Source organism: Quercus robur, chromosome 2 (assembly GCF_932294415.1).
Source record: "Quercus robur chromosome 2, dhQueRobu3.1, whole genome shotgun sequence".
NCBI classification, from domain to species: Eukaryota; Viridiplantae; Streptophyta; class Magnoliopsida; order Fagales; family Fagaceae; genus Quercus; species Quercus robur.
Window position 1 is genome coordinate 95,488,134 of NC_065535.1, and position 72,089 is coordinate 95,560,222.

The 72,089-nt window shown below is 33.7% G+C and overlaps 4 protein-coding genes across 6 annotated transcripts; 1 reads left to right on the forward strand and 3 right to left on the reverse strand.

Moving 5' to 3' along the window:
• Positions 1–4,514: 4,514 nt before the first annotated feature.
• LOC126716020 (KH domain-containing protein At1g09660/At1g09670) lies at positions 4,515–10,970 on the forward strand. 2 transcript variants are annotated; one of them, XM_050416931.1, is made up of 8 exons: positions 4,515–4,681; positions 5,111–5,226; positions 6,210–6,295; positions 6,660–6,799; positions 8,337–8,471; positions 8,553–8,669; positions 10,174–10,317; positions 10,397–10,970. In XM_050416931.1, the coding sequence occupies exons 2-8, from the start codon at positions 5,126–5,128 to the stop codon at positions 10,553–10,555; spliced, it is 882 nt and encodes a 293-aa protein (XP_050272888.1). In that variant the 5' UTR covers positions 4,515–4,681; positions 5,111–5,125; the 3' UTR covers positions 10,556–10,970. The 2 variants fall into 2 exon arrangements, with proteins under 2 accessions (XP_050272888.1, XP_050272889.1); XM_050416932.1 differs by having other exon boundaries at positions 4,525–4,681; positions 5,116–5,226.
• A 5,708-nt stretch (positions 10,971–16,678) lies between these two features.
• On the reverse strand, positions 16,679–19,702 carry LOC126716021 (uncharacterized). Its single transcript, XM_050416933.1, has 3 exons — positions 19,501–19,702; positions 17,624–17,880; positions 16,679–16,925 (listed from the first exon to the last, which is right to left on the reverse strand). The coding sequence occupies exons 1-2, from the start codon at positions 19,577–19,579 to the stop codon at positions 17,639–17,641; spliced, it is 321 nt and encodes a 106-aa protein (XP_050272890.1). The 5' UTR covers positions 19,580–19,702; the 3' UTR covers positions 16,679–16,925; positions 17,624–17,638.
• Positions 19,703–31,414: 11,712 nt separating this feature from the next.
• LOC126716022 (transcription factor WER-like) lies at positions 31,415–32,851 on the reverse strand. 2 transcript variants are annotated; one of them, XM_050416936.1, is made up of 4 exons: positions 32,601–32,851; positions 32,351–32,480; positions 31,767–31,875; positions 31,494–31,674 (listed from the first exon to the last, which is right to left on the reverse strand). In XM_050416936.1, exons 1-4 carry the CDS (start codon positions 32,716–32,718, stop codon positions 31,672–31,674), a joined length of 360 nt encoding a protein of 119 aa, XP_050272893.1. In that variant the 5' UTR covers positions 32,719–32,851; the 3' UTR covers positions 31,494–31,671. The 2 variants fall into 2 exon arrangements, with proteins under 2 accessions (XP_050272891.1, XP_050272893.1); XM_050416934.1 differs by having other exon boundaries at positions 31,415–31,875.
• Positions 32,852–46,587: 13,736 nt separating this feature from the next.
• On the reverse strand, positions 46,588–53,957 carry LOC126716024 (uncharacterized). Its single transcript, XM_050416937.1, has 10 exons — positions 53,740–53,957; positions 53,573–53,647; positions 53,184–53,270; positions 50,345–50,401; positions 49,565–49,657; positions 48,421–48,493; positions 48,192–48,267; positions 47,880–47,970; positions 47,141–47,264; positions 46,588–47,026 (listed from the first exon to the last, which is right to left on the reverse strand). The coding sequence occupies exons 1-10, from the start codon at positions 53,788–53,790 to the stop codon at positions 47,022–47,024; spliced, it is 732 nt and encodes a 243-aa protein (XP_050272894.1). The 5' UTR covers positions 53,791–53,957; the 3' UTR covers positions 46,588–47,021.
• Between the last annotated feature and the right edge of the window lie 18,132 nt (positions 53,958–72,089).

Sequence of the window (72,089 nt, forward strand, 5' to 3'; positions counted from 1 at the left end):
TAACCTTATGTGTTTATCAAAAAAAAAAGGAAGTAAAACTCATGTATATATCTATGGCTTAAAAAATGTGTAACTCTTACACTAAATATAATTTAAACTCATATGTCATATATGTGTGTAATTTTTAATTGCTTTTAATTGTATCGTGCATATGTATGAGTTATACACTAGTTATAGGTAAATTGAGATAGGGTGGTTTGATTGATTTGTTTGTTTAGTGGTGAGCAAGGTAAATTACTAAGGGGATATTTAGATGGAAAAAAAAATGATCACTCATCACTCAATAACTCATCACTTATCACTGAAAATACTTCAACTTACTAAGGTGTCATATTTGGCACTTGTTTCCAACTTCTAATAACTCAAAACATTTTACTTTTAGTGGGACCCATGAATTGACTTGGTGCCAGCTTTTACTTCTTTTTTTTTTTCTTTTTTCTTTTTCCTTCAACCCCCAATACCCATACTCATTGAACCCAAAGCTTCTTATTTCTTTTTCTTTTTTTTCCCTTCAACCCCCAACACCCAAACTCACCGAACCCAAATTGCTCTAAAACACCGTTCACCCAAAAAAGGAAAGGGTTGGAAAGAATGAGATGAATCGTTGCCCCAATCATTGACCCAAATCGTTCTTTGGGTCTCTCTCCATCTGGGTTTTGTTTCCCAACAACACCACCAAATCAAACCCATCTTCGATCTGAGACCACCCACTAGAACACCTAGTTGAAGAAATCACCCAGACCTAAGACAAGACAACCTAGATCGAAAAGAAAATCCTAGATGGGGAACGTGAAAACATTGTGTGTATGATGGGTATTATGTGTTTATGGGTTTGATTTTCTGGGTTTGAGAAATCGGTACCCACGTGTTTCTTTTTTTTTGATAAAGTTACCCATGTGTTTCTGTGAAGAAGAAAAGAAAGAAAAAGAATGAAGAATAAGAAGAAGAAGAAAAATGGCCGTTGGAGTGAGTCTGTAAAGAAGAAAGAAAGAAAGAAAAAGAAAAAAGAAGAAGAAAAAAGTCGTTGAATGAGTTTGTGAAGAAGAAAGGAGAGAAAAAGTAAGGAGGAGAAAAAAAATAAAAGTAAGGACATGACTTCTCTCTGACCATGTGTCCTAGAAATGTATGTGTATTTACCAAAATGCTTTCATAACTCAGTTTTCATAACTCAAAAACACCCAAAAGTTGTTTTAAGTTTTGTTAACTCATCACTCAAAAATCAGAGAATTAAAGTGATGGAAACAAAACTTGAAAACACAACCAAACAGACTTCCTTTTCGTGGGACCCACTAGTTTTGAGTTATGGATGATGAAAACAGAGTGATGGGTGATGAAAAACATGAAATCCAAACAGCCCCTAATTAATTAGCTTCAACTTATGCTTAGTAGAGCCCTTTTGAAGCTCAATTTATACGAAACTCACATGGATTTACTCGATCTTATTCAATTTCATACATGAGTTTGGAAGTTTAGGATGGATGGAGACTATGTATAAAACTTATGTAGATCGCTGTTCACATATATAAATTCAATGTACATTGTACCTTTTTTTTTTTTTTTTTCTTTTGTAGGAAAAAGGCATACGATAATTAAATTACAAATCCATGGTAATAAAACTTATTATATTATTGTTATCTAGCTAGCCTTCAAAATTTCTCAAATAAGCATTCAATCGATGCCAAAAGAAGTAGGCAAATCCACAAAGAGACGAAGAGAACAAAACTGAAAACTCTCTCGAGGTTCGCATAGCTAATCTTTATCTATTTTCTTTACAGACTTGTTTGGGGTTAACTAAGTTGTAGCTTTAGCATAGATATAAATATTAGAAGTCAAACGTAGGTTTGAGTTCTTACTTATAAAAATATAAGATAACTTGTAGCTGTAGATACAAATGACCAGTTCATTTCATCTAATAACCAGCTCATTCATTTCGTAGCCATTATTTATATTTGTTTTACATTCACATACGTGGATTGAAAAACAGTAAAACACCCAAATTCTTCCCATGTAAAAATATAAATATAGGCTTGAGAGAAGTCATTAAACTACAGGACTTTTGACTATATAAACTTAAGATAGTGACTTCTCTTAAACTTCCATCAATGCTCTTTTTATCGAAAAACAAGTTTAAGGTCGGTTTGTTTTATCATAAAATACCAATATATTTTGACATTTAAGCTTATATAAATTTTTTTAAAGTATAATTGTATTTTTAGTTTTTTACATGTCATACTTATTAAATAAAATAAGTTCATCCAAACATGTTATTGTCTTATGTGACAAGAAATTTTAAATCAATTATAGATCTTCATCACAAAGTACACGTTAATTTACAATAGCTTATCCAAACTTTAGATTTGATTAATCAGATTAGTTGTAATGTTTCCCCATAGTTAAAATTTCTTTAAGTTCCTTCATATATAAGTATATAACCTTAATTAATTTCACATGTTTGTCATGTGCTTATATGAAAAAATAGAAAGAAAGAAAGAAAAATACAAGATCATTTTTTTTTTTTTTTTTTGAGAAAAAAATACAAGATCATTTAGTATTGTAACATGAATGCAAATTTTAGTAGTAGACACAATGGAAATTGGAGAAGCTTTTATAATAGGAGAAACATTGCAACCAACCCCTTAGTTGTGTTCTGTAGTTATATATATATATTGTAGGGACACGATTTTAGTTAACCCGGTCCTGGACGGTCAGGCCCTGGCCCAAAAAGTCCCACACAATGAATCTTGTAGAGTATGGACTGAAGAACTTGGTTCCAGTTGGCTTAGACGGTTCGTTGCATGTCCTTAGTGGATGTAGAAACATGAATGAAGAAAATGGATGTGAAAGTGGAAGTTTTATTCATGGCTATGCATTCATACAGTGAATCCTTGCTCTCCTCCCCTCTCTTCTCTCTTTTTCCGTCCCCCTCTTTTGAGGGACTCTTACATATTATATAAACCCTCTTTTATCATCTGGACCTTACACTTGTTGATCATCCAAACCCCCACTTGAGCACCTGTCCCATCAGACGCCCTTACCAGTTCTTTGTGAGTTGCAGTGACCAAGGTAGCACTGTTCAGGGGTCTTCTCTCCATTAATGCGGTCAGGAGAGTAGTTGTGGTGCATTTAATGTGATGGTGACAGCCTTTGCTGAAATATTTTGAATCTTCTTTTATTTTTACGTGTTTGGAGTGAGGGCTACAATAACCGGGATGCATTATTGACCTGGAGTTTGGAATGTTCGAGGAGGAATTACTCCTCGGACGTGGTTTCTTCACCCCAGCGGACCTGAGCATAGATTCTGGGCCGCGACGTCTCCTCGGACAGAATGGTCCTCGGATGGGCCCAAGGCCCAGCCAACTTGTTGTTCTGAGTCGGTCCCCACGTATATATATATAACTAACCCCATAGTTTAAGAGGTTAATTAATTAATTAATATTTTGGAGAACATTACAACTGATTCCATAATTTGAAGTAAAAAATTTATAATTTATAATTTATCACTAATATTACCATCAATCAATAAAACCTACATTTCTCTCACACACACATATATAAATAATTTGATGCCACCACAACTCTCACAACACCATCACAATTCACACCCCACCCAATAACCTAATCACGCATAGACTTACACATGGTCATAGACTCATAGTAATTGACAAATACCAAATGGTAAGCAACGCGCATACACAAAATTGGTAATCCTGTTTTTGTCTTGCCTCCTATTTGCTTAAGTAATACAAGTAAACTTTATTTGACTCTTGAGTCTTGCCATTGTCTATTAGACTAGGATATTTCTTTCTTAAAAACAAAAAACAAAAACTAGGATATGTCTCATGGCAACATCATAAAACCCCAAAAGTCAAATTTATTTTTATTGTTTTTTTGTGGGTCCTAAATAATTTAGCTGTTAAGTTTTTTTTTGTTGTCAAATAAATTATCTAAATTTTCATGATTTTTGTAACTCATTGACATATTATGCTCTCCGTTATTAAGAGAATTAGAGTTCGAATCTCATTTCCCTATTATTATATGTAGAACTAAATTAAATAAAAGATTTAAGTTTGAAATTGATGTACACAAAAAATTAATTAGTGTCTTAATTTGATAATAAAAAAAATTTATCATAAATTATACCCTATAAGTTAAAATCAAATTGTATGTATCGGAAAAAAAAAAGTTAACTTATAAAATTTTGGATTCAAATTCCTCTAACATAAAAAAAAAAAATTAATATATCTTGTTACGATACTAAAATTTTTTTGTTACGAACTTACGATACTAAAAAATAATTACGATAGAGTGGACGCTATAAATCTAAATTATATATAAATATCATTTTGTGAATAACAAAATAACAACTCACCCAAACGGTATAATTCAAATTTTGGGAGAAAAGGAAAAAAAAAAAAAAAAAAATCTGGTGGGTAAAAGATTCAATGGAGAGTGAAATTTTTTTTTTTTTTTTGAGAAAAATGGAGAGTGAAATTGGTTGAGTATTTATACAGCAAAGCAAAGGATCCATAGGACTCCTCATTTAGTAGGGCTTTTGTCTCCCCACTTCTCTATTCACTCCCACTATCCCAAGAAGGGGCAGAAAGAACCAAGACTTTAATCTCTCTGCCCCTTTCTCACCCACCTCTCTCTTCCTCTCCATCTATCTCTGCTTCACCATCCAGTTAAGCCCTTTCTCATTTTTCATGTTTTTCTTATGTGTTTGATTAACTGTATTGGTTGTGTGTATGATGTATCTATTTTGTTTGTGTTGTGTGTTTTCCTTGCTGGGTTTTGTGCATCTTGAATTGGGTTTTTGTTTTTATGTTGGTTTATTGGGTGCTTTTTTTGATTTTCCTTACTGGGTTTTGTGTATATATTGGTTTTCTGTTTTCTCTACCTTTCATTGGGTTCTTTTTTGTGTGTATGTAATTGGGTTTTTGCTTGTATGTTAATTTATTGGGTGTTTTTTTTTTTTTGGTTACTGGGTTTTGTTGTATATATTGGGTTTCTTCCTTTGAGTGATTCTGGGATTTTGTTTGTGTAATTTGTGGTATTGGGTGGTTGACTAATTGGGTTTTGTTGATTGATAATTTGATATTGACTTATGCAGTATAGTCTTTCTGTGATGGGAGAGAGAATCCCACCTGGGAGTTACTTCCAGTACCCTCCTCCTGGAGTACCTGCTTCTCCTATTAGGTCTGCTTCTATCCCTACAGATCGAGAAAGGTTGGTTCAAGTGCTCAACACTTAAGAAAATTATGCCTTTTCTATTATTCATCTTGATTTTGTTATTTTTGTTGTCTTTTTTCGATGGGCTTTCATTGAAACATGTCAAAATTAGTGCTTTCAAAGAAGTAGTTTTAAGTTTTCTAATTCCATAATTTTGTCGATTTTTATTTATGTAATTTTCCCCCAATGAGGTGGTAGACATGTTTGGAAGCTTGTCTGTAAATATAATTTTTAATCTTCTCTTTGAAATTGTCCCTCTATGCTCAATTTATTGTTTTTGGTTTATGAATTAGCTCAATTGTATTTCTGTTTTTTAGTGTTCATTTAACGAACTTTTAGTTGAGAATAAAATAAATTTTGAATCTTTTCTTTATGACCGATTTTATACTGATATGTGGTGCCAATTTCCAATGATTCATTTATTCATAAACGATAAACTAGCTGTTGAAGATACACGTTCCAAAGAAAAATGGCGCATAACTTTGGTGGAAAAGCCTTGTTGCTTGGCACTGGAGGGCTGGATGTCAAACATGTTTCTCACGCTGACCCGTTGAACATCTAATCGGTAACCTAGCAAGAAAAGGAGGCAAAAGGAAAACAGAAAGAAAAGGATTATGAATTTAGCAGATTTTAAAATTTTAGAGTGAAACTGCTTCCTGTTATTTCATGACCATAGTTGGTGACTTGCTCTCTATACTGCTGCTTTCCTGGTTCTGTTTTCCCCCTTTTCATTTAGTGCCCGTTTGCTTCCCGAGAAATTCAGCAACTGAAAATTAAAACTTTTGGGGCCATGTTCTCTATTCTAAAGTTTTAACAAAAAGGAAACTCTTTTTTTTTTTTGGGTGTGTGTGTGTGTGTGGCTAAAGATCTAATAACTCTCTTTAGAAGATTGCTATCTACTGTTGGATCAATAGTTAGGCTTTTACTTTATGGGGTATGATAGGATGTAATACATGATTCCACTGCTATGATGATGGCAGATACATGGCTGAATTGCTGGCAGAGAAGCAAAAGTTGGGACCATTTATGCAAGTTCTTCCCATGTGCAGCAGGCTTTTAAATCAAGGTTAGTGAATCCACAACCTACCATTGCTGCAATGTGTGCTGCATTCTTCTGTTGTTTTTTGCATACCTGGCTGATATCAAGTTATGATTTCCTGTACCTTCTAAGTTCTAATGCCAAGAAAAATTTATCTTAGCAATGTGCTGAGCGAGATGGTCTTTGAAACAGATTATAAGACAAAGTATGATGCTTAGGCAATGCTGACAATGTACTGCATATCAAATCCTCTTGTACTTAAAACTATGATAGCTATGTTGGTTGGATTGGAAGTTGATTAGCTTTAAAATTATTTTGGCTCTATGTAGACCATAGTTTTGGGTATTTTGCTTTGCTACTTAACTTGATATGTTCTTTCATCCAACTGCAGAAATCAGACGGGTTTCAGGCTTCAATCAAAGTTTTGTGGATCATGAAAGACTTGAGCATGAGAGCCCACTTAGGTCATTCGGTCAACCCCCTAATGGTAGAGCAATGGATTTGGAGGGATGGCCTGCGATGCAAATGGAGGTAAATCTAGTTTAAACCTTTGATGGATGCTCATCTTCGTTGGAAAATTTTATGTTTAGTTGATGTGCCATTCATGGTTTAAGCATCACCTGAGCATTTAGGGCCGCCTATCAATATCATACAATAATAACACAAGCATATAATAATTTGAGATCAAATCCCTGTATGTCAGAGGCTTAAAGCTCCTTCTCAACTTAATTTTAGTTAGTGAAGCCTTAGCATTAAGTACTTGAGTTCACTAACAAATTAGTTTTTGTCCTTAAGCCTTAGGTCCATGTTTTCTAGGCATAGCCCATTATCTTTGAATGCTTACAACTTATAACTATGTTGTAATTCATTTATTTAGTTTTCATTTGTTAGTGGATCAAATTTAGGGGCTTCATAGGGCTGCAATACAAATGTGGTGGGTTAGGTTCATTGTCATCTGTCTTGAAAATAATAATTTAACAATGATTTTTGTAGGCATAGAAGCATGCTGTTAAAACTTAACAAAACCTTGTCCTGAGCACCTGAGTTTTGCCAAACAATTGGCCACCTAACTCTACTTCATGTTTTCTTGTCAATCATAGTCCATTTTGTTTGTACAGTTGCATTTTATATTCTTTCAAGACTCTCTGCTTTGCGCAACAATGACTAATCTTTACAAGATGTTAAAATAAACCTGCTCAATTTGTGGTTGGATGTTAGGCACTCCACTTTAGCTATTGTTTGTTCTATGTTTTTGTCACATTCCATGCACTCTAGTGAAAATGCAGGAAGCTAAATGTGGTGTGGAGTGCCAAGGTACCCTTCTGTGGTGGTAGTGGTATAATTTACATATGGTGGGTGCCTTCTTATGGCATCTGTGTTTTACTCTGGTCACCTCATACTTCTTTTGGGGTCCTTCTCACCTTCTCTTATCCTCTTCTTTATAATATTTTTAATTTATAGTGTCTATTGCAACATTTTCAAAGTCTGATGTTATATCATTTTATTTTATACCAATTGCGCTATAGAAAATGGAATACTGCATGTTTGTTTGTGTTAGATAGTAAGGTACATGATTCTACCACCCAGCCTCAGGTGGTCTCCACAACTTTCTAAAGTTCATAATCATGAAGTAAGGATAGGAGAAATCTTATACATATAGCAAGACATTCAGTAAGTTAGCTTCAGCAGATTGTTTGCTACAGTCAAATGATCTGCCCATAATGTTTTGTTGTCAAAAATGAATGTATTATTATTCTTTTTGTAAAACTTTAGCATTTACATGCCACAATAAAAATGGACTATAATTGACAACCGAATGTTTGGCTGTGGATTGAGAGTATCATTTCCATTATGTAATATATGAAGAGAGAAGAATGGGGGAAAATACTAATTATTTGAAAATTTTGATCCTCAGATGAACAAGACACTCTTTCTTGTTATTATTATTATTATGGAGATTCTACTGGCTGGGCTCTCTTGAAACATGGTAGAAAGAGAGTTTGGGATATAAGGTTGTGATTTGATGTTGAAATTATTTGAACTTTTGTTGATAATTTTGCTCCTGCAGGAAAATGGACATATTCAAAGAATGACTCCATTACAAACTCCTTCGATGGGTTGGCCTGGGGTGCAAGGAATTCCAACTACTACTATTGTAAAGAGAGTTATTAGACTTGATGTTCCTGTGGACAAATATCCAAGTGTAAGTTAATGTGTCCCTGTGGAGTTAATTTTGACCTTTTCCTTTTCAGTACATAGTAGTTCCTAAAATAAAGCTTGGCAGTATAATTTTGTTGGCCGAATTCTGGGACCACGTGGGAACTCACTGAAAAGGGTTGAAGCCATGACAGAATGTAGGGTGTACATAAGAGGCCGTGGCTCTGTTAAGGATGCTGTAAAGGTATCATGAAATGTTTTCCTTCTTTCCCCTTACATTCATTTTTACCCTCTCACTACATAGTTTGCTTAAGTAGTTTACTCATTTAGTGACAATGAAATTAAGTACAAGTGTTGAATAGTTGATGCAGTAATTTGGAATTTTGTTAGTCTAAACTTCCTCTTTGCATCCTTATAGATTTCACGTAGCTTTATGTTTGAGTGTTGTTCTCTGTTTAAATTGTTGGTAATGGCTTATTGTTGTGATTCATTAACATGTAGATTGTCATTTTAGACCAATTTTCCTCTTTTTCATATCTTCTAAATAAGGACTTGTTAAATTGTAGGTGATGCGTGAATAGCTTGTCTCCACATTTATCTAGTCCTACTCCCTTTGCATATCTATATCAAAGCTTCCAATGTTATCAAATTTCCCCAAATGTGGGAGCTATAATCACTAAATGGGCACCAATCTATGTATTTTGATTTGAGTTTTGCAATATTAGATCTTTTGGGTTCATTCTTTTTGTTCCTTTTTTTTTTTTTTTTTTTTTGGTGGGGGTGGGGTTGGATTTTTCAAGTGGTTAAACACCAATGATGCTTGTGGTGTAACTTAATCATAAGTTTAAGCATATAAAACTGAGTGTGCTGAAGCATGAAATGAATTCTAGATGAGTAACCTATATATGATGCCTGGGCTTGAACTTTATTTGACAGGGGCTGTCAATTGAGGTTAATAATAAACTTATGAACATCGATATAGACCAGCACCATCCATCCACCTTCCTTAATGTCTTGTCAGGGTAAGACCAGGATAGCAAGAATCCCACTGACATTGGATATTTTTTGAGAGGGGGGGGGGGGATGAGGAATGGGGGATGGTTGAAGAGATATTATTACCTGCAGGTGTGAATATTGAATGTTGAATGTACAGTTCTAAGCATCCTTTCTTTTCTAATAATTAAGTGCCAATCTTCAAGTTGAATGATAGGTCATATCTGGCCCACTTTTATGGGGGAAAAAGAACTAGAATGGGGGTAGTGGTCTGTAAAAGAGGAATGAACATTCTGTGTCTGTCTGAGTAATACAGAATGGAAAATGTTGCTTTCCATTGGAATGATAATTTAGTCAAATACATCATCACATTTTAAAATACTCTTATGGACATTGTATAGTTATTATTATTAAAGTGCCTTCTCATTTATGAGTATTTATTTCAATAATTTGTGAATGCCCTGATTTTTTGAGATGCATAATTTATATTGCATCTATATAAGTTATGACAGTTTGAGTTGGACTCGTATTTAAAAGTATTTTTATTATTGCTTGCCATATCACTTTTGAATGACAATGAAGTTGATTTTCTTAATGAGGAAGTTGATGTGTGTTTGAAAACTTTTGTTAAATGAAATAGGATAAGTTCTGATGGTCAAGGTTTATGGTAATGATTTGCATTTCCTGTGATGCCCACTGGGTTCAAGTCCTATACTTTCTTCTCATTCTCTTGAGGACCTATGTTATTTCTGTAGGAAGAGAAACTGAAAGATAAACCTGGATATGAGCACCTTAATGAGCCGCTGCATGTGTTGGTGGAGGCTGAATTTCCAGAGGATATTATAAATGCACGCTTGGATTATGCAATGACAATATTAGAAAACCTTTTGAAGCCTGTGGTATGAACTGGAACAAATGTATTGTTTTCACCCTTGCCCATTTTTCATGGCACGTGTTATAACCTATCTCTCTGTGTAGGATGAATCATTGGATCATTATAAGAAGCAACAACTAAGGGAACTGGCTATGCTGAATGGTACCCTAAGGGAAGAAAGCCCAAGTATGAGCCCTAGTATGAGCCCAAGCATGTCGCCCTTCAACAGTACAGGGATGAAAAGAGCGAAGACTGGAAGATAACCTCTAAAATGTTGACAATGTGGCATTGCTTAATCTGCTGAATTGCTAGCAAGCAATTGTTGATGACCTGATGGCATGTTTACAAGAACCTTGGGATGCTGTGTTTACAACCGGTTACTTCTACACCTGAGGTAATTTTGGGCTCGGATTGTTTTGGCGTCACCGATGGATTAACCGCTTCATTCATTTTTGAGATATGCGCTCACATCTATTGTGACTTACTATTCTTTCATGTATTATTAATTTTGAACATTGAAGACTTTATTTCATTAGTTTAATACCTTAATAACCACCCCCTATTCAATTTATCTGTATTCTGCCAGCTGCTGGGTCATAAAACTCAAATGTACTTTGACATTATTAAAACATCTATTATATAACATGCCTATGCTGATATATGCATGCTTTTCTTGAATTTGTAAAGTGTTCCACTATTGTATTGTGAAATCAATTTTTAGTGTCTTACGTGTATGGCCTCTTTGCAAGATTATGATAGATTGCCTCTACCAAGGAGGAGGTGAATTTATGATTTGTTGGGGTTGGTTGTTGAAGAAATTGAATACATGTACATTTTTCTCTCGTTAATCACTTATTTAATCCCCATCTCTATTATAAATTAGCAGTGACTAATATATATATTGATCTTTTGGGATCAATTTACTCGAAACATCATGATGCCAATAGGATCGGCTGTGGCTCTGACGCAGGACATGGCTGTCAGTATTTGCAATCTTGTTGTCAACAATTGACAAAAGACGTCAGTGGCCATCTTGATGCTGTGATGAAAAACTTTATGCTTACTTGAATTATGGGCCAATAGAGTAATTGAGGGTGGGATTGGATTGGAAATTCCGAAATATCAGTACCATTTTAACTTAATCAATCAATCATGCTGCTTTATGTTTTCTAGGCCATGTTAGAAAACATCCATATTCCACCAACTTCATGTGCAACCTAAAATATGTTGAAAACCAACGGCTGTACCACAATAATTGTATGGTTGAACAATTATTGGTTGTAAGTTGTAAAATATCACAGTACCAAATGCATTATAGGTTGAAAGGGAGAGCAGGCTGTGAATTCACAAATAATACACCTACCTGTATTCTTTCAACTGTTTTTGAAGTACAGGCAAGACTTACTGGTGTGCATCCAACCTATTGGTTGAGGGGACAAGAGATATTGACATAGTACTTGAATAATTTTAGAACCAATCCTCTTGCTTTGACGTGTCTGGCTCATATCATGGTTTGCACACAACATTTATTTTCCTGAATAAAAAAGAATTATAGTAAATAGATATTTTCCTGAATAAAAAAGAATTAGAGTAACTAGCTCTTGAAGATCTTGACCATAGCAGAGTAGAAGAAAGTAGTCTGATGTCGTTGATGTATTTTAGCTACGCACAATCAGTATGACCTTAAGCATTAGTATTGGTGGTGTTAAAAAATTGAATTGCTATTTTTAGCACCACAAACACCAAAAAACATGCAACATCAGTGGTGTTATAGTTAAAATTTTTAGCAACATAGCTACAGTAAACTAGTAGCACTACCAGTTTACTGTAGCTACAAGCTAAAATTAAGAACCATTATTTTATTCTCTCTCACTCTTTCATTCTCACTTCTCCACTTCTCTCTCTCATCTTCTCCTTCACTCTCAATTGGCCTCCACTGATAGTGCCTCCATGGTACTCAGGCACCCACCACACGGTTCCTTCCTCAGAATCAAGTCCGATCTTTGCTGGGTATTTTGGTGGTGGTGTGGGTTGTTTTGTTGCTATTGGTGGTGGTGGGTCGTTGGGGTTTTCGATTGTGGGTTTGGGTTGAGATCAAATCGTGGGTTTGGGTTGAGATCGGGCTGTGTTTGTGTTTGTGGTCGGGATTGGCGACTACGTTTGTGTTTATGGTTAGGATCGGCGACGATGTTTGTGTTTGTGGTAGGGATCGAGTTGTGTTTGTGTTAGAGGTTGGGATCAAGCTATCGTTGGCGGTGGGTTTGTGGGTTTGTGTTTGTGGTTTGTATATATGGTTGAGGTTTGTTGTGGGTTTGGGTTGAAGCTCTAACCACTATTGTGGGTTTGGGTCATTTGTTGTGATTTTCGATCTGGTGGTGGTGATGGTGGTGCCGTGAGTGGCTATGGGTTGAAGGGAGGGAGAAGATAGAGAGATAGAGATGAAAAGAGAGAAAAAATAATAAATAAATGAATAGTGTTTAACTTTGATGTGAAAATAAAAGCATTAATGTGGAGTGAGTTGTGAAATGGTAAAATTAAAATAAAGTGACTTTTTGTAGTGTCAAATTGCTAAATTTTTGGCACCACCAATATTGATGCAAAGCATTTATTATAGCTATTCATTATTACATATTTGTTAAGTTATATTTGCTCTACATTTAGATTTAATACAAAAAAAAAAAATATATATATATATATATATATATAGAAAAATATAAAAATGGTGCATTTGGCTTGGTTGTAACCAGATAGCCTTACAAGAAAAATTCCTTTTGACATCTGTACAATCTGTAGCCAGATATAACAAGGAAGAGTGTTCAGATTTTTTGGCCACTTTGGTCTATTCGGTCCAATTGATTTATTTTGGTCTATTTCGGTCTACATCAGTCTACTCGATCCATTTCGGTCTATTTGTTTCATATCGATCTATTTGGTCCAGTTCGGTCTAGTTGGTGCATTTTGGTCCATTTCAGTAATGCTTTGTGAAGAGAGGTTTGCATGAAAAGAGGAGATACTTCACTAACACTTATATCACATTTTCAGCTTAATGTTGGTAGGTTCTTGATTCCATTCATTCAATCTATTTCAATCTACATCAGTCCATTTTAATATACTTCTCTTCATTTTAGTTGCTTCAGTCCAACTTTGATGATGTATTGTGACTGGTGAGGATAGGTTTGTGTAAAAAGAGGAACTACTTCTTTGACAATATTGTCATACTCTTAGCATAATGTTGGTAAGTTTTTGATAAAATTACATTTTTCTTATGTTATTATAGTTTAGTATTTTTTTTTCTTCTAATATAAATGATGAATTTACTTATATCTACTTCCTCTTTAGGCTATTCAAGACATATAGAAGATAAACTGTTTGTAAGGAGTATTAAAAACAAATTCCAACCACACATTACATTATTTATAAAATATATTGCCTTATATAATAATTGAATGTAACCTATGTTATGTTTCCATGAATAAGAAAAGAAAAATTACAAAATTTAAAGGCAAAAATGTAAGTTGCAACCTCGAAGTTTGGCCAAAATTCATTTATATCATTAACTTTACTTTTATTTAATTGAGTCCTCTAAGTTTCAAGTTCATTAAATTAAGGTATTTCCTTCAAATTTCATTAAATGTTGTAGTTAAGTCTCCAAATTTTTGTTTTTCTCTTCAAAATTTTTTAATAAAAAATCCAATTAATTATTGAAAAATATTTTTTAGATTTTTTTAATAAAAAAATTTAACGGAAATTGATAGAGAGACCTTAATTAAATAAATGTAAAATTTAGAGGACTTAATTGGAAGAAAGTAAAATTAGAGGACTGAAATGAATTTTTGTCAAAACTTACAGAGTGCATTTTGTATTTTTGCCAAATTTAAAACACTTTCAAATGACAAATATGAAAAACATAGTTTATAAATTTTAATATATTGTATCAACTATGCTTTGTTAGAATATAATCACATCATTAAAAAGGGTTTAGGACTAACATTTATAAGTCTCATATACTATTTTCATTTTTCACTTAAAAAAAATAATCACGCATTGTGTAGATTTGCGATTAATTTAATAAAAATTGATGCCAATAATTTGTTTTAGTTGAAATAACAACCTTTTTTCTTTTTGATCATTTAAGGCCAAGTAACAATCTTGTATTATTAACGATAATTATTTCATGCATCAGATATAAAGTATCACTTAAAGTATGTAGATTCCACCGTGTGAGACCCACATGTTGTGAAAAGAAATGAGATCCACACATTCTGAGAAAGCATATGACCATTCAAAATCTTGTATTATTAATGATAATTATCTTATGCATCGGATATATGTATTCCTCCTATTATAGTTTGTAGATCCCACAGTGTGTGAGACTCACGTTATGAGAGGATAAGGGATCCACACATTGTGAGAATGCTTATATCCGCTCAAGGCCTTGTGTTATTAACGATAATTATCTCATGTCTCGGATATGTATCATCCCTCTCACAGTATATAGATCCTACTAAGTGTGAGGCTCACATGTTGTGTGAGGATTGGGATCCATATTGGGAGAAGGCTCATACATATCCAATGCATTAGATACCTTCTAGTATGTACCAACTAAAGTTGGAACCTGCGAAGTAACATCATTTTATTTAGGTTTGATTTAAGCTCACCTAGGATCCTTCCCTCAACATTACTTTACAGGCACTACCCTCGCTCTAAAGACAATTAATGAATTCATGAGTGCAACAAAAGAGTCCTGGGGTGGGCTTAGAGACAATTAACATACATAATGTGGTGAAGACCTCCGAGGCTTCCTAAATAATTAGGAAGAGTTCTAGGGTCTACAAAGAAACTATCTGGAGCTTTTATGTTAGACCTTGGAAGCTAAGCCAGCCCCAAATATTTGGTAAGAAATGCAGCTAACATACAAGGCCTTCATTACAATGCAACACACCAACTAGCACTCAAAACATAATGTAGGAAGTACCCAGGTCATTATCCAAGATACCTGGATTTGGTTTCAACTCAGACTACAATTGCATGCTTTAATGGTGGGAGAAATACTCAATTTCCATATGCATCCAAAATGCACGTTCCATGACTGTGCATCCAAAATGCACAGTCAACCTTTCAACATCATGAGACAAAACAATAATCTCATGGTGCTAAACACTACCCTCAAATGTAATTTCTTTTCCCAGGGAAAAACGAGGCACAATACTGATGATAGTAAAATATTAAGAGGAAGAACTAAAAAAGTTTATAGAAGAAACCGGTGGTTTTATCCTCCTTTTCTTATTTCTGGGCAAACAACAAACAAAGCACAATACTGATGATAGTAAAACATTAAGAGGAAGAACTAAAAAAGTTTATAGAAGAAACCAGTGGTTTAACCCTCCTTTTCTTTTTTCTGGGCAAACAACACTATAATTGAAGTTCGAATGGCCAATCCGCAAGATAAAAAAATCATTGTTGCAACCATTGTATTATTTGATGATTGTGTTAGGAAATACTCACTCTTGTTCTGTTTTAGAATTCATGGATAATCTATACTTCAAATTGTAGATCTTCGAATGCTTTTGAGCAATGCCTATTTGTGAAAAAGAAGATACAGTTTGAAAAGCCAATGAAAACTTCCAACTTACCAATCCACTAATACCATATATGGCCCTATTGAAATTATTCAACTCACCCAGTTTACCATTCTCTCCTCTCACACAATGGTGGGCTACATATGTGGTCCGGTAGAGTCCACCCTTATGCGAGAGAGAGGGGTACTATACTGAGTGTACGGGATAATTTCTCTATGGCCTTGAAAGCGCTTTTTTTTTTTTTTTTTTTTTTTTTTTGCACCCGGTGGGGGTGGGGGTGGGGGTGAATAAAAGTAAATAATCCCACACATGCAGCCATTGATCATTAATCAAATAAGACCAAACTATATTGCTTTGAATATAGATTAGGTTCTCTTTATTTTCAGCTGGAGGCATGGACACAGAGACACTCACCATGATATATCATGGAAAGTAGGAACTATAGATCGCAGAATGATGGAACAAGATTTGTCCAAAGTTTCATATCATCACTAATCAAATAAGACCAAACTATATTGCTCTGAATATATATATATATATATATATATATATATATTAGGTTTTCTCTTTATTTTCAGCTTGAGGCATATACACACAGACACTCACCATCTATCATGGAAAGTGGAAAGTAGGAAATATATTGTGCAGAATGATGGAACAAGATTGTGTCCCAAGTTTCATATCATCTTACTCACATCAGCCACCAGAAAGCATAAAACTACTTTAAAGCATATAAAAATGGCTCTTTTCCATACAAGCATTAGACCATGTTGATGATGCATAAAAAAATAAAGTCAATCAAATATGTAAATTGGAATTTGAGGTCATTTTCAGAACCTTTTGATTAAGACCTCAAAGAATTTCGTACAAAAAGTGTACCACCCCCTCTTATCTAACACAAAGACAGAAGCCTTGTCCAAGTAAAAATTTTCACTTTGAATATCATTACAAATATTACAATTACGACATAAGATTCTCTCACCTTATATGAGGACATCACATCCCAAACCTGGCTATTAAAGGAAACTTTTCCAGATGATAAAAGCCACAAAGCCTGCCAAAAAAAAAAAACCAAATGATTACTTCAAAAATTATTAAGATGATCAATGGAAGACCAGAGACTATAAAAAGCAATTACATATATTTGAAAATCAGAAATTATAGGACAAAGATCGTAAAGAACATATATAGCAAGTAAGCAACTTATAGTATAGCTGAAAATAAGGGCAGCACAAGCTTATGAAAGAAACAACCAACCCCAACAGAGGCCCACAGCAACAATGATAATTTTGACTCAATTACATCTTTCTCTGACTTAATATTTGATTCCACTATGTTGGAACATGGGAAGAACAAATAAATATATAAGCATATACCTAATATAATATATAAGATATAATATAATTTTATATCTAAACAAGTAGAAAAAATAGGAATTTTAATCAATTGTTCAGCTCAGAGTGCAAAATATTCGTCAGAATTGAAGATCAAAGAGTAATAAAGTACATATATAATACAGAGAGAGGACGAGTCTCATTAATCATGAAGCTTCAACATGTACAGTGGGGAGAGGAGGAAAATTCCACTACTGATAAATTAACATGAAAAATGTATAAGAAGTGTGCCACTCCAGTGGCCTCTAATTACAATATATGTATATATTAAGCATTTCTCTTGAATGAATAAGAAAATGGACCAGGAAAGTCTTGCCCATACAGAAACAGAACAAAAATATATACATGGAAGATGTACCTCAAGGTATAAGGGTCAATCCCGAAGACCAAGTTCAACTTCAAGCTCATCATCCTCTTCAAACAACTTCAAAAGACGAGCATACTGCTCTTCTCTCTTCTTCCTTTGCCACACCTTGAAAAGGAAGAAAGAGATTACCACAAGGACCAAGAGTACAAGGAATACGATGAGGACTGTAGATCCAGTGCTACTACTGGAGGTAGCATGAGCCTCAGCCTTTGTGCCATTTTTGGTATTCGACGAGTCATCAGAAAAGCCTGAAAAAATCCAATTAAAAAAAATCTAAGCAATTGCAAAAGATATAGATTTTCAGCTTTGTTAGCTCAGCACTTATTATAAACCTAGCAAAAACCATGTAAATCCAATATTATGTTTATTATTGTTATTATCTTTATCTTTTTCCTAGATGTAAATAAGGGGATGCATTCACTGATTTTGCTCGGGGTACATAATTTAGGAGGCAAAGATAATGCTTGAAATAGATCCAATAAGCACTAGCTCAAATGGCACATCTTCCCCCCTAAAAGAGCAAGGGAGAGAGTGATGGTGTGTGTATGTAATTACTAATAAAAAAATAAAGCTAATTCTTAAAATAGAGTTGGTAAATGTAGCCATAGGTCACCAATTAGCTCATATTCCTAAACAAGCAAATGTTGTTCTAAGACCATAGTTCTTTCCAACCTTTAAAACATTAACTGAAAACACAGTGCCATGTCTTGCTTCTACGACCACCAATAAGTGCATTGAGCTTTAACTCTCATGAAGAATTTAAACAAAAAGAAGCCTTTATACCTCTATCAATGGTAAAAGTTCCAAATTCGGCTATTTTGGATGACACAAAGGCAGTATAAACCCACATGGGCCATCCCATCCTTGTTTCTGCTTTAAAAACCTTTTTATTTAAAATGCATTTGAAATCGGTGAAAATTAATAAAATTTAAAAAGTACTCAAACTTTACTATGAATAATTCATAATAAAGTCACTAAATTTTTATACTGGCCCTCAACGTATTTTGCAACCCTCCTCCTTTCTTTGGGCTTGGACAAACTATGAACAAGATATATAACACCAACAACAGACACAGGCAGAGGGTTTCCATTATTTGATAAAAGCAACATAAAAGAAAAGAAGAAAAGACTTGCTACAATTTTCCACCCTAAAATGAAAAGGTTCGAGTACCTTTTTCGTCTCTCAAACTCAAAAAGTTACAATTTTGTCTTTAAAAAACTTATTAGGTATCAATTTCATCCCATCAAAAAAGCAGAGTGCTGACATGACACACTAAAAGGCTTACACAGCCTAGAAATAACTTAATGGAAAACAATGAAATCTAGATACACAACAAATTTCACAACTTCTTTCACAACTATTCAGGTAGCATGTTGTGACTAGTTTTCAATAAAAGTGATGTCAGTGGCGGTTCCAGTGAAAGTAATGTTGTACTAATCACAATCTAACGCGACAACAAGTGGAAAAATTTATTGTGTTTGTAGCATTAATTGTTAGAATGAAAAATAGACGGAACTACAAAATTGAATTCTTTTAAATATTTCTAGGCCAAAAATTGAATCTTTTTTAAATTCAAGCCACAAAAATCGAACTAACACCAAATTTCAGCCAAGAAAAAAAAAAAAGTTACATACAAATCTACTTTCTTTGTCCAAGACCCAGTTCTCTAGGCAGCCAAACAGAAATCTTTTTAACACCCAATTTTACTTTTAACGCATACAATAGTTTTCTCGGTAACCAAACGTAAATTAGCTAAGCAAAGATGAAATTCAAAACAGCATTCATCTACAAACCTAGCATAAATTATTGTAAAATTTCAAACTCAAATTATACAACGAATGAAAAAGTAGAGATCTGAGAGACGAACCTGAAAGGATTTGTAGAGAAAACGAAGCCAAGAATAGAAAGAAACGCAGGGATCTGCTGCGTTTCGAAACTTTATTCATCTCGGTGTGTGCGTGAAGAGATCGCTGTTATTTTCCCAGCAACTCTACGCTACCGTTTGTTGGTTTTAAATGAAATAATTGGAATTTGGACCCATGTTTTCAAAAGCATGTCTGTTTTCGCCCCCACTTGGCACTAGTCTTCTTAAAACTTACGTTTCATTCCGCTTAGAACCGCCCACAAGAATATTGGACTGATTCAACTATTAAAGTATTTTCTCTCCACAAATTTTTAATAACTTTTCTCAAACCTTTTTGTTTTTTTTTTGAAAAAACTTTTAAAGTATCGTATCGGGTTGGATAACGGACTAAGTTTTTTTAAATGGTCAAGACTTAACCCAACTCTTTTGTGTGTGTGTATATATATATATATATATATACATATATATATATATATAGACTAACAATTTGATACTTTTCCAATATATTTGTATTGTAAGCATGTATGGTGACACGAGTATGCTTAAGTTTTTTTTTTTGGAAGAAAAAGTTAGAAACTACTCATATCATAAAATGTGTGTACTTTAATCTATTAGAAAGTGGACACTTTCTAAGATTTTTTTTTAGTAGTTTATAATTTTGTTGTAAATTCTTCAATAATTTATAGGATTTAGAGGAAGTGTTTTTTTTTAAAAATTTATTTGTAAATGATAAAATAAAATTTGAAGTTTAGTATACAGTACATTACTAAAGCTAACTTGACTTAACTTGCTCAACCACCGAGTTGAAACCACCCAAATTTTCTACTGATTTGCCATTTTGTAATTTGGTGGGTTGGCAGTGGTTTGGACTTTTTCTAACCTGCCAGTGGTAGATTTGTGAATTTTTTTCCTTCAACCCGCCTAAATCTGAACCAAGTATACCCTTATATTATTATTATTATTATTATTATATATATTTTTGATATAACCTATATATATATATATATATATTTGATTGATAGAACCTATATTATTGATATACAAGAAACGACAAAGTTTGGTTAAATATGCCTAATGTTAATAATTTATGCTACCAGGACAAAAACTTGTGTATCATGGACTGTCATAATATCATTCAATGTTTATGAAAAACAAAATCCATGTAATGTGTTATGTCGAGTGTTAGCCTATGGGTTAACCTCCATGCTCTTACCCCGCCTGACGATAACCTAGGTTGCACGGACACTCCATTTTTGGTGTCGTGTCCGCGTTTGACACGTGTCGGACACCGGAATGGGGATGACGTGCTAGATTCTGGTGTCCGGCGGTGTCCCTTTTTTTTTTTTTTTTTGGCTTCTCCGACACGGCGCCGACGCGGTTCCGATGCGTTCGACACGCCAGCAGTGAAAAAAAAAAAATCATAGATTTTGACTGGTGGACTTACCAATACCATTGATTTTGTGATAATCCTAAAATAATAAAGCAAGTTTAGAGTATCTTAGACTGAAAGTTGAAACCACATCTCAAGTTCTTCTCAACCCACCCTCCCTCTGTCGCTGCCTTTGCCCTCTGTCCCTCGCCGAAGTTAGATCGGGCTGATCGGCGAGCTCCGGCGTCGACGCCGTGCCCTCTGTCCTCTGTCCCTTCCGATCTCTCTTTCTCTCTTGGCGCGGACCGATCTCTTGATTCTCTTCTTTGTTCTCTCTCTTTTTTTTTTTTTTTTTTTTTTTTTTTTTCTCGATATTAATATTGGTTAATGTACTGTTACTCACTTATTTATAACGTGTTTTGATTTTGTTTTTTTTTTTTTTGTTTTAATTGCTGCTGTGACCTGTGGGTGCCCTCTGTCCTTTTATTTATTTATTTATTTTTTATATTAGTTATAACTTATAGTGAGCGTTTGGTTTCAGCTGAAACCTACGTTCACGTTTTCATTTCACGTTTCCGTCCCTTTTTTTTTTTTTCAGCGCATGAACAATGAATATACTGTGCAGAGACAAAAATTACTGTTCATGCATTGTAGCAGTATTGTTCACGTACTGTAGTAACACTGTTCACGCATTTAAAAATATTAAAAATGAGTCCCGTGGTACTTTTCACACATTTAAAAATTATTTTGCTACAGTGTTTTCAATTTTCAGTTTCAGCAACAATAAGTTCAATCCAAACGGACTCATAAATTTGTTTTTGTGTGTCCTACTATAGTTTTATTTATTTATTAAAGTTAAATATTGTAAGTGATTTTACTAAAATGAATATTGAAAATGCTTGAAGATTTTATGTGTATTATTGTACTACTTTGGGTGTTAGTTTACTTATTTGTAATTCTTATATAATTTAAATTCTAGATATAAACGTATTTTATTTCTAAAAATATTAAAAAATATGCTTAAATATAAAATTTAATTAATTATTTAACCGCTGTGTCGTGTCGTGTCCTTATTTTTAAAAAATTACCGTATCCCCGTGTTTGTGTCCGTTCAACATAGACAATAACCAAGTCGTGGTGTGACTAGCCTAAGGCTGGTAACTCCTTCCGAAAGCTAAAGGTTTTCTGTGTCTTCCTAGATAGACATGGGGTCGTGAGCATCCCTCAGCTCTCCGGTAACTCTCCTACATGTAGGAGGGGCTCTCGCAGTGTGGTCTGACTGTAACAGGATCTTTATTGTCCATGCCGCTATTGAGTACATGTTCTGTGCTGGGAAACAAGGTAGAGCGGTGACTAAGGAGGTTAAGAGGGTGTGTTGGTCAAGGCCAAGCTCAGGATGGGCTAAATTAAATACAGATGGCTCGTCTTTGGGCAACCCGGGCAGAGTTGGAGGAGGAGGGTTGATCCGAGATGCTCATGGAGGCTGGGTTAAGGGATTCACCTGCAATATTGGAGTGGCTGCTAGTGTGGAGTCTAAACTTTGGGCCCTTAGGGATGGCTTAGCTTTGTGCCTATCTCTTAACATTCCTGTTGTGGAGATTGAAATAGATGCTAAGGTTGTGGTTGACTAGATTAATAATGGCAATATATCTAATCTTAACCTTTCTTCCCTTATTGTGGATTGCAGGACGCTCGCTAGTTGCATCCCTCAGGTTAAGCTGACTCACTGTTACTGCGAAGCCAATAAGTGCGCCGATGCATTAGCTAGGAAAGGGCCTTTCAACTAACTTGATTTTGTAATTTTTGATAATCCGCCTATGGACATTTCGATGTTTGTGTTTTATGATAGTATTGGTATGTATTATGAGAGACTTTGTTTGCCAACTTCTTTCCCCGGTTAGGGGCTCTTAATATATTCCTAGTTTACCAAAAAAAAGAAAAGCAAAATCCATTTTTGGGCTTAATAATATTATTGCCCATTGGGCCTTTGGGACAGACCTTGGCTCTCGGGATAATTTTAATAAAAAAAACTTTAGCGTTTTTGCAATTTGGAATGAAATAACCCTTTTTTTTGGAATTAGATTGTGGTATCAATAGGGTAAAAATTACAAATACCAATTTGGACTTAAAAAAAGAAGAAGGAAATTTGTCCAAAAAGTATTAAGGTTACTCCTTCCGTCCTTCGTGCTTTTGTAGAAAATGAAGTCATGGAAAAAAAAGGGAAGAAATTTTGTCCAAAAAGTGTTATGCTTACTACTTCGCACTTTCATAGTTCCTAAAATAGGGAGAACCAACATGGATCTTATTTTTGTGTTTCATATTATATTAGACATTCAACCAATGTCATTCTAAAAAAAAGTTGAATATGTCACAAGAAATTATTTATATGAGCCTAATTCTATTCCTTATTCATGAAATTATGAAAACTTTTTATAGGTGGTCATAATATCACCCTTTTTGAACAATATTCTCATTCATACGTACTTTTAATATTGATATTTACATTGTATTGTGACATCTGGGTAGCAACTCTTCACGTATTCATGCAATTAATTGCCAATTGAACCATTTCAAGTTTAGATATATGGCTTTTGTTAAAAATTTACTTATTAATTAGTATGTCGCAAGTTTCAACTCTTTTGGAAATTTGTAACTAAAATAAAGGGACCTTACTTAAAAAAAAAAAAAAAAAAAAAAAAAAAAATCAATCTAGCTGCTTTACTTAAGAATTGAATCAACACTTTTTCTTCATTCAAAAGTCATTCGTTTTAACTTAATCGAGTTGATTTTGTCCATTGGCCTCAGTATAAAAGTATCATCACAATTTGAAAGAAATTTTCTTTTCCATATTGTGTTGAGTATTTTTGACTTGGATTACAGTCTCAGGCCAATGGCAACAATCTATTTACATTGAGGGTCACTATATCCTTATTGTGGTTATCATGAGCGTTGTTGGATGAACCTAATATTTTAATGTGGATAACCACGAACACTTTCTTATCAATTAGTGCATCTAGAAGTCAGCTTCACCAGAAATGCTTCACCAAAAATTTCATGACTAAACGTGATAAGGACAAGAAATTAAAGAGTTAATTTTTTTTTCAAGTCACTAATTCCCAATTGAAAAAAAACCCAAATTTTAGGATCCATAGCAAGTAGCCATTCAAAACCAATACAATCAAATTTAGAAGCTAAAGAATTAAATATAATTTTACACAAAATTATATGGGTCCTTGTGTTCACAGCATTGATTTTTTGGTTAAAGGCAACATCAAAAAATTATGATCCTTTTTTAATGCATTGTTGATGAGCATTTGAATCTTCAACATCACTACGATAAACATATGCATTCCAGTGCAGCCAAAGTTGCCACAGACCCATGGGAAATAAAATGTTCAAAGGCAAACCCATTGTTGCTGGACTTATTGACAAAGAGTTGAAATGGATCCATTCAACGAGTGGTAATGTGAAAGAACTCTAACAATTCAGGGGTGTACCCAATTTCCTACAAAAAATACTTAGCAAAGGGGCATTCATGCAAGATGTGGACACAGATTCTATGTTATTATTGCCAATGGGTCATATAGTATCAAGACTAAAAACCCTTGAACATAAAACTTCACACGTTAGAACACTATTATAACAACACAGCCAAAGAAAGAATATGATTCTTGGAGAAGAAGGCATGACTTGAAATGTTTTAAAGACTTAAGAGGAAGATCAAAGGAGAGGGACTGTATGCCCAAAGGATTACATATATAAGACTTTTCCATTGTTTTTTCTTTACTCAAAATTGATGGCCGAATAACATGCACATATCAATTGCCTCTAAAGCCAATATGAACAGAACAAAATAAATTTGCCGTTTTTTCAATAGTTTTTCTACTCACAGATGTAGCGAAGTGCAAATATAAGATCCCCACTAGCAATAAAGGAAGAAACAACCCTGTAACTGTAATTAACACAAATGTGTCATTGCCCCCACCAATTGAATTGTCAATGGTTTCTGTAGGGATTGAAATTGTATTGATCCCAAAACCGGATTGGGCTCAAACGTTAACGGCCCAAACAATAAATTTATAGAGCGTGGGTAGAAGAACTAGATTTATCCCAGTAGAAAAACGATTAAACTTAACGATTCAAGATGATATGACACAGACAAGATTATCGAATTTCTCTTTAGGACCAAGCATGTTATTTCGTTTCATATAATTTTCTTCCAGAAGTCTATTGTATCAGAGTTCTGATCCTTTCTCTCAATGCATTTTTCCATGTTATATATTGCCCTCTTGGTGTCATTTTCACCACACACATGTAGGTTGGATTCGGGGGATCTCTTCCTGTCCCATCTAATACTTCCTGGAACCTTCAACCAGCAGCTGTAAGGCTGCTTCATTACTGTTCAGGCATCACCTCCACATTAATGCGGCCAGAGAGTTGGTTGAGAGACAATTAATGCGGAGGCAACAGTTGTTAAAGATATTTGTTTATCTTTCCTTTCTTACCCTTGGCCCAATGTCCCACCTTTAGTGGTAATGTAGTTTCGAAGTGTGTTTGTGACGATACGGCGTTCAGGTTGTCCTCGGACACATATTGCCGAGAAGGATTTTGTCATCGGACGAATACTAGACCCATCTCATGTGATATCTACTCCTCTTTTCATTTGGTTCCCCTTATAACCTTATGTGGGCCTCCTCTGATGGTTTAACGTCCTCGGATGGGGCCACAAGCCCAGTTAACACGGTTTTAATAATTATTGATTAACTGGCCCCTACAGTTTCTATTTTAATTCATTTAATTTACTTTGATTTAATTTATTTTTATTATTGATTCATCCATCCTTAGGTAATCATTAACAAAAAAATTGTTATGAAACTTTGCGATCCTAGCTAAAAGACACTACTTCTTTTTTAAAAAAAAAAAAAAAAAAAAGAAGCTAAAAGACACCATATAAACAATAAGCCACTTAACTTAAAATTGCTCATACTTCCAACAAGTCACAATTCTTAGACAACACTTTTTTGGACAGTTTATTTATTTATTTATTTATTTTTTTTAAGAACAAATCAATTTATATAGATTAAATTGTTTTTATTTCAAAGGTATCTATTTTCAACTGTGTCATTTTTGGGTGTCTATCAACACTTTTTTGACAAAAAGTGATGGAAGGACTTAATTGAACTAAGTTAAAACTTATAGGGCTGAATTGAATGAAGTTAAAGTTGAAGGACTTGATTGAATTTTAGACAAAGATAGAGTGAGTAATTTGTAATTTTTAGCTATATATATATCAACCATTAAACCAATCCACACTGGGTAACCCATCCATGATCCATGTTTGTTCAGAAGTAATACAATAGGCATAATAAAAAGCCAATCGTTTTGCTATTAAAATATTTGTCTTAGTGATCCATTGTATGGCTTAAAATGCATATTTCTCACCACTTGCTTTTCCGATAACATGTCCAAATGGCAGCAAGTGTGGATTGGTTGATAGTCCTTCCTTCAAGAGGGACTCATGGACTCCCTCCATTTCGACATCGGTCACCCCATTAGATTTTGCCAATAAGCATTGCTAGTGCATGAGAAAGAATAGTAGAACTGAAGTTTAGTTCTAGGAAGATGTTAGTTTTAACTATTTTATTTCATGGACAAGAAATAAATAATTTTTTTTTAAAAATGATATATCTGCCAGTTTATTATACATGAATGTTACCAACCAAAATAACTTAAATTGATGAGAAGGGAAGGGCTCAATTAGATTAGGAAAGTTAGTCAATAATTAGTTACAATTGGAAAAGCAAGAGTGAGTTTTATTTTCTAAATTTGATAGTTAAAATGGGGAGGGTGGATTTGAACTTTAAATATATTTGTGAAAACACTAATAGGTGTCAACCAATTGAGTTACGAGATTCTTAACAAGACAAGAGTGAATTAATTAGTAGTCTAGCATACTAATTACATTTATCACATATATATATTTCTTATAAATGTTATATTAGTAAGAACACATGGAAAATTATTGAACTAATAATTTTGAGTCGTGTGGGTCGATCAATTAGATTAAATTAATCTAATCATCTTAAGAACCAAATAAGGTATTGAAGGTCTAAGTTTGACCAATATTTTGTCTTTTCATAATTGAATAATAGGATGATTTGACTCCATATACTCATATATGACTTGTTTATCACACCTTGTAAACAATTATGTTCTTTTAAAACCTTCAAAAAAGAGTTCTTTGATTTAATTTATTTTTATTATTGGTTAATCCATCCTATACTGTTCATTTGAACCTTATTGAACTCTTACGAGCATACAAGGACTTTGTGAAAAGGTAAATGGTAATATAAAAAATAATTTTGAAACCTTGTGACCCTAGCCAAAAAGACGCTCCGTAAACTATAAGCTACTTAACTTAAATTGCTCATACTTCCAACAACTCACAATTCTTAAACAACACTTATTTGAACCAAAAAAAAAAAAAAAAAAAAAAAAATTTAAGAACAGATCAATTTATAGATTAAATTGTTTTTATTTCAAAGGTATCTAATTGCCCAATTGTATATAATTAGGTACAAGAGTTGAAACCTTAATTATCATTTTCAATATAACTTCAAAATAAGAATATTTTTTAAGTGGGAGAAAATCAATGGATAGAAAACTTATGAGAGAAATTTTTTTGGGGATGATGGTGTTGGTTATTCTAATTTTAATTGAAGTGCAAGCTGCCGATCATACCTCTACCTCATTCCATCTCTCTTCAGTTCCAATTCCATTTTCTCATCTATCGAAACTTTATTTTGCTAATCTGGATTTGCGTAATTGCATTGACAAACAACATGAGCTTTGTGTGAAGAAAAGCGGTATAGAATATGGAAATTGTCTTACACGAGGTTTTCGAATATGCTTGGAGCTGCCAAAAAGTCAATTGGACCCAGAATATGATGACACCATAAAGTGCTTGCATTTTTGCAGGAGAGCATTAATAGAAAAATATGGCTGCCATTTTGGAGTTTGTTTGTTAGATTGTCACAAAAGGAATGCTAAGAAGCACTCCTAGATTTGGTATGCCGTCCTGGACAAAATTGCCTTATATACTTTTCACCCAAATTATATAGTTTTATGCCCCCCTTCTTAAACTAATTAGGGAAATGTCCATTTTTTGAAACTCGACTTTCCTATAGTGACGTTTTTAAAGACCTATAGTGGCGTTTTGTAACGTCACTACATGGCTCCAGAAATTTTTTTTTTTAACTCGATTTTGAAAAAATCGAGTTACAAAAGAAGGACATTTCCCTAATTAGTTTGAAAAGGTGGGCATAAGGATATATAATTTGGATGAAAAGGGCATAAGGCCATTTTGTCTATGCTGTCCCTAAGCTCCTTCCTCTTTTATGTTTTATAAACCCGGTTTAAAATACTATTATTACTATTTTTGTGTGTGTTCTAATAAGTATTACTATTTATCCTATATGTATGAGCAACCAATATATTTGTTGAATTAGTGCAAGTATGTCATTAAATAGGGGGCCCTCATTTCATTCAATGACTTTTTTGCATTCATGCATTAGAGTCTCCAAAGAGAAATATGGGTTTGTTCAATGATTTTTTGGCATTCATGCATTAGAGTCTCCAAAGAGAAATATGGGTTTGTTCGTTGTACGTGGAGATTGCTTGTGCCTCTTTTGCGTGTTGTTATATATTCATTGTTTTCTAGGATGAAAACATCCATGAAACTCAAAACACCTCTAAGAAAATAGTGTGAGAGGTGAAATCTGTCTTATAAATGTAATTTCAAACACTATCCTTGATCATTTTTGAGTTTCATAATGCAATTGTATGGTTTGAGTTTTAATTTATATGTCTTAATTAGTCACACATTAATTTGTTCACATATTTTCTTCTTCTCTTTTTTATAGAATCATGAAAGAAAATTGTTTCATGTAATATTTCCAACACTATAAATATAACAAGCTTTTATTTTTCGTTTTTGCATTTAAGCATTAATTAATATTATTTTTCAATATATCTGAACACACTTAATTTTTTATTATTATTGAAAACCATTTTCTTTTGTGTTCTTTTTTATTTTTATTTTATCTAATTTATATACTAAGTTATATCTAAAATTTGGACATACTGCCTTATGGTTTCATATTAAATTGACGGAATGTTAGCATTGATGGAAATACAAGACTGCTATATGTAAAATTTTAAGAATCTCTTTTCTTTGAAAAAAAAAAAAAATTGGCTGTTTTGAGTTGTGTAAAGTCAATCAAAGTGACTCTCCATTTGTGCCTTTTGAAAGGATATAACTCCTTTGATATAAATAATGATATCCATTTTCATTTTATGAGTATTGAAATTATGGTTAAATGATTGAAATACTATTTTCAAACAGTTTAAACTTTGAGACATTCAGCAATTTATTAGATCCATGCCTAATTTTAGAGAATTTAAATTTAAAATTTAAATTTCATAATTTACTTTTACATCCTTAGTTTGTCTTATTGTTTAGACATTTTCAATTTGATAATATGGTGCTTTATAATTTACTTTTATTTTTATTAAATTTTATTTTTTATAATTAATAGTCGAGAAATGTGGGATTTAAACTCTAAATATTTCTAATAAAAATACCAAAATGTGTCAGTCGAATTACTTGGCAATTAGAAACAAAACGCATGTTTTAGCCTAGATCTCCTGTGAATTGAGAGTGTGTTTTTGAAAGGTAACCCAAACAACTGGAGAAGATAGAGGTGACAGATGAAGAAAAGTACCTATACATAATTCATGGGGATAATAATTTGTGGGGGCACAAGCTAGCTAACATCCAACTACTTTATTTTCAAATTGTGGTTGCTTGCTGCTGTAGCGTGAATGACAATTGACAAGGTCAAAGCCCAGGTTTTCTTAACATGCCCTTCATGGGCCTCCCAAGACCTCTTTCTGTAGTTATGGTAGCTCGGAACTATTCTGGATTAAGACAAGTGATTCCACCCACATTGATTACATTGATTTGCTTGTCTTTTACCCACACCCCTTTTAAATAATCATTGCTAGTAGAGAAATTAACGATGAATGTATGAAAATAAGAAAAATAATTAGGCTAGTTAGAAGATGTGTTAGATACAAAGTTCAAATTTTCATTTTCTTCTATGTTATGAGTTATGACAACAAATATTCTACAGTCTTGTTTTACTGTCTGAAAATTTCTGGGTAATTTAACAGTCTTTTTAGGAGAAAGAAACAGAACATATAGTATTAAGAGTCATTGTTGAAAATCATATATAATTTGAGATTCTGAAGTTCTACTGTATAAGGTACTCTACTGGGACTGGTACTATTGAATTGACATAGCTTTAGTACTCCCCAAACAAAATTCAAACTTTTACCTAGGTTGTAATAAACATTTTCATCATATATCTCTCAAAATTTCTCGCTTTCTCATTGTCTTTAACAAAATAGAAAGAATCTTCCAGCTTTATGGCCAATCAATGTGGCAAAGGAAACATGATATAGCTAGCTAGTCCAGCCATATTTTCCTACATTAAAAAAAAAATTCATAATTAGATTCAGTACAGACCCTTTTCAGGAGATTCAGTATTTTAGCTAGTCAATTTTAGATCAAACCAAGGACAAAAATTGAAGGGCCAAGCTGCAAAATTCCGTACATGTTCTATTTCCTTTCAGTAATAATGGTCCTTGGTTCTCTAGCTTTCCATTAGCTATATTTCACCTTGAGCATGACATGAGATTTTAGTTGTTAAAAATAATACAGTTAATATTTATAAAAAAAGATTTTAAAAGTTGTATATAAACAAATAAACTAAAAGAAATAGCTGTTACAAATGCACACTAATTTCCGGTGTTTACTTGCCAATGTTGTGCAGCCAACAGATTGTAAAACAATACTTAGGTCATTTCTCCAGAATAATTCTAATAATGAAAAACTAATGAATTCTTACAAAGCATGAAAAGTCCCTTTGCTTTTCCTTAGTCCAAGGTAACCTTAGAAAAACAAAATTGCTTACAGCTTAGCTGACATCTTACAAAGTTCTAGATAGGTATTTTCATGGAGTGGTTATGAAGTTGCTCCATGAAATAATTACCCCAAGATTAGGTACATATCACGATTGAGTTGAGATTAAGTAGCACTCAACAAAATTTTATGCTCTTAAGGGATACTTTGGCTTCTGAGGCCAAGAATATTTGAGAAGGATGGATCCAAAACAACACAGGTCCTCTCAACAAAAGGCCAACAAAATTAAATACAATTTTACAAATTTATTTTCAAAATCAGCCAAGGGGGACCAAAAATGACCTTCATTAATTCATTGCATGTTCTAGTATATATATATAGGTAGCCCCTAGAGTCTCCATTATTTAGTTAGCTAGCGAGAATATTATTGCTATAACAGTTAAGTAAAATCTAAGTAGACATATATGCATCCATGTTTTTCCACATATGTTTTATAGCCTAGTAATTTTTTATTCTATTAATTATCTTTTATAGATAGCAGATATATAAAAATTATATGACAATAAATAAAAAAGGGCAGATATCAATTATTGAAGAGTTATTGAGACTACATTGAGTAGAGTTTAGCTACAAACAATCCCAAACAAAATCAAGAGAATAACTATTTAGAGGCTCCAATAAGAAAGGAGTAAGTAAATTTAGATCATCCTTAGAAAGCCAAAATGAACTCTCATTGTTATCCTCTGTTGTGGCTTCTTGTGTGCTTGCAAACCTATACATGCTTTGAGAATCATCTTTAGTTGCAGTTTTGGCTTCAGTTTCACTATTACAAGGTGGCTCAAAATTAGGTTCTGAGGAAACACCAGTGGGATTGTTTCCCATTTTTTTAGAAAGTGACTGTAAAGAAGAACCGACTTTGGTTTTCCCTTTCTTGATCCCAAGCTTCTTGCACAAATGAGTGTTCCAATGGTTCTTAACTTGATTGTCAGTTCTCCCAGGTACTCGCCCAGCAATCAAAGACCACCTAAAGATAATAAAATTTCTCAGTTTTAATTGGTAAAGGTCAAGACAAACTTCTGAAATGATTTTAAACCTGAACATAAAATAGTTCCAAATCAAATCTCTCAATTAGTTTAGGTGGTACTAATTGCTATATAGAGCTACAGCCACCAGCAAAATCAGGGAGGGAAAAGACAAAATTATATGTAGAAAAGTAAGCATTGAAGGACAAAGTACTTTCATTACGACTAGGATTGTTGATGATAAAGCTCAAGCTACCATAAAAAGTACGTCTTGATGACATTTTATATATCATAATCTTGTGGAAAGCATAGGATAAAAACTATAGCAATACCATTCTATTCAATTGAACTTAATTTGATTGTTTTATGAAAAATAATGGAGAATATATACAAATAATAGCAAGGAATTTTTTTTTTTTCAAAGATGTTGATAAAACTGATCGACTTGTAAAGAGAAAAATGCATGTATATACATACCTGTTTCCAAGGAGGTTGTGAAGCCGAATAATGAGGTCTTCTTCTTCCTCAGAGAAATAACCTCGCTTTACACCAGGACTTAGATAGTTAATCCATCTTAATCTGCAACTTTTGCCACACCTCTTCAAACCTGCACCAGATTTTTGTTTTTTTAAAAAACAAATGAAGTAACAAATAGACCTAGATCTTCAAGTGTTTCCAACACTTTCCTATTATGGAAATAAAACTACAAATATATATATATACATACCTGTCGTTTTGGCTATGCGGTTCCACTTCCCTTTTCCATGCACCCTTATGTGATCCATTAAGATTCTGTCCTCCTCCACTGTCCAAGGCCCTTTTTTGTGTTCATTCTTAGATTCCATTCTCGTTGCAAAGTAGAACTTTGAGAGAACTTTGATAGAGAGAGAGAGAGAGAAAGAAACAGAGAGAACTTTAAGAGAGAGAGAGAGAGAGAGAGAGGTGGCTTTTAAAGTTCTATAGTTGGACTTGGGTGTTTTGGAGTTGCATTCACCTGTGGAGGTGTATATATAGCTACATACTTACATTATGTTTTGAAAATTATCATTTCCTTTATTTGAATATTTAAGGCTTGTTTGGGAGTAGGGAATGGGGTCAACTTATTAATTTGAGGCCTACAGTGATAATTTTAAACAAAAACTTACATGTATCAATTGACTAGTTTTTTTTTTTTTTTTGGTTGATAAATTGACTATTTAATTGTACATAAATTTGACAATTCTCATCTTGAATTCCGACTTAACACACTAGGAAATATTAAGGTTTTGAAATTTTCAAATCTTGAGAGTTTAAATTAATTTGAATTCATGAGAATTGACATGTTGTTTGGACTTTGGATATACTTTGAATTTGAGTGTATATTTTTAGACAAATACACTATAGTCTATATATAAAAAGTAAAAATTTTGATGTTTAAGTTAATCTAATGTGTTATTTTTGAGAGAGTTTCAACCTATGGCGTCCGCTCTTGATGATAGCTCTTTTATCATCAGACCAAGACACCAATCAGTTTTTTATGTAGGCGGGGATTGAACCTCAGATCTCTTATACAACCATCAGAGACTTTAGTAATTAAATAATTCATAATTTAACCACTATGTAAATTTTTTAAATTGAAAAAAAAATACATTTGAACATTATTAAATATCTTATTTGGATAAAAAATACGTCCTATATTTTTTTAATTGACAAAAATACATTTGAACATTAATAATAAAAGTGAACGATTGAATTTGAGTATCACATCAAGAGAATCTTCATTGTAGAGAGATAGAAATTAGGGGGCCGTTTAGTAATGTTGTTCTAATAACGTTGTTTGTATTTTTTGAAAATACGTGTGGGTAAAAAGTGTGTAGAAATATGTGTAATGTTGTTTAAAAACTGAAAATATAGGTTTAAACACATATACCAAATAGACCCTTAATTCTTATAATTCATGAGACTTGCGATGTTTGAGGGATTCTATGACATTTTGTCCTATAAACAACAAAACTTTTAAGAATTCTTAGGAATAATCAATTTCCATCGCAAATCCTACATATATATCAAGGACTTGTTAGATTCCTAGAGATTACGTAATTTATAAATTGGCATGGCCCAATTTCTGTTGTTCATATTATATACTTATAAATGATCTGAATAAGATTGGGGGACAATTTAATATGTTGTCATAGTAATGGAGGAAGCCAGATAGTATTTGTAAGACATAGAAGATCATATATATATATGTATGTATGTATTGAAGAATTTAGGGGACCATGTATATGGACGGATCTATTCATTAGCATTGGGGTCAATGCCTCCTCCCTTTAATAATATTATTAATCCTTTTAAAGGCCATAAAAAAATTTATAGATCTAAAATTTGAAAAAAAAAAAAAAAACAACAAAAATTATCAATTGTAAAGCTAAAAAAAATTAAGTCTAATTAATCAATTTTATCCAAAATAAACAACCTGTCAACCCTATAAAAAATTGCACACAAAATAATTTTGCCCTTACCCATTAGTAGACATTCACATCAAAGGCACACAAAATATCCTAAGTGGCTAAGCAACCTAACCAAGACAAAAGAGAGAGAAACTATGTATGGAGCAAGCATTGTCAACTATAAATATTATTAAAACTAACCTTTGCAACAAAATGGTATATGAGATTTTTATGGATGCTATGATATTATTCGTTGAAAGGGACATTGTTATGACAATTAATACAGATTTGATCATATATGATTTCGGAGATTTAAAAAATGCCGAGTTCTCTTTTTATAAATGATTACATTATAATATTTAAAAAAACAATGATTTTGTGTCTTTTATCTTTGTTAAAGGGATTTATTAATACTAAATGAATGTTTATTTTGAGTTTTTTATTGATTTTTTTTTTTGTTTATACTTTCGCTCCTAATTCCAAGTTATGGCTCCATTCAAGAATGGTGCCAAACAAACATGATATTCCGTCATGAATTATGAATAGTAAGCCTGACACAAATCAAATGCACGGTTTTGTTTGTTACCCTGATCGATGCTTACATAACATAGAAGATCGGCCCCTACAATCGTCATACAAACGTACACGTTAGGATGATGTGTAAAAGCTTTAGGAGCCTAGAAGTTAAAGAATACGACTAAAATTTGCCGTAAGAAAGTAAAATATATCACTTCCATGCAAGCTTAAAAACTTGACATCCCCAGAATACACACGAAATTATGGCTGGAGCTAGCCTATTTTATCACAAGCTAAATTTCTAGCGATTTACACGAGTTTGCCGTAAGAAAGATAACATATTTAGTTTTTTTTTTTTTTTTTTCCTCAAAATTTTCATTTAAATCCGTAGCATATACCTGCATGTATGTCTATTTATATTTTGCTGAATTTTTAAAGCATCATTTTAAATCTTGAACTGAACAAAATATGTATACTTTAGCTATGACCATTAGAATTAGCTGAGAAAATCAATAATAATGAAGCTTCGTGAGGCTTGATTCTCCTGTAAATTAGGATCTTCCTTTTTGTTGTGAAATTTTAAAGTACTCGCAAGTGTACGAATCGTACCGAAGTATAATTTGACAAAAACGAGGTTGAACCCACAGGGATTTGTATGAACGTAGGAAAATTAATTAAATTTTAACCAAATTAATCCTAATCTAGTTTAATAAAAATTGATTGTTTTGAAATTAAAATAAACTAAGTAAATAATTAAACTAAGCAAAGATATAATATAAAGCAGTAAAAGGATGTAAACAACCTAGAGAAAGGAATTAAAGTTTAAGAATTCGCCTTGTAGTAAAAGGATGTAAACAATCTAGAGAAAGGAATTAAAGTTTTAGAATTCGCCTTGTAAGTCATATCAGCATATATTTATGATCATTAATTTTTTCCAACTACTGCATGATAATCTAGAAATCAATCTTGCTATCATGGAAAGTATTCTCATTAAAATCCTTGTTTTAAAAATCAAAAGCATGTTCTTCTTCACTTCTTAAGTATAAAATCAAATTATTAACTGTATTCATTGACAAACAAATCACAAGAGATATTCAATATTATAATCAAGAAATAATAAACTAAGCATTCAATTAATTAAGATAAATCCTAAATCTTGAGAAAAACATGATTGAACTCATATCTAGAATCTCATCTTAGTAAATTGATATGAAGTAAGAACAATTTAAATCATTAAAGAACAACTATTGTGGGAAAAATCAAATCACATAAACAATACTGATAATCCTTAACAAGATTTCATCATCAACTTTAATTATAAATTTAGCTACTCATAGTAATGGAAAGAAAACACAAAAATAAAATACTAAGCATTAAACCAGACAAATTATTAAAACCAACTGTCATGGAAGAAAACCAAAGCGGTAGCTGCGACCTATATGTTCAGCCCCTGGTCGTCCTCTGAATTTTGCCCTAAAGAGCCTTTAAATAGGTCAAATAATCTTATTATAAGTTGAATTCTTGTTTAGAGAAAATCTTAGATTTTTAAACTTCACTTAACTGACGATTTTGGTCCATTTAACGTCAGAATTCAGACTTTTGGTAAACTACAAAGTTGTAGCCCTTTAAGTTAAATTTCTAGCTCAACTTGAATCATCACGATTGGACATCTGAGCCTAAAGTTATGTTAAAAATACTAACTGATGCACAAACTGGAATCCTAATATGAATTGGACTTGAATTCGGTGCAAATTTCCTTTGATCTCTTACTCTAATTGGATTTAAATTTAATTGGGTTGACCTTCTTCAACTTCATCATGACCATTGGAAAAGTAAAGTCTACTAGCTTTTTTTTTTACACAAATCAACTTATTTAATTCTATTTTCCTACAAAATATAAATTCACGCAATAAAATTCAATTAAATACAAAATTGATTATTCTGCATTATTCTAAAACTAAATATAAAATGTATAAATTAACACAAAATAAATATAATAATACTTTCTAATAATAATAATAATATAAATATTTAAAATTGAGTTATTATCGGTGCATGGCCACATTTCTTTTCATTGGTAAAATAACATTCCCCGTAAACATTGGGGAATGTTATAGCAAGAGCCAATGTGTCTGTCAACGCATGTTTTTGCCCACCTTGATAAATTGTTTATTTCCCTGAAAACAATGCAGGAGCCTTTATGATTTGGGATATTATCTCATGACTCTCTATTATTGAGAACACGAATCCCGTCATTTTATTTTCTATGATGTACGGTCCATTTGCATGGGAGATTTTCCTTTAGGTTTTTGGGATTTGGGTTTCTATCTTATCTATGGATGATTTTTATGCACAAATCTCAAAACAAGGCTGTGACTGGCATGGGTTGATGTTAGATTCTTGAGCAATGCTGGTGTCACAATTTCTTAATTCTAGATTCTTTGCAAAAGCTGTTGATGGAAAAGAAACTTAGGAGATGTTGGAAGTTTATGAGTACACGTTTGAAACAGCGTGTTTTATTGGTGTTATTTTAGAAAACAACAATATAACACGTTTGAAACAGCGTGTTATATTGAGATTTGGGTTTCTACCTTTTTCAATTTCTCAATTTTTTTTAAATGGATAATTAATGTATGTTTTAAGGACACATATTAATTGGATCATTTTATTACATGTTAAGATAATTCAACTGTTAGTAATAGATAAAAGTGATATTTAGGTATGTAGTTGGTAAATTGTGTTGATTGTTTAAGATCAATCACTTTAGTATGTTGTGAAATTAGGTATCCTAGATATATTATTCTAGTGGGGATTAATTCAGCCGATTATATCGATTATCCACAACATCAAAAATTTCAATTACCCACACAATATAACCTATAAAAAAACCAAGAATTAAATATCAAAAGCCAAAAAGGAAGAGAGTAAGAGAGACTAGAACCTTGACGATTTGATCAATACCCAAAAGGATAAGAGATCCTATATCTAGAGCATATACATGGAGGGTTGGGATGGCATGCATTCTCGTCAATACTACTGCTAGAGCTTAGAGGCTAGGTTGAGTGCATCCAAAATCTGAGTGGTGACCTAGATTCAAGGAAATTGGAGGTGGCAATCATGGGGGGATTTATTTCACTGAGAATGGGTGTGAAACAGAGGGGAGGAAATTCAAGAGAGGGGGAGAGAAAGAAATTAGAGCAAAATGAGAGGGGGAGAGAATCTTTATTAGGGTTGGGGACAAAACAACGTTATTTGATTTAAAACTAAAAAACATCATTTTACTATATAAATTTTCTTTTAATTAAGAAAATGATTACACACACACACATAGACATATATATATATATATATATATATATATATTGTAAGGACCGGATTTGAGTCCGTAGCCCAAAAAATGGATGGACTTAGGACCAAAAAGTCCAAAACAATGAATTTATAGAGAGTGAGCTGGAAAACTAAGCTAAAATGAGTTGGACAACAAATAAAGTGGGTTCAAATGACAAGAATAGAAAGATAGATTGATTTAAACTAAAGAAAATCATCCTCGGCACAGTCCAAAGAGATCAATTCTTATATATTTCTCACAAGTTTGATTACAAATTTCGTTTCTGATTGTTACTGTGTTTCTCTCTTGATTTCTCGATCCCCTTTTCTTAGAGTCCTTTTTCCATTTTATATTACCTTCCCATTTCATCTCCACCTTTCACGTGTAGATTAGATTGTAGGTGTTGATCCTTGTCTCATCAGCACATTCTTAAAATCTTTAGGTAGTAGCTGTAAGACTGAAAGTTGCTGTTCAGGTATCACTTCCTCATCAATGCGGCTAGAGAGTTAGCTGCAGAGTATTTAATGTGGTGGTAATAGCTTTCCCTTGAGATATTTCATGACCATTCTCTGTCCTGTTCCTTCCTGATGCTTATCCTCACTCATGGAATGATTCAGAATGTTACTCTTGATGGCAAACCACATTCTCTAACCTTGGCTCTGCTTAGTTGAGGACGGATTCTCCCTCGGACCAACCTTTTGGATGACCCTAACCGGATTTCACCTCTTCACTTACTAACACGGTTCCTCATAAAAGTTTTTACCCCTCCTCGAATCATTTAACGTCCTCGGATTGGGCCTCTGGCCCAATATATCCATAAATATGGGCTTCGGGGCCTAACACCCCTACATATATATATCGACACACATGTCGGCCAATTTGGTATTTGTTGGAATCCAAGATCTTGTTAAATTACCAATTTTTTTCTAATAACTTAAATGTGATATAGAGTGAGCGTTTGGGAACTGAGTCTGCGTCCAACATTTCTGCGTTTCACGTTTTCCACTTTTTTTTTTTTTTTTTTTTCCTGCACGTGAACAGTAACCTCACATGGGTTCACTGTGCAGGGGACAAAAATCATTGTTCACGTACTGTTTATTACTGTTTACAGCACTGTTCACGTACTAAAAATATTAAAAATGGGTCCCACGGTACTATTCACACATTTAAAAATTATTTTGTTACAATGTTTTCAGTTTTCAGTTTTTAGTTTCAGCAACAATAAGTTCAATCCAAATGGACCCAGAGTGGATGAGACATGAATCGAACCTCCTGCTTTAATACCTTGTTAAATTGTTGATTCTCTCAAAAGTTTAAACTATTGAAAAATGGTAAATTTAATCATTTAATCACTTAATTCTAACATATCTATCATCAATAACCATACCTCTCGACATCAAAAAGACATCTATGCCTTAGACTGTTGCCCTATAAACGGTACGCAGCTCTTTAACTCAATATGATCGGTGTGGCAATGGCTTAGTTTGTTGAGCTAGATCGGGGCTTGAAGATCTCTAAGCCTCAAGAGTTGGATTGAAAATAGTGATATAAAAAGCTTAGGCCATGTTTGGTGACTATTTTTGTTTTTTGTTTTCAAAATTTTGTTTTAAAAAATTATTTTTATTTTATTAAAAAAAAAAAAACAAATACATGTGTGTATACAATCTCATGCTAGCACAACAGGTACATGCACATGCTGCCAAAGTAAAATAAGTCTAGTACTAACTAAACACATAGATATTGTATCATTCAAACACAACTAAAAGCCAAAAATGAGATATATCTTTTAAACACATAGATATTAAATATCATGAATTCCCTACAAACTCATATTCCATTCCCATTGTGACCTCCTTTGGCTTTTGCTTCGGATGAGAATGTTGGTCTTATGATTTGGAGGCTTTTTGAAGGTGGGTTTTTGATGGTGCACATAAAGGTTGATGCTTGGTTCAACAATGGTGGTGCGACATGGAGGATTTGTGGATGACGATAGGGAGTAAAGGAGGGAGAGACTGGTGGGTTGGCTGCACGTTTCAAAATTTGTCCGTGTGCTTTTGGTTTTATTTGGTTTTATTTTTGTTTTAGCCAAGATTCGAAGCTTGGACCTCATTTACGTGGACTTGCTTTCTCTGCGTTTTCAAAATTGAAAACACCTCGTTAGCAGTTTTCAATTTCTTATGAAAATTGAGATTTGGAAATAGTTTTTGGTTTTAGTATATTTTAAGTTACTAAACATGTTTTTTGCTTTAGAAAATAGAAATAGTTTTTGAAAACAGAAAATTGAGGAAAAAAAATTACCAAACATACCATTAGATTTTTGTAAATTTTAAGAGAGAGAGAGAGAGAGATGTGCGCTTGCTTTTGTTACCAAAACCCTAGTTTTGTCTTAATAAAACTAATAATAAAAACCTATGCTATTGTACATTTCTATTTCTATCTTCTTTCACTCCTAGTTGAATTAAAAACCAACTCAAAAAAAAAAAAAACAAACAAACAAAACAAAAGGGTGTTTCTACAATTATAAAACCGTTGATATGTAAATTAGAAAGGGGAAATCCTTCGGTTTAATTTTAAGAAGTGATAGTGAAGTTGGGGATTACCATCGATTGGGTCTAATGAGTAATTAGGTAATCTACCCTAATCAGTCCCCAAAAAAGACAAAATTTTCTATCAGAAATTTGAACCCCAACGTGGAATAGGTTGGGTTGTGGAAATGATTGTTAGTTTTTGCATTTATACTCGAATGGTACTACTCATCAGAGTCTGGACTGTGGAGTCAAGGACTGAGCGACAGCTTGCTGCCACAGACATCATTATTAAGCTGCCATGCCCATTAATTAGACGGTCAGGCCAATCAAGTCTGCCTTTGGTAACTCCACAAATAGCCACATTTTTTTGCTTATTTTGGGAGTCCCACACCAAAATAAAATTAAAAAAAAATTCCCCTCCTTTTTACTTTTTACCGTATATATATATATATTCAACAAATACACAATCAATAAAATGATCCAAAAGATTCCAAACTTACTCCCAAGTATTTTGACATAGTTGGGGGGCCAAATATTTGTTTGAGAAAGGCACAAGACAAAAAGTGTACTCATGAATTTAATTACATACACACAATCAATAAAATGGTCCAAAAGACTCCAAACTTACTCCCAAGTATTTTGACATAGTGGGGGGGGGGGGGGGGGGGGAGGGAATATTTGTTTGAGAAAGGCACAAGACAAAAAGTGTACTCATGAATTTAATCACATAGGCACAAGACAAAAAGTGTACTCATGAATTTAATCACATAGGCACAAGACAAAAAGTGTACTCATGAATTTAATCACATACATATAATCCCAAGGGCAAAGTAGTTTAACCAAAAAAATAGAGAAAAAAAAAAAAGGCAAAAATGAAAAATTCACCCTCTAATTTTTCAAAATTCATTTCAGTCCTCTAAATTTCAGATTTATTCAATTAACACATTTCTGTCAACTTTTGTTAAATTTTTTTTAAAAAAAATCTAGAAATTTTTTTTCAATCATGAATTGAATTTTTTAAATTAAAGAAAATTTGAAGAAAAATTTAAAAAATTGAAAAATTAATCACAACATATAACAAAAGTCGATGAAAAAACTTTAATTAAATAAACTTGAAAGTTAGAGGACTATAATAAACGAAAATGCAGTTAGAGGACTGAAATGAATTTCGGTAAAACATAAAGTGTAGGTTTTGCATTTTAACAAATATATATACATATTGTGGGGCCCAACAATATTTTGGGCCAGCTCCATTTATTCGTTGGGGCCCAAAGGCCCAAGCCGAGGAAGGTTATGGCCCAGACACTGTAATGCAAGTACAACATAGCATTGGGATACAGCCGAGGACGATTCAATCCTCGGCCAGTCCAAAGTCTCCTCGGAAGAAAGGGTAAAAGTGGTATAGAAACAACTTGGGAAAAAATCTAAAATATTTGTGCCAATAGAAAAGGGGATGCTGGAAAGTGTAAATGATCGGAGAAAGCTGCCCTTACTGCCATTCAATACTCTGTACCTGACAGAGCCATACTCTCCAGCTTTTTCAACCACCCCCAACCACTCCGGGTATGGGCTGATGGGATAAGTATCAGTCTTGGAATGTCGATCCTACACGTGGACGAAAGATAAAAAAACACCAGCTAGTATAAAAGGAAACGAAAGTAATTCCTAAAGGCTAGCGGGGAAAAATGGCCAAAAACCAGAGCCTTCCAGCCCGCCTCCTGGAGAAAGACTCCTAGGGCGAAAATAACTTAGCCATGTATGAACGTCACGAAAAGACTCACCGCCTGGTGACTAAGGCCTAGCCTTTCAAACCCACGCTCTACAAATGATATTGTTTGGGTCTATTTACGTGCGAACCCAACACTGTTGTGGTTCGATACGAATCGTATCCTTACATATATATATATATATATATATCTATGTGTGTGTGTTTTTTTTTCTTTCTTTAATTATAAATCATACCAATATTATTAGGAATAGAATATCCATCTCCAATTAGATAATTAGAGAGAAGCTTTGTTTGTTCTTAGCTAATTGATGTTTAGGGTTTTTGTTGCAGCCTTAACTTAAGTAATGCTGTTTCTATTTTCTGAGACTTCGCAGTTCGCACCGAATGTTGATATGAAACTTTTGCAAAGAAAAAGGTACCAATAGTTGGGAGATGAATTATATTTATATACATCTTGAAAATTTGTGGTTTGACACTTTGGCTAGCCTTGCATCCTATGCAGTGGACATATATAGCACGTGTTCAAAAATAAGACAATAGAACAAATGAACAATAATTAGTGTATATCTTGCACATGCACAACTTAAAAGTTAAAACCCTTAAATTTATATAACGTGATTGTATTTCACTGCTACTTGAAAAGGACTAGTCTTAGGGTTCTCTATTTCGACAATTCACATGCAATATAGTCTTATAATAATCAATAACCCCCGTGAGTTCGTACTTTATCATAGCTCAGAGGCCCGGTCATGAAAACCAACCAATATATATATATATATATATATATATATATATATTTTTTTTTCTTTTTGAAGAAAACCAACCAACATTCAATTAAACTATTTACCTATTGTTAATGAGCGATGCTAACGATTGTGAAGAATTTTATAGTTCAATTAACACTTTTAACAAAAATATTTAAAGTTAATTTAAATCATCTCTTCTAACTATCAAGTTATAAAAAGAAAAAAGAAAAAAGAAAAAAAATGGCTAACAACGCAACCTATATAACAATATTTATGATAAGGCTGCTATATAATGAATTTTACAAAACCAAGTGTCATAAATCACAGAAAAATAAAAAATAAAAAAAATTAAAGAAGTTACAAATTTTACTAAATATGGCTTACAAATAGATATAAAAATAAAGATTGATGGATTTTAATAAAATAATAAATGAATGTCTGAATTACTTTTTATGCTTGGTAATACATTAGTTTGTAAAAATTATGTAGTAAAATTTGTAATTCCTAACAACACTCATCCTAAATGAGAAGTGTGACGTTTGCAATATTTTCACATGCAGTAAGTCCTAAATGATAGATTACTGTTGATTTTAATTTGAATCCATCATTAAAGCACTTTCTTTTCCATTAATAATAGCAAGTAATAAATTTATCATCTAAGATTTGTTGTGAAATTATTATAAAAATGTTGTGAACATAACAATGATAGTATTTCTCTTCTTGAATTACTACGTTGTTGAAATCTACTAATTGCAACATTGCTACATTTGTTTGTCAACTTTCTTTTTTTATTTTTATTTTTTTTATAAAGTTATAAATTTTATGCAGTAAAATTTATAATTGCATTAGTATATTTTTAAAATTTATATAATCTTTAACATTTTCTTTTCAAAAATTGCTCTGGAAAGAGAGAGAATCTGGAAATTGGATTCCATCCGGGCCTGAGTGAGATAATATATAAACTGAAGAAGAAGCAGGCCAGGAGGCCACTCAAAGGGCCAAAAGTGTGTATTTTTATTTTGTTCATGCATGTGGTGTGGGTTGGTTTACTAGACTGCAGGCTGACAATAAACACGTACAAAAGCATTTGTTATTTCTTGTCCCCGACACAGGACACAATTGATTGACCAAGAAACAAGAAAAAGTTAATGGTTATCTTTCTTTCTTTGTTGTTTTTCGTACAGTCAAAACTTTTTGCATCCATGGCAATCTCGTCAATATAATTAGGAAAAATGAGACAAAGTGTTTTTTTATATTAAAAAAAATAAGAAATAAATTAGTAGGGAATGGAATTATGAATTTAAAAAGGGGTTTAAAGCATTTCAAATATCATTCAAGGAGGAAGTGTAGTTTCAAGCTACCTTGGATAAAGGATCTTCTATGGTTTGTAAATGTTAATGTGTTTGTGTGTAATAATTGAATGTTGGGTGAAAGTATAAAAGAAGAATATACAAAAGTTTACGTGGTTTGACTTGATGACTTATGTCCATGGTAAAAAAATCATTAAATGATTACATATTGATATTAAACACACGTATTATAGATTTACAGCGAACCTAATGTAGAGTTTATATACTAGTAAATACTTGACTAACCCTATATTAGCCACAGATTAATCTAATGTTAAGTTGTTTATTCTACAAGTATATGAGCCTATAATTGGTTTGAGTTACTTGAAACATAATGTATTAAATACCCCCTCAAACTAAAGGTGAAAACTTGAGTTTTGAATGTATAGCTTAGTGTGGCACTTACGTTGCTCAACTGACATGACAAAATTTTGTGTCATTGACATGACATTGATGATGAAGTTGACGTCTTTTTAAAACCATTTTAGGATGACTTTAGTCTTATAGATTTGATTAGTAACTAATATTAGAGATGGTGCCTCACCAAGGGGAGGTGATTAGTTCGAATTTTTTCCTCTTGAAATGACAACTTAATTAGAAGAAAAAAGTTAATAGGTACTCTAAAGGCATTAGTTTAAGATATTTAATACAATTGGTTTGAGTTACTTGAAGCATAATGTATTTAATACCCCCTCAAACTAAAGGTGAAAACTTGAGTTTTGAATGTATAGCTTAGTGTGGCACCTATGTTGTTCAATTGACATGACAAAATTTTGTGTCATTGACATGACATTGATAATGAAGTTGACGTCTTTTTAAAACCATTTTAGGATGACTTTAGTCTTATAGATTTGATTAGTAACTAATATTAGAGATGGTGCCTCACAAGGGGAGGTGATTAGTTTGAATTTTGTCCTCTTGAAATGACAACTTAATTAGAAGGAAAAAGTTAACAGATACTCTAAATGCATTAGTTTAAGATATATTTTTAGAAACTTTTTATGAAAAAAAATGTAATTAATTTTTTTACAGCTTTTTATATTTTTTATAAAAATTATATCAAAATTTTTCTAAAATGGTTTATATACGAACTCGTTTTTTTTTGCTAAATATATATGAACCTGTTAAGTGTTAACAGACCCTATCTAGAATACTTATATGGGATTCATATAAATTAGTATGTAATATGTATAGAGAATAGACACACACAAAGGAGCTACTCCCAAGAAAAGAAAGGATAGAGAAAGTATGATTGAGTGGTCATGAATTACAAGGTTCAATTCATTGTATTTCGTAGGGAGAGAAAACAAAGACACGAGGGCGACTAGAGTCAAGAAGATGAGTTTTTGAAGTATTCTTAATGTTTAGTTGTTTACCATTGATTGTGATCCCCGTTAAGGCGTTAATCAATTGGTTTACACACTATGGGCATGCCTCTCTCTCAATTCTTTTGTTAGTTTCTTCCTGTTACTAATTATTGTGCCATAATAATGGTCAAACAAGTAAGTAATTAGGGTCATTGAACGGCCAATGGGTTAGACTTTAAGTTTCTATTTGCTGTCATTTTCTGACAAGTTATAAATACACCCCCCCAAAAAAATCAACAAAAAAAACAAAGAAACAAACCAGCACCGACACCAACCTTTTTTATTTTATTTTTTATTTTAGGGTGAAAGCTGAAAACTTTAACTAAAACGGCTAAATTAGCCTAAAGTATGTAATAAAATTGTGGTGTCCACACTAAAAAGTTTAGAACGTCAATAATATATTTAGCCAGACTATGAGCAATTGAGTTACATTTTCTTTGTATGAGAATAAAGTAATGGATCAAAACACTGAGGTGGTAAGTTAGTAACTCATTGTGAGCTTATATGAAAATCAATACTTGTAATTCATCATTTATGAAGAATGTTTTTGGAAAAAATTTGTGTTAATATAGGCAACCTTGCAGCTCAATGGCATCACTACTGTCCTTTATTAGGAAAACTAAGATTCAAAACCCCACTCTTCCATGGCTGTAACAATCAAATTATTAAGAAATTAAATAAATATAGGTAGAACTTAATCCAAATTCCAACAAAAAAAAAACTTTGAAAAAATGCGGCCAACTTAATGAACTATTTCAACTTGTTTTGAAGGATTTTTTTTAACACTTATAATAAATCTTGCTTTAAGTTAACAATTACTACAATGTTAACTCCTCCCCATTTCTACAGATAACACAGAAAACAGAAAATGTTAATATAGCTTCCAAGTTCTAAAGAGAATAAAAAATAATAACTACAATGTTATTGGCAAACTAATTTCATGATAGGATTCTGTGACAAGGCAGAATGGGCAGAAAAAGGCCAGCACATATGATTTGATAACGTGAGGATCATCTTTAGTAGAAGCTTGTCGTCTTTCATGCTTGATAGAAAAATTTGTTGTTTTTGTAACACCATGTGACCATGCTCCTCCCATGTAAAACACAATGGGAAAATGTGACAGCTATAAAGTATATAGCTTTCACTTCTTCCATTATCACGCTGCAAAGAAACAGTAAAGAAGTTTGTTTCATATTCATAATTAAGAGAAAATTACTCCAGAACCAGCAGCCAATAAATATATTGGTTAAAAAATCATAAATGCATAGGACTGACTTGATAACTTTAAATTCTGAATCAATTTCTCCACCATAATTCTCTGCTGCACCCCACTCAAAGATTCAGAGTTCATAATTGCATTAGCAACAACTATGACTGTAGAAGGAGAGGAGGCATTGACCTGCAATTCAATAAGATATTATAAGAATTGTATCAAGATAGCTCAGTGACAGTGGCACCATCCGTGGTGTCCGATTTCTGTGGTTCGAACTTTACCCCCAAGTGCTTCCCATTGAAAGTGACTCCCCACAATAATTGGAGGTAAGACTGTCCACCAATTACCTCTCTCAAACGCTACAAAAGTGAGGGTTTTATGCACTAGGTACAAACTATATTATAAGAATAATATTAGGAAGTGTCTTTAATAAAGATTATTAATTTTCAGGCAACAAGGTTGCAAAATAAAACAGTTCAGAAAAATTACATTTTAAACATTATATTTTAGGGGTGTAACAAATTAAACCTTAACCCATTTAAGTGTAACGACATTTTGTTTGGGGTTTTAATATAGGGTGAGGCTTTAATTTATCACCATTTCAAACCTCGGGGTTTGATTTGTTACACCCATAACCTATAAGGTTTAAAATGTAAGTTTTCCAAACAGTGTTTGTGTAGTCTAAAGGGGCCTCAGGCCCATATCAAGAGACGGTCATAATCTCATGGACTAAAAAAATTGGAAACAGGTGAATGTCTTACCCAACTACAAATAGGAGGGCCTCAAGAAAAGGATGTATACCCAAACACGGCCATTTAAGCCAACTGCTGTCTCAAAGGAAAGCTTCTTCCCCAAAGCATCGAGAACTGGACATGTTGGTGAGCTCAGGAGCCTAGAGACAAGACAAGAGATGAATCAATGTATCATTATAGCATAGAGGAAATCTCAAGCTTTATAACTATGCTATATAGTGGGGTGCATAAGTTATGTCTAACCATCAATAGGAGGGGGGCGAAAATGATATATGGTTACCATGAGTTCAGGCTCATGTCTAGATTTTAAAAAGGTCTGTCAAACATCAAATATGAATTAGAGGGGAAGCAAAATTCTCACATTCTTGACAGACCAGTTGAAGATTCAAACATGTAGCCATCTTTAAGCTGGCCAAATTCTGCTGCTTTCCCACTGGCTGACAAATGCAAAACAAGGTAATGAAAAGGTCAAGAGATGACCCAAAAAATCAAATCAACAAGTAAACTTGGAAACTAATAAAAGTCAGAAGCATGACATATATATATATGGGGTAACATCAGACAAAATAAATAAATAAATAGAAACCAACCATCAGTGCATGACAACTCAGGATTCATGCCAGGGTTTGCCTTCACGACCCGAACATAGAGCAAAGTACCTATCTGCAGCACAACACATTAACAAGAAGAAAAATATTGCAGAAGCAAACAAATAATTGATATAAGTCAATCATCATTTTCCACTTTGCATAAATCAAGAGACAGAAATATTAGAGTAGAGACTGTCAATGTTTTCAATACTACAATCACCTTTCTTAATTTTTTTAAAGAGTATATCTTTTAATCCATAACAAAGAACTGACTATGGTGTAAAGCAAGCTCTTAGAGCAGTCAAACAAGGAAAGAGACTGTTCATGCTATTAACTCATTGCCAAATACAATCCAGAAAGAAAAGTGTAGCCTTTTCCTTTAATTTCAAAATTAAGAAAATTAACTTCTTTTTAGAAGGAACCAGAATAGTGTGGAAAGAAATGCATCTAGCAAGTATATGAATGTAGAAGTCATATCTAGTTTACAGCTTCAACGATCTTATCTGTTGGAAAAAGGATTCTCTGAAGTCAAAAGGGCAACACCACAAGAAGTTGAACCATGATACCAATAGTCAGGAGATGTGTAAAACTATTTCTAAAAGATCTCCACAGAGTTGAAGATGTTTGTGCTTTTAACTAGTTCAACAATATCCATGACATCATCCATATATTGCAGGCAAGCCACTGGCAGCAAAATGAAGATCAACTACTCTTTTTTCCTTGGATTGGTAAGTAACATATACACCCCGTGAATCTTTAACTCACAACCTCAACCTCCCTTCCCATCCTTATGGGGAGAGGAAGTACCATTTGAGCTAGAGCTCATTGGCAGCAAAATCAAGACCACTGTTCAGGTTGCCTTCAGTGGTATGAGTGAGAAATATTGATTTTCTTTCTCTTATTTTCCAACAGAAAGACCTCGAGGAAGCAACTTTGAATTTAGAACACCTCTCAGCCTTCTCTCCCTATGTGTTACAACCTAAAGAAAAATAATATAAGATGTAGGAAAACACAACGAATTGACTTCCCAGGAAATATGCATACAATGATGCATGGGTACATGATGTATCCATGGTTAAACTAAAGAATGAACAACCTTGTCTTTGCAATTAACATATAAGCATGACCTTAAACTTGTACACACCTCAAACCTTGGTATGTTTCTTCTAGTTCCTCCTTCAAATGCAAGCACAGGCAAAAATGCCAATCCAGGTCCTTTTATGTCCACAAGAAAGTTCTGCAAATGATGGACAAAAAGATCATATAAAGTTATTCTAAAGTTCATAAAAACACAAAACTTTTTGACAACGGGTACTTTTTAAGTCCAAGAAAGGTATTATAAAGAAATTCAATGCAAAAAACCAGTAATTTACATAAAGAGAGAGTATTCACTTGGAAGCATACTTCCAAATTGTGGCCAACCCTAGCTAATAGGATCCATACCCGACCACAAATTTTAGGGACTAAGGCGTTATTGTTGTTGTGTCTATATATATATATATATTCATTCTAAAATTCAGATCCATTCAAATCTCCACGTCAACATTGGTACCCCCTTTCTAAAAACACAGCAATATCATCATCAAGGTTGGGATGTCTAACTTGCAGGCTTGCAGTGCGCGCACACACACACACACAATTTTTATTTTTTAAAAAACATACATAGATTCATAGGTAAAACAGACACTACAAGTAACTTTTTTAAGTCCTCAGAGAGGGAATTCAATCTCTACAGAGATTAGAACAACTGCTATAATTTCATGAAATTCATAAATAAACTAGGGTACATGGATTGTAACAATTAAGGGACAAAATGGCTGCCAAAATTTTAAAAAACAACAAAGCTAGAATAAGAAGAAGTTTCTTCTAGCAATGGAGGTTAATAATACCAAATTCAATAATGTAATCAAGTAAAATTTCTTACATCTGCTTTAGAGTCCACCACAATTCCAAGAACAGAATCTCCTGCATGAGGCACGTACTGTACAAAGTAACAAATTCACAACATTAAAAGAAGAGGAAAAATAAGAAAAATAGAAACAAATTGAAAGGCATGTAAAGGACTGCCACAAATTTTTTATTTTATTTTTGATAAGTATGTGAAGGAACTATAGCAAACAATTTAGAGATCATTGTCACCCAATCTAATTGACAGAATCAAAGCACCACTGAAGTATACAACATAAAAAGGAAAACTATCCATTTTCAATACAGGGCTGGAATAATCACCAGTGAGCGCATAACCTAAAACACTTCAAAATTAGTCCCAACCTGTTGAAGATGATGCAAAACGCACCACATCGGTAAGTTTGAAGACCAAAGCTGATAAACTGAAGCGCACCGTTTCATTAAAAAAAGAATCATCAAACGCACTATTTCATTAATGCAAACAACTGAGCCAATGGTCTTGCTCAAACAGTGTCTTATTGGATGTTTAAATATCAGTTATCTAGGCGCGTAAATCAGTTAGAGAGCTGAGCCTAACTCCCTCCACATTATACGGATCCAATCCGTAAATCCAGGGTTACAGTTTTTATTCAGTTAGTGATATTGTTTAGTATAAATACAGCATCATACTTCTGAATGTAAAATAAGCAAGGTTTAATACATTTTTTACTCTTTCATCTCTCTCTCTTTCTCTCTCTTAACTTTCTCTACAATTCTCAGCAATACTCTTTGTACTTGCTTGTTGTTCATCAATCTTGCTAAACACAGTTAGATTTCTATGTTAAATTTCTTCATGGTATCAGAGCCTTTGGTCTCTGCAAGCAATTCAACCATGGCAGCATCTAGCTCAGCTATGGCTTCTTCGTCTACAGCTCCTATTACTTCTGTGAATGGATTCAAATATTATGTTCTTTTCATTGATCACTTCACTAAATTTACTTGGATTTATTTGCTTCAAAGTAAATCTGAGGTCTTTGATAAGTTTGTTCATTTCAAAAACCAGGTTGAAAATCAGTTTTCTGTCAAAATAAAGACCTTGAGGTCTGATGGAGGTGGGGAATACACATCTAACATTTTCAAGTCTTATCTGTCCCAAAATGATATCATACATCAGATTTCTTGCCCATACACTCCTCAGCAAAACAGCTTGGTTGAAAGGAAGCACAGACATCTTGTTGAGGCCATAATCACATTGCTGTCTCAAGCTTCCATTTCAACTGCCTATTGGTCTTATGCTGTTCAAACAGCAGTCACATTGATCAATTTACTTCCCACTTCTGTCTTAAATTTTCATTCCCCTTGGCAAAAGTTATATAATTCCCAACCTGATTTCTCACAGCTCAAAGTCTTTGGTTGTGCCTGTTATCCCTATCTCCTATACCTCCCATAAGCTAGAACCTAGATCTAAAGAATGTCTTTTTCTAGGATATTCCACACTCTCTAAGGGCTATCTTTGTCTTGATCTTGTTACTAAACATCTTTACACCTCTAGGCACGTGGTCTTTAATGAGTCCAAATTCCCTTTTTCCACCACTTCTCCATCTTTATCTGCATCCCCTTCTTCAATACCATCCTCAGTGTCTAATCCCTTGTGGCTGTCTAATCTCCTTTATCTTCACTCCACTAATCAGAATTCTCTTTTAGGACCTTACAACTCTTCCACTACCTCTCCCCAACCTGATCTCACCTCCTTTCCACCTTTCACTGAATCCCTACCAATTCATCTCCACAAGACAGTTCAACTATACCTACTTCTGCAGTTCCCAATTCTGCCATCCTAGTTCCTTCAGTCCCAGCTTCAGCAGAACCTACCACAGTACCTACCAGCACCACTGACCTTTTTCCTATTTCCTCACCCACCAGCACCATCCAAAATACCCATCCTATGCAAACTAGATCCAAGAGTGGAATTACAAAACCCAAACTATGCTACAAAGCTATTATGGATTACTCTTACGCAGAACCTCACACTTACAAGATTGCTTCTACATATCCAAAGTGGTGTGAAGCTATGGATGCTGAATTCCAGGCTCTTCAAAAACAGGAAACTTGGTTCCTGGTTCCACCTCCTCCTAATGTAAATTTGGTTGGCTGCAAGTGGGTGTTTAAGCTCAAGTTACACAGTGATGGTAAATTAAGCAAGGTTTAATACATTTTTCACTCTTTCATCTCTCTCTCTTTTTCTCTCTTAACTTTCTCTACAATTCTCAGCAATACTCTTTGTACTTGCTTGTTGTTCATCAATCTTGCTAAACACAGTTAGATTTCTCTGTTAAATTTCTTCACAACCTACCCCCCACCAAATGCCATAGTCTCAATTTTTCAGGGTTAGTTATGAATCCTCAACAAATTAGTCAAGGTTTGTCACATATATTCTTTTCTACCACTCTGCTCCATCCGAAGGCATTGCCACCTAAAATAGATTATTGCCATCATTTGCAGGTTCAACATTAGTGCCTTAGATGCATGGACATTAATTTGGGATGCCATACTTGTGTCGTATCTATATTGTAACAATGTTCTATTTGCCGTTATATCATGTTATAATTTTTCAATGTCCGTGCATCCTAGACAAATGCCTACTAGAAAACATTGCAATTCCACGTAGCATCGGAATGAAAAATACACAGTAGGTAAGGTATCTGGTTATTGAATTACTTAAAAAAGAAGAAAAAAGAAGAAAAAAAAAAAAAAGAGCTTGAACAACATTAAGAATCATAATAAGGTAACAATACACTAGGACATGTAAAAATCAAAGCTTGTAAAGATTGATTTATTTTGTTGGCACTCAGCATACAATTTAATACAATACTCACCCTTTTCTGGGAGCTTTCGACCCAATATTTGTTTGGATTTGAGAACCTGAGCTTTCCAGCCTTCATGACAGAAATAGCATCACAATCCTGAAAATTTACCCAAGATGAATGCCAATCAACCTCTAATCAATGAAAATGGAATAAACATACAATTTTTACTATAAGCTGATTTTTTCCACTCATACAAGAAGAATAAAAACAAAAAGGTCACGGGTTCGAGTCCAGGAATCAGGCTGCCTACCAATCACCTCTCCCAAAACCCCGCAAAAGTAGGACCTTTGTGCACAAAATTTTATAGAAAAGAATAAAAAATAATTAAGTTTACCCATTTGACTTCTCTATCCCATTCAAGTGAAAAAAAAAAAAAAAACCTCAGGCAAAGAACAGACCTGTCGGAGACCACCACCGAGTTTTAAGGTTTGGTTAGTCATGTTTGAGAGATCGAGAACGACGTCGCCTGGTACCTAAAGCACCCACCAAAGAATAAAATTGGTTAATTGAGTGACTGTTTGTAACTGGTGAGAAGGAGAGAGAGAGAGAGAGAATGTGTACTTACGACTGACTGGTCCACAAAGCTCGTTGGTGAACTGGTGGGCTTGTTTTCCATTGTACACCTTTTAAGAGAAAGGCCGCCGCGTCTGTGCTGTTTTTGTTTGAGAATCAGTGATCAGAAATTGGCGTTGTGGGTGTGAGTGCATATAGAAGAAAGAAGAGTGCAGGGAATTTTTGTTCTTTGAGGTTTGAAGTTTGAAGTTTGAACACGGCAAGTCGTGTGTGAGGACCGAAACAATAGAAAGCTAAAAGCCTAAAACTACTGTGTGGCAAAACGACTTGTCGTATAGAATTTGATTTAGGCATTGCAGGAGCTTTAATCCACATTTGCTCTCCTCAATTTTTAACACTCCCCCTCAAGAATGGAACATATATGTTGTGCTCGTGCATGCTCATCTTGCAGTGGAGGGTATAAAATTGATGGAATCTAAGAACTTTTAGCTAGGATATTAGTAATATGAAGGGTGCCAATTACACATTTACACCTGCTAAGTGGCAATTGATTTCAATGTGAAGTGCAATTTAGTTGTCACAGAAGAATACACTCATACACAATACCATGTCATGGATGTCTTGGTACTAGGGCATTCGGTCCGATTTGCATTAGTGAAACTTTTAATAGTAAAGAGCTTAAGTTGGTTCATGAATTTGCTTAGTATATGGATCGAGAAGCTCAAATATGGCAGTGTTAGTTCACCATCTAATTTGGTAAGTGTGAAATTTTGTTCCATGGTGAATTTCACTTGTTTGCACCTAAGATGACCACTATTAGAAAGTATTTCAAGAGCATATAATTGGTAATCTAGGAAGTCCTTTAACTGAGTTAATTGCTTGAGAATACTTGCTGGCTATAAGTATATCATTCAAATAAATCAAGGTAAAGAAAGTGTTCCCTTTTGTTCTAAAAACAAGGGATAATTTAGATTTGGAGTGTAACGAATTTGTCTTTTTTTAACAAATTCAATAGTTACAATAGAAAGAGAGAGAATTTGAACCCTAGGTATCATGGATATACCAGAGTCAGAAAATACTAAATAATTGAGTTACAAAAATTTGGATCACAAATAGGGCTGTAAATGAATCAAACTGTTCATAAACAACTTGAGCTCGACTTGATAAAAAGCTCGTTTATGTTTATTTGTTTATAAATAAGCCAAGCTTGAGCCTTAGTTTTAGGCTTGTTTAGTAAACAAGCTGATCCCAAGCAAAACTATTTGTTCATAAACAAGCTCGTGAGCTATAAGGTTCGATACAAAACAAGTCAAGTATAAACTCATTTATAGGCTTGATATGTGCTTTCTAAATAAACTCATTACACATATCTTAATAAAAAAAAATGTCTAATATTGGACCAATACCCTTTACCTTAATTTTTCATTTCCCTCTAAACTGATCAAGCACCACTTTAGACTTTAGTTACCTTTAAAAAAAAAAAAAAAATTATAAGTGGGCCACATATGGTCCTCCCTTATCCATTGTCTAATGTAAAGTTATAAAACATGTTAATCCTTTCTCATTCACAATAGTTACAACAAGTCTTTTTCTAGTTCTTTATCATCTAATGTGGATTTAAAAATTATATTTTAAACAATTGATGAAGGTATAGACAATAAAGGATGATTGGATGAATTTAATTTTGTAAAGTTGCAATATGAACAATGACTAATCATAGGTTGGACTAGAAGCATGATAAAATGAGTATGCTATTTTCTTATTTTTGTTTACTTGATTTTGGGAGATTTAAGCATTTGATAAGATAATTTTGTTGGATCTCAAGCTCAAAATCTTGATCTGAGCTCGAGTTTGAGCTAGATATTAAGCTCGAGCTTGGCTTGACTAATGAATCAAGCCAAGCCAAGCTCAAACTTTTTAGCTTTCCTACAAGCTCAAGCTCAAACAATATTTTAGGCTTGTCTCAAGCTCAAGCCAAGCTTGAGCTTTTTAATTTTACCGACGAGCCAAGCTTGAACATGCACTACTCAGCATAGCTCAGCTCATTTACTTCCCTAATCACAAATTTGTTAATCATTCCTTTTTAAGTGTATATTTAAAAATTTTGTGAAAAATTCATTAATTGGGTGTGTTGTACCTTTAAATCACCTAAAGTGTTTACACAAATCACACGCTTTGCACACATGTTGCTAAACACTCCATAATAAGGAGGAAAATGGGGAATAAAAAAGCTGGGCGGAGGCATTATTTACAAAATTGTCACAGCCTATTTCTTGAAAGCAACTTAAGTACATTTTAAAGCACGTTTTCAATTATGGTGTTTGCATTTTTTGGACAAGTTTTCAAAAATTTCAACAAAACAAGGTTGGAGTGGGACTTACCACATTTTATATATATTTAACTCATAATCAAGAAACCAATTTCTAAAATGGCCCAACCAAACCAACAAGCTCTTAGTGTGCTGTGTGTGTGTGACTTGTGAGAGAAGATTGTTCCCAACACTTTCTGTATAGGTCGGTCAATTTTTCTATGCAAATTTTCTACCAAGTCTTATCTCAAATCTCAACTGAGTCTTCGCTACAGAAAGTCTATGCATTGCTTCCCAAGGGTCAATCCACAGTTATTATTTTATTTCCTCACAAATCCTCTTTGATTCCTTTTCTCTCAAATTCGTCGCTATCGATTGCTGGGCCTAGTTTCTATCACTTTGCCATACTTTTTTATTTCCTTCATCAGCATATAGACCCTTCAATTTTGAGTTTCTACTTCGTTCTAATTTGGTTGTATTATACAATGTACGTTACAAATTTAGATATTTGCTAAGCAAATAATGATTATTTGTTGCTTTTAATGGCGGAGTTTTTACCTAACTCAAATACTATCTTTTAAATCACATTGATCTTAATTTCTACTACATATTGAGAGAATAGGACTCTCAGTATCCACTTTATTTGATGGTCTAGAAAAACATTTTTTTTTTTTTTTGGTGTGAGTGTTGGCTTTTCTTAAAAAGGACAAAAAAAAAAAAAAAGAAGTTGTTTCAAATGAGTTTTGTTAGATTTTGATTTGAACTGGAGTCCTATTGATATTGGGGCTATATTACAAATCTGGCTTAAGTCGAAGAATGCTGCTATTTGATGGTGGTTTGGACTCTGTTCTTTTTGTCTATGATCACACATTTTGCCACTATTTTTATCACAAGTTGACGACATATGCGATTGTGATTGGTTAATCACTACTTACACATAAACTCACTATTTTTTATTCACTATTAAAAGCATTCCCATAAGGTGTTTTATAAAAATGCCATTTTGATACATCAAAAACACTATTTTATTATTTTAACACATCTGTGGGGTCATGGGCCCAGATCATACAATTGGGTTTTGGGCTTAAGGCCCAAGCCGAGGATAAGGGGCTATCCAAGGATGGGTAAGTATAGTCAAGGAAACCCATGCTAGTGGATAAGGAAGACAATATTGAACATAATGGCCTAGGAGTTTGTGCCGAGGATGAATTTGTCCTCGACTAGCCAAGGCCGAGGTTCGTAAAGGATGCCTGCCATCTAGAGGTGCGATCCATGAAGTTCTGGAAATATGGATAAGCATTGCAGGAACAAAAGACAAAGAAGAATCCCAAAATATCTTGGGAAAAGCTGCTATCACCGCATTGAATGCACTCCAGCTAACTCCCTAGCTACATTAATGAGGAAGTGACTTCTGCACATTATTATTGTAGCCTTACAACCACTCCAGAAGACTTCTAGAGGGGGTTGATGGGACAAGTATCAGTATAAACCATCAACTATCCACGTGTAGGGTGGAGATGAAGGAAGATATGTGGTATAAATAAGGGTAGAGACCTTAGAGATCTGGGGGAGAAAAAAGGAGAAGAGAAAGCACTGTAACAATCTCAACAGCTCCTGTAACCATTATCATCCAATATATACTAGAATAGAGCTCCTTAGATTGTGTTGAGGATAAACTTTCTTGTACAAACTTGGTTCGTTTCTGTTTGATTGTCTTAGAAACTCATTATAACTATTATCCCATTCACTAAAACCTAGTTCTTCTACTCACTCTCTACAAATTTATTGTACTGAGTTCACTGGGCCAGTATCCCATACATTTTGGGTCTGGGCTGAAAAACGTGACCCTACAACATCATTTTACAATTTACCATATATCACCTTCTATTCTTCAATTCTATACATTAAAATAATATATACAAATATTAAAATAACATTAAAAAAATCAACAATATATAAAAATACAAAATAAAAAAACCAACCACCCCCTCCACAACTTACAGCTCACCCCCGCTGTTAGCACCCATCAACGCCCCACATCCCACCCACCCACCGTCAACCCATCCACAGGCCGGCCCACCCACCACTGAATTCGCACATCAGAACTCACCATCACCGATTTGCCTATCACCATCACAACCCATCGACAGGCTGACCAAGTGACCAACCCACCACTGAATCCACCCATCGCAACCCACCACCATCAATTTGCCCATCACCATCTGAACCCACCCACTGCCGAATCCACCCATCAAATCACTGCCAAAAAAAAAAAAAAAACCACAGCAATAGAGATCGGCATCAGGTCGAGGAGGTGGTGTGGTGAGGCTGAGAGGAAGAGAGAAAAGCAATGAGAGTGAGAAGAAAAAAGAGTGAAAGGAGAAAAGATGAGAGGTTGATAGGAATGTATGAGGAAGAATGAGAGAGGAGAGAAAAAAAGAATAAAGTGATGAGAGAGGAGAGAGAAAAAAGAATAAAAAGAGAATAACTTTTACCATTTTGTCCATACGCTTCCATTTTTGAGATTGTACTGTTCACTCATGCCAAATATTTGGCATTTGACACATCTGATGGAAATGCTCTCATAGCTGCACATGTCAAAATTATGGCATAAAAATTGTATCAATGAATTTTCTTGTTTGTCTTTCAATGCATGACATCAAGGAGTTTGAGACTTTGAGTGGTATTAGATTAACACTTTGCTGAGTCTATCAAATATATATATATGTATATATATATATATTTATATATATAAAAAGCAAAACTACTTTGCCTTAGATGAGAGATCTCTTGGTAGTGCGACAACTTTTGTTTTTGGTTTATGTGTGTTGCAAATACGTTTGGTAGTAATTTGTATTTGGTTTTGGTTTGTTAGTTTGAGTCACAAATAAATATCTCTTTGAAGGTATTGATCAGCAAAGTAAATTTCTCTTTGTTTTAGTAGCAACCCTTAATCGTTGTATTTGTGAGGGAGAGCTATTTTGGTGTATTTGAGATTTGGGTTACGTGAGAGTATATTTACACCATCTTTGTATTCTTCCAATTTGTTAGCAAAATTTTTGTTCATCGTCGCGTGCAGACCTAAGCCAAAAACCAAATCACGTAAATTATTGGTGTTATTTTTGTACATGGTTGTCTATTTTTTTGGGTTTTCTTCATTTCTATTATTTATTTTTGGAGATTGTTTTCAAGCCTATAATATTTTTACAACAATCATGGCATTTGAGCTTCCACTATTTACAACAAATTGGAATCATAGCTAAGGTTCACTATCTAGGCATTTGGATTTGTTCTCTTTGGAGATTCTGTTGATTGGTTTGTAAATCTTATTATAGGGAAAATTTTCAAGTGAGTCCTCAACAAAATCTTTGGAAGTTCCCTCTGCAAAACCTTAGGTAGTTATGACTATGGTTTCTAATATCAAATTTGAAGTATATGTATGTAGTAATTACTTTATATAGGGGCATGTGGTAGCAAAAAGAAAGGATATGTGTTCAAAGTTCATGTACAATGCTCATGACTAGTTAGACTTTAGACACTTATCTCTTTTTTTTTTTTTTTTTTTTTAACTGCCATATACCCTTATATGTAGCAAAACCTTTCCCTTTTTCAAATGAAGGTCAATTCTTTAAAATCATTGATATTAAGAATTTTTGTAGGGGTCGGGAGTACAATTGAGAATTGGCTCCTTGGATGCCTTGCTCCTCCATTTGTAGGAAGTATGTACATTATGAACTAAGCCAATGGCAATTAAGATTGGTGTCTTTGCCTCAAGAAACTTATGAGTGATTATTCATCTCTCTAGAAATTGGAACACTACTTTTGAGCCATGCATATGGTGGAGCTAGAAATTCAATTCATAAAGGAAAGATTAAAACACTATTAAAAAAAAAAAAATCTAAAAAAAGTATCAATAATAAAATAAATAAACAATTATGAACAACTGTAATTGATCTCTATCATTAGGATAGTAATTAAAAAAATTTCTTCTTAATTAAAGAGGATTCACATTAAGATTTTAGGTGTCACTAGTAATGGTTTGTTTAAGGTGGGATATGTTTGTTTTAAAGTGATAGTGTGGTGCTTTATTTTGGGTGTCGGGTTAGTTTGTTTACAGAGGGGGCAAGCCGCAAAGTTCAAGGTGGGATTCAGGGACCGATATATATGCTTGTACTTAATCTGATCGATCAGGGTAGGTCCTCTCGCTTGCTTTAATCTGAATGTTAGTTTTGGCAAGAATTCTCAATAATAACAAAAAAAGAGGACCCTAGACAGAACAATTATAGGTTGCATCTAGGGGTGGCAAAATAAGCCCAAACCCATTTGCCCACCCAAACTCACCCACTTTAATTGAATCTAAACCCATTTAATTATTAGTTGGGTTAAATGGGTATTAACTCTATTAGACCCAATGATTATTGGGTTTTAACTAAAAACCCATTGAGGCCCATTTAACCCAAAAACAATATACCCAAATTCAACCTAGTCCTTCCCATTAAAAAAAAAAAAAAAAAAAAACCAGCCCTCAGCTTAGACGTTTCAATGTTTCAATTTTCATTTCCCTTCATTTTCTTGGCCTCCAATCACTTATCTCTCTCTTGCTTGCTCTCTCTCTTTCTCTCTCTAGCTCTCACAGAGACCATCGAGTCTCGCTTCTTAGGAACCATATCCGCCTCCTCCATTCGAAACCTCCTTCCTAGCCAAAATTTTGATTTTCTCTCTTATCTCTTTCAATTCTCAGACTCTGAATTTTTTGGTTTTTCCGGGAAACAAAGTCTTTTGGTTTTTTCACTTCACAGGTGAGTTTTGTTGCTCTGAGTCTGTTTAAGCTAGATCCATTTTTGTACTGCTTCTTAACGGTTTTTTTTTGGCCGCATGTTTGAATTGATTGGTTATTGATTTATATACTTCGATTGGTTGCTAAGAAAATGCTGGAAATGAAAAGGATGCTATTTTTTTATTAATTTTTTTTTGATGATTTAATTTCTTTATAATGAACAAAAAAAAAAAAAGGGGTCAAAATGAGTCTAATAGTATCTTCTGATTTTTTTTCTAATTATAATTTTTACAATACTGATGTATAAATGCTCTGATTGGTTGCTGAGAAAATTTTTGTAAATGAAAAGGATGCTAATTTTTCTTATTTATTTAATTTCTTTATATTGAACCAAAAAAAAAGGTTTAATTTAAATTTGATTTTCTTTCTTTCTTTGGACTCAGAGACTCTAAATTTTAGTTTCGCTGGAAAGAAGTTTTGGTTTTCACTTTTCAAATGAGTTTTGCTGTGAGATAGATCCATTTTGTTCTAGCAAATTTCTGCTTCTAATTAATTTTTTATTTAATTTTTTATTTTTACAATTTTGTGCATGTTTGAATTGTTTGGTTACTGATGTATATTTTGATTGGTTGCTAAGAAAATACTGGAAATGAAAAGGTAGGCAAAGCTTCAAAATGGTCATTTTCACTTAATAGCATTTTGGTAATTTTGATAATTGGGTAATTGGGTTGGGTTGGATTTGTGTTAGAAACAATTAGTTAAATGGATTTTAATGAGTAAATGAGTTTTATATACCCAACCCAATTATGCCCACCCCAAACCCACCCATTTGACACCCCTAGTTGCATCCTATGCGCTTTTCCTTGTTTTCTCATTTTATTTTATTTTATTTAATAGAAGTTACTTTAGCCTTTTGAATCTTTGATTTGATCATCACTAGTTTCCCACTGTGCCCCATCTTTGTTAAAATGTAATTTGAATTGACAAGTGGTTATCTAAGGATCCGTTTGGTTGGAGGGGTGGAAAAGTGGGAGAATAGAAAATTGTGGGAGGATGAAAAAGTGGGAGGATAAAAAAGATTTTATTTTCTCTCATTTTTGTTTGGTTGAGAGTGGAAAAGTAGAAGCATGGAAAAAAATGAGTTTAAATAAATTTACTCATATACTCTTGTTAAAGAATTATGCTAAATTAAAAAAAATGTGACAAATAACCACACATAAAAAAAAAAGAGCAATCATCCAAATTTATTAAAAAATAAAAATAATATCCCAAAAAAAGAAGAGGCAATGCTATTGCCAGGAAAAAAAAAGAAAGAAAGAAAGAAAGAAAGAGGCACACTAGGCCCTTGAAAATCAAAAGAAACAAAAAGAATAGAAAAAAGAAAAGAAAAAAGGCAACAGCCCAGGAAAAAAAAAGGGCAATGGTACTACCCAGTAAAAAAGAAAAAGAAAAAAGAAAACAAGAAAAGGGCAATGAACTGCCCAGTGGAAAAGAAAAAAAAAAAAAAAAATAAAGGCAACTTGAAGAATGTGCACATGGGTATTTTTGTCAATTAAGAAAAAAATTCATTCTCACTCAGTTTTATCTCCACTTTGTGGAAAAAACTTTTTGGTGGGCTTGGGAAGAAAACACCTGGACCCTACCATTTATTTTCCTTCCTCACCTATCCAAACGTACTCTAAAAAGTTTTCCTTCCTATTTTCTCTCCAAATTTTTTCATCCATCCTATTTCACCTCCAAATAAACTCACCCTAAGTGTCAAAGAAGAAGCAATTGACAAACAAGATGTTAACAATCTAGTTAATTGAAGAGTTAGGTGGCAGCAAAATAATGTTGAAGAAGCAAAAAAAAAAAAAAAAAAAGTATTAACTCAATTGATTTGGATTATGAAAAACCAAACAAATGGATTTTTTTTAATATATAATTTAGAACTAACAAAGTAATTACATCACAAATAATCATTTAGAGTTAAAGAATATCTCAATATCACAAATAATAAATTACAATATATCAAACAAAATAAAACACAACAATTAATAAGTATATATATATATATATATATACACACCTTTTGAAGGATATATTGGTAAAATTTATAAGCTATCCAAACATACATGTTAGTACTTGAGACCAATATAAAAAAAAAACACACACACATGAATAATAATTAATATTTTAATGAAAAAAACATTTATACTTGTTGGAACGAGTTCCTTAATACTGTGATTTAAGATACTAAGCAAGACAAGTGATACAACTAATTTGTATTATGGGTTGGTATTAATCCACAATGGGAAATTTGGAAAAGAACATGCAAAATCATCAAACTGACCTATTCTCTATTTCTTTTGGTATGTTGTTACAAGGATATTACTCTCAAAAGTGTTTACAATAGCTTTGTTTCTCTCTCTTTTTGTATTCTGTGTCCCCTTTCTCTTTCTTCTTTCTTCCCTTTTATATGAGTCATCTCCTTCTTTCTCACTTTTATCCTTGTCTACCTGAATAACTTCTGATTTTATCGAACCCTTATTTTCTGGTTATTCATCATGAACAAATACTTTTGGGCCCTTTTTTATTGTTCAGGCTTGTCATTCTGCATTAAATGTTATGGTGCCAGGCAGGTGACTTTCATTAATGTGGGGGTTGTTGTGGAATCATCTGAAAATCTTAGAAAGCTACCTTGGTGAAGTTGACCTTCTTTGGATTTACTTCGGTTGCTTGGACATGACCTCGACACTAGGCTAGGAAGGGCATTGGGCCTGACCAATAATCTGAGGTCCTATACTTATTATTAGAATGCGCTAGTCTATGTTGGATTTGTTTTCTCCATTTGGGCCAATGCTTGAAATGGGCCCAATGTTTATCCTATTATAATAAGACCCAATATTTACCCCACTACAATATTATATCGTATTTGTTTGTTTGTTTGGGTTTTTTTTTTTTTTTTTTTTTTTTTCTTTTTTTTTTTTGAGGTTTTTAAAAATACATAAGCCATTTTGTGTTTTTTTTTTTTTTTTTTCCAAATCAAGATTCCACGTATGATTCACATGAAAGAATTTTTAATAGTTAGACTAACCACACATATGACATGTGAATTATCATATTATTTTAAAACCATATTGTGAACATAAATGTACTTGAAATGACAAAGTTAACTTTAATTAAAACAATATTAAACATTGGAGTTTATTATGTAACATTCTTATTTTATAACTTATTGGGTTCAAATATGATCCCACTTGCATTAACTAATTATCAAAGTTGATTAATTAGTCCAATCTTATGCAAGAATCAATTAAGACACAATGACATCGCTAATCTAGAGTTTAATACAGTGAAAAATAAATTTACATGGTAATATTGTCACAATGAGGAAAACTCTAATAGGAGAAAACCTCAATGGGTGATATATAGGTTACCACCATAGAAGAATTTACTAAAACACTTTAGGTTAAAAGTAAAAGGAATATTACATAATCGCAAAACACCTACTTACACTAGAACCTACAAATCCTAGCTTAGTTCCAACCTAGTTGGACTACGTAGTACGTACTACTCGTCTTAGTGGATTTCTTCTCTTGGAGAGGATGTACCAATCAACATGACTAACTCCAAGGTGCATGGATCTTCCTCTTCTTTTTATTTATTTATTTATTTTTTAAATCTCTTTGCAAGGTAATAATAATGTTTTTTTTTTCCAATTAAAACTCTTGCATCTTTATTTATTTATTTTTTCTAACATTTTCTGTCTTTAATGGTTAGTCTATTAGTTATAATCATATAATATAAAAAAGTTTATAGGAAAAAAAATGAAAAAAAAAATTGAGAAGAAGAAAAATTAAAAATGTTAAGTTGGATAGGGGGACAAAATTCATGAACAAATAAGGATAAAATACCAAAATGCCCCTTGAACTTTGGGATGGTAGCCATTGCACCTTCTAATTAAACTTTTATTTTAGTAAATTTACTCCTTGAACTTTACACAAGTGCCAAATAGAGGCCTCTATTAGACCTCCTTATATTATCAAACAACTGAAGCATTAAAAAAAAAAAAAACACAAAATGAAGCATTTAAAAGAACAAGTTTCATTGTCCAACTCAAAACAATTAAAGATGAAGCACATGTATTATCCAACTTTTCATCCAGTAAGTTCCGAATAATCGCTAAAGATCAGGCACATATATGAGTTCCATGTTTGAAATAATAAACCCAAAACACAAAACCCAAATGCAACTAAAATCATTCTAATGAAATCATAACAACTATCACTACAAACTCTAAAGTCTAAACAGACATCGAGACAAATTGAAGCAAACAAACGTCACTAAGAAAGCAAATATATGCTTGATTGTACGTTTGACAAATTGAAAAAAACAAATGTCACTAAGAAAGCCATTAGATACCGATCTTTCTTTTTTTGGTCCAGCTCATCATTGATGTAAGGTTAATCAAATAATGCTTGATTTTTTGTTGAGACCAAAGGCTTGTTTGTTGGTCGAGAAAAAAAGAAATCAAAGGGTTGTTTGTTTGCCGAGAAAATGAAAGAAAAGAGGGGAGAGGAAAAAAAAAAAAAAAAATCCAAAAGCTAAGCCTAGATCAACAGTGGGTTCAACCAGTGGTGGTTGTCGAATATTAGGACCATGAATGATGTAGTTAGTGACTTCAAAGCCTAGATTAGCAGTAGGAGTTCAAACTCCAGTGATGCTACAACTTGGTTGAGACTTGAGAGATCTTCTTTTTCCCATAGGTTTCTCTCTCTCAATCAATGTTGTACGATGTGTGGTCACTGGCCCATTGCTGTCGAGCCCAGCTGGTGTGGAATACATGGTAGGCTAGGCCGAGGCAATGTCGGGCCTCGGTGACGTTGTTGCTCAGATGCATATCAGAATACATCGGTAGTGCCTTAGGGGACATCGCTACTGAACATCACTCGGCATCTATCACAAATTCCAATATTTAAATCCCTATTTCCAAAGTGGGGCCTAACTCTGTCATGAATAATCCAAACGGATCCCACCCGCATGAGAATTGTTAGAAAATAATTATTCTTAACCCATAAAAAGAAAGCTATAAATAGAGGGAAGATTAGAAGAAACGGGGTTAGACACCATAGGGTGAGAACTAGGAAAGGAACCGAGCATTAACAAGAGAGTGTTCGGTTAGAGAGGCCAGTTACCTATAGTCAATCTACCTAGGAGCTACCCATTGTAGGATACTCAAAAGCCCACTAAAACAAGTAAATTGTGAGCCCAATTACAAAGTGGGTCCACTAGCCGGGGATTGGGCACGCATAATTGGTGCTGTCTGTGGGAATCTCCTACTCAGCTGTAGTTCCACCAAGGTCTATTTGACTGAACATGTCCGATCATCACTCGACGAGCTATGCCAGTAGTGGGTCTGGGGGCTCGTCCCGGAGTTCAAGCTGGCGAGAAAGGAGGCATAAGAGGAACAAAGACCGAAGACATGAACGGGATGGGGAACACTCTAGCTCGGGAGAGGGATCATCACAGACGTATCGGTCAGCGTTCAAAGTCCCCGAGCAAGAACATCATGACAGAAGGGATTAGGAATTAGAATGCCTGTGCATATTAGTCAGGGATCTGGAATTGGAGGTGTGGGGTAGGCGTCAAAGAAGGAACCACAATGAGTCTCCTGAAGGGTTTATGAGTGTTAGGGAAAGTCATGGAGAAGCATCTTGCCAAACTGGTTCCCGTCGGTCAAGGGAAAGATCATGAGAGTTCGCTGACAGGGAGTCGGTTTCTCTTGAATGGCGTAGGCACTGAAGTGCAGTAATGGATGCCATGAGCCGTGCGCTACACAGGGCGGCCCGGCTACCGTTCTCAAAAGAGATTGAACATGCATAGATGCCGAGGAGATTTAGTAGACCACTGTTTATTTTGTATGATGGAAAGACAGATCTCGTTGAACATGTCAGATGATGTCTCTCATGTGTAAAGTATTTCTTTCTAGTCTTGGGCCTACTGCTTTAAGGTGGTTTAATGGGTTAAGGAAGAGATCAATTCATAATTTTGGAAAGCTAATTCAGGAGTTTGGAATCCGGTTTATGACGTGTAGCTGAGTAATGCAGCCAATGGATGTATTACTCTCTATGAAAATGGGAGTCGGGGAAACTCTTTGGAGTTATGCTAATAGGTATTAGGAATTGTATAATGAAATTGGTGGGGGTAATGAGAAGGTGGCTGCTAGTACTTTCAGACTGGGTTTGCTTGAAGACTCGAAGTTATGGGTGTCATTAACTAAGAGGCCTCCCAAGAATATGTGACAACTTATGAGACGTATTGAGGAGTATAAAAGGTTAGAAGATGATCGTGAATAAAGTAAAGGTAAGGCGCTTGCCACATCACAATACACGAAGGAGTCTTGGCTAGGGGGATTCCAGCCAAGGGCAAGGAGGGAATTGAGAATTTAAGAGCCCAATGCTCGTACTGGGGAAATCAATGTGGCGTTTAAGAAACCCATGCATAAGATTTTGGAACGAATAAAAAATGAACCTTACTTTCGGTGGCCGAGCAAAATAGGGGGTGATTTGACAAGAAGGAATCAAAACCTATACTACACTTACCACCGGGACAAGGGGCACACCACCGAGCAATGCAGGTTATTTAAGGATCATTTGGAGCAACTAATGAAGTCAGGGCATCTGAAGGAATTTGTCGTGGACCCCAGGAATGGCACCATCGGGCAGTCCTTAAGGTCACAGGGGAATACACTTCCACCCTCGTTGGGTGTGATTGAAGTTATCCATGCAGCTTCAATGGGTACTAGTGTGACTCGGTGGAGGGGGGTGTTAACCGTAGTGTCAGTAAAGAGTAATCGGGATGACCCTCGACTCGAAAAGAAAATGAAACCTACCCGAGAGCCTCGGTCCTAAGAAGATGTGAGAAACTCATTCTAGTATACTAAATAGAGGGAAGGAAAACTTAAAAACAAGGTTGGGATTGAATGACTTACAGTAGGAACGCTAAGAGAGACTTGCTTGGGAGGGAATTTGTGCAAGGTAACTTAGGGTGCTTAGATGTAAAGGAAGTAAAACATGGTCTGTATAGGGGAAAGTCACTATTTATAGGAGAAGAAACCAAGAGAGCAATAAATGAATTTTTAAGCGGGAAAAACCTTTGATTCTCTTTTTCATAACCATTGCACATGTGGCCTCGGTACACGAACCATTAGGTTATGACAGCTACTTGATGAGATAGGCTATCACCACGATTACCCATAAAGTAACCACTGTCCTATTTGTAATTAATGATTGACGGTTTGTATTCACGAGAAACGACCAAAGATGCAGTGTAAGTCCTTGATTTGCTCCCCGAGAATTGGAAACGAATCAAGTGAGGGCTATTGTACAGTGTGCGGTCACCAGCCCATTGTTGTAGAGCCCAATTGGTGTGGAATGCACAGTAGGCTAGGCCGAGGCAATGTCGGGCCTCGGTGTCGTTGTTGCTTGGATGCATATCGGAATACATTGGTTTTGCCTTAGGGGATATCGTTGCCGAACATCATTTGATGTCTATCACAAGTTCCAATATTTAAATCTCTGTTTCCAAAGTGGGGCCCAACTTTGTCAAGAGTAATCTAAACGGGTCCCACCTACACGAGAATTGTTAGAAAATAATCATTCTTAACCCACTAAAAGAAAGCTATAAAATAGAGGGAAGATTAGAAGAAAAGGGGTTAGACACCAGAGGGTGAGAGCTAGGAAAGGAATCAAGCATTAATAGGAGAGTGTTCGGTTAGAGAGGCCAGTTACCTATAGTCAATCTACACAGGAGCTACTCATTGTCAAATGCTCAAAAACAAGTAAATTGTGAGCCCAATTACAAAGTTGGCCCACTAGCCTGGGATTGGGCACGCACAGGTGCAATTGGATACTTTTTATTTACACGTGCGTGTCACGTGAGTAACTAACTTCTCTTTAAAAGGCAATCTAATAAATGTTTCTATTTGGCACTTGTATAAAGTTCAATGAGTAAATTGATTAAAATAAGAGTTAAGTGGGTGTAATAGCCATCACCCTAAAGTTCAAGAGGTTCCTAACAAATTAATAAAGAGATCAATAATTTTTGGTGGAGTCAGGGGAACAATTCATTAGCCCTTAAACCCCCTGCTCCGCCATTGGAACTTAGTAGGTGCATTCTAGAGAACCAAACCAATAATGACCATGAAGATTGATGCCTCAGCCCCTAAGAAACTGATGAGTGATGATTTCTCTCTCTAAAACTTGTCGAGTTGGAACACCTCGCTTTCAAGGGAGAAATTATAAGATCCACATGGTGGACAAATGATGTGGTCAACCATTCCACTAAAAAACTTTCACATGTTTAAAATTGTTGGTTAAAATTTTTTTAAAACAGAAATTAATTACTGACTCAGCAATTTTAAAAAGTGAAAGTTTTTTAGTGGAATGGTGGACAAATAACGTGGTCCACAAGAGAATTTTATAATTTCTCCTTTCGAGGATGTGCTTTTATAGGTTTACCTTTGTCAAAAATTCTCACTAATGACAAAAAAGAGGACCCAAGAAAGAGCCAAATCAGCCAATAGGGTGCATCCTATGCGATTTTTCCTTGTTTTTTCATTTTATAGAAGTCGCTGTGCCCTTTGAATATTTGATCACAGCGGTTAATTTCCACTGTGCCCTTTGGCAAAATTACGATCCGTATATGCGCTATGGGGCAAAACGGAGATTTCCGTTTTCTACTAGTCAACATTGATCACAGCAGAGCAGGTTGAGGACTCTCTTCCTTGGAAGAATCAGGATGATCAATCTCTTTAATTTCCTCCGTGTACTCATTACTCGTATCGTTTTTTTGACATTTGTGAACATCAGGGTCCCAACATGCAGCAGAATAGGTATCTCTCTTCTTCTATGAAACAGTAGGTCTTTCTCTCTATCTCTCTGATCTCTCTCCTATATATAGTCATGATTCATAACTCATATCCTTTATCTCCAGAAAAAACATAGCTCTAGCTCTAGGATTCTCTCAGATTCAGTTTTAATGGGACGTTCCATGCCCAAGCCTTTCTCATTCGTCCCTCCTCCTCTTAACGGGTAACAATATTAGCTATATATAGTACGTTATTCACTCTCTTTTTAGGTCTCCTGTTTTTGATTTTTTTTTTTGATTTTTTGATTTTTTTTTTGATTTATAATTTTTAACAGGGAAGAAAAGTTGCTTATGCACCTTGAAATTGCTGCGCAAATTGTTCCTCCTGATCCTTATTGTTGCGCTTATTTTCGGACTACGCAAGTGCAAACGTAATTCCAGATCCAATTTTATTGGTGGTGGGCAAGGCCAAACGCCTGTCAGTCTCAGCTTAACCAGCGATGACGGCGATGATACCAGCAGTGGCCAAATCGCTATGGGTCCAACTTCCCTAGTTTTGAATGCCACGATGGCTTTCTAAGAACAATTATATATGTTCGTGCATGAAGTAAATTAGTAAAAGTTAATAATTATAAGGGTTGAGTGTCCTTCGACTTCGAGGGCCACCACACCCTTATTTGCTTACCACCTCACACATATTCCATTGAAATAAGATTTAAAAATAGATTGTGGTGGCTTACGCGTAAGGTGGTAGACAAGTTGGGAGTATTAATGTAAAATAGTTGTGACCTTAACTTTCTCCACTAGGGTTAGGGTATCAGATTTTAAAGCCTTTTCTCATTTTCTGTATTATATTGAAATGTGGTACCTAACTCTCTGTTTAATTAAATAATTTTTATTGGGTACATGCATGTATTATTTGATTATGCTATGAGTTGATCTATTTTTGACTGAGCTATGAGGGCTAATCTAAATCGGCCAAATCATCATCCAAATTCCAGTTGTGAATATATTAAGACAGTTTTTGCCCGAGCCTACTGTGGTTTGTATTGTGCACATGATCAAGGAAAATAAAGAAAGAGAGTGAAGTGTGGAGTTGTTGGACTTAGATGTTTATTCTTTTCTCTTTTCTTTGCAACAAATATGAAGCCTTTTCTATTATGAGGGTCTAAAATAAGGAATATGATCCTTTCTAGCTACGATAATTGTAAAAATTAATCTAAACCATGAAATTGATCTATTTTAAGTTGAGAGCATATTTTTCCGCAAAAGAATATATAAAGGCTTGTAACCAACTAAACTAGTTTCACTTCTAAAAAAAAAAAAAAAATTTAAACTAGTTCTATTTTTGGTTCAGGGCGTAAAAGGGCTTAAGCCTAAAGTAAATTTGGTTAGGATTGAGCCTAAGGGGAGTTTATTCATGGATTGTGCAATGTGATTATAGCTGTGAATTTTACCGTAGTTAAATCCTCCCCCTCCCTCCCTCCCTTCCCCCCCCCCCCCCCTTTTTTAACATCCTCAAACTAATATTATATATATTATTATATAATAAAAGTTGAATCCCAAAAGATGTAGTTGTATCGAACAAGTAGCTATTTCCTCTTTGCGACTAGTAGCTACACTCTGAATAATAATTAAATTATTTTTTCTTATTAATTGTTAGGTTAAATTTGCTTGAGTCAAATGGTAAGATTTAAGCATATTTTAATTTAGGTAAAATTTTACTATCTAAATTTTTAATAATATATTCTATTCTATCTAATCAAATTTTATAACTCAAAATTTCAAAAAAAATAATGTATAATAGATACAACTTAATTACCTATAACTCATATCCTTATGGTACATTATTTCTTTGTTCTAATTAAAAAAAAAAAAAAATTCTTTGGTACAAGTTATCATCATACATTTTGTTGTTGTTGTTGTTATTATTGCTTTGTTATCACATTTTACACCATATTCAATTATGTCCAAGTCGAATATAAATTAGATGACAAATCACCTTCATTTTTAATCTTTTAAGAGATCACCAACTTTTTGGCCTAAACTGAATGATATCACATACTAATATAATAAAAGCCTGGTTCTAAAAGACGTGGATGTGTCAAGTGGATACCCTAACTCATAGTTAATTGTCAAGTGGATACCCTAACTCATAGTTAATTGCTACATGTACTAAAACTTTTGCTACTAATTTTATAATTTTTTACAATATTAATTTAATAAATTGTGTTTGTTCATTTAGACCACTTAAACCAGATTGTTTTACCTAATATATTAACCAAGTAATTACTTAGGTTTATTATTCAAATCTAGGTTAAACAAGTATATCATGCACAATAGCGAAAAAGTAAATAACATCACGATATGATGACTTAGGAAAACCGATGTAATGAACCGTTTCAAGGTAAAAACCTGAAAATGATTTGACCTATCTATTTTCAAGGTAAAGTAAATCCACTATAAG

Bases quoted from the DNA above. Each gene is read 5' to 3' on its own strand.
- LOC126716020 (XM_050416931.1), top strand. From the start codon at position 5,126: ATGGGAGAGAGAATCCCACCTGGGAGTTACTTCCAGTACCCTCCTCCT. The intron at 6,296-6,659 runs GTTAGTGAATCC...ATCCAACTGCAG, and splicing joins CAGCAGGCTTTTAAATCAAG to AAATCAGACGGGTTTCAGGC. The intron at 6,800-8,336 runs GTAAATCTAGTT...TTGCTCCTGCAG, and splicing joins GGCCTGCGATGCAAATGGAG to GAAAATGGACATATTCAAAG.
- LOC126716021 (XM_050416933.1), bottom strand. From the start codon at position 19,579: ATGAATAAAGTTTCGAAACGCAGCAGATCCCTGCGTTTCTTTCTATTC. The intron at 17,881-19,500 runs GTTCGTCTCTCA...GGATTTTTTCAG, and splicing joins TTCTCTACAAATCCTTTCAG to GCTTTTCTGATGACTCGTCG.
- LOC126716022 (XM_050416934.1), bottom strand. From the start codon at position 32,718: ATGGAATCTAAGAATGAACACAAAAAAGGGCCTTGGACAGTGGAGGAG. The intron at 32,481-32,600 runs GTATGTATATAT...AATCTGGTGCAG, and splicing joins CCGCATAGCCAAAACGACAG to GTTTGAAGAGGTGTGGCAAA. The intron at 31,876-32,350 runs GTATGTATATAC...TATTATCTTTAG, and splicing joins CACAACCTCCTTGGAAACAG to GTGGTCTTTGATTGCTGGGC.
- LOC126716024 (XM_050416937.1), bottom strand. From the start codon at position 53,790: ATGGAAAACAAGCCCACCAGTTCACCAACGAGCTTTGTGGACCAGTCA. The intron at 50,402-53,183 runs GTGAGTATTGTA...TACTTTGTACAG, and splicing joins TCGAAAGCTCCCAGAAAAGG to TACGTGCCTCATGCAGGAGA. The intron at 48,268-48,420 runs GTTGGTTTCTAT...TGCATTTGTCAG, and splicing joins TGAGTTGTCATGCACTGATG to CCAGTGGGAAAGCAGCAGAA.